This window comes from Helianthus annuus, chromosome 6, assembly GCF_002127325.2.
Source record: "Helianthus annuus cultivar XRQ/B chromosome 6, HanXRQr2.0-SUNRISE, whole genome shotgun sequence".
NCBI classification, from domain to species: Eukaryota; Viridiplantae; Streptophyta; class Magnoliopsida; order Asterales; family Asteraceae; genus Helianthus; species Helianthus annuus.
In genome coordinates, this window is record NC_035438.2 from 2,736,651 (window position 1) to 2,792,156 (window position 55,506).

Sequence of the window (55,506 nt, forward strand, 5' to 3'; positions counted from 1 at the left end):
TACGGTGGCCACCGTAGCTTACGGTGGCTTAAAATAGCTTACGGTGGATTTAAACTGTCTTACGGCATCAATTTTTGTCAAAGTCTGCCGTAAATTACGCTAGCTACCGTAATTTACGGTAGGCTTCAGCAATCAATTTTGTTTTCTTCATAACTTTCTCGTTTCAACTCCGTTTTCTTCACCGTTTTCGCCTACGTTCTCGTAATTTCATCCTCTATCATGTTATCTTCTTAATTCTTCAATTCCAAAATTTTATTTTTTTTCATTTATTCTCCGTCTTTCAATCTCCAATCCCGTCGTGTCTATTTGAAGCATTATTTCCATACTTTTAAGCTCCAAATGTACCTGAAACACAAGCAACCGTAGTTATCTAATTCAAGACAAATACATGATCAAATGAGGGATTAACTCGTCTTTTAACAAACTTAAGGGTTGTCCCATGGACCACCCGTCACATCCCCACACTTAACCGTTGCTTGCCCCAAGCAACCCGTTCAACAAAACACAATTTATTCAAGCGATCAAGCACAAACCAAGCAAACAAATGTCCTCATTTACTAACTCTTTCTTAAAAGTGCACATGACACACCCCTCACAAAACTCTCCTCTCAGTGACAAGCAATAACTAGCAAAGATAAGCTAGATCACACTTAAAGCAAACAGGTGGTTGTACGACAATAAGCTTGTAATTAAATCGGTCCTTCGCCTAAATGATTTGCTAAACATGCACGTGAATCAAAGGAACTTAGAGGTTGTAACGTGGCAAGGCAAATGGGTAGGAAATGGAAATACATATGCGAAGTAGCTAACGATTCAACCCGGTCTTTTATTTCTAACTAAAACAAAACATAAACAACTATATACAAACTATCTCATTCATTTTTTTTTTCATTTTTCATTGCTTTTTCTTTTCTTTTCTTTTCTTTTCTTTTCTTTTCTTTTCTTTTCATATCTCTTTTTTTCTTTTTTTTTTTCTTTCGATTTAACAAACATAACAAACAAGCATACTTGAACAAGATGATTATACTAATAGACCGGGTCAAATACGGGTTAATTTTTTAAGAGAAAGTAGGCACGGGTTAACAAAAGATCGGCTCAAAGCTCAAATGGGCTACTAAAGTCCAAACCCCCATCCCTCTCGCTACCATGCTCATATATATAATTTATGAGGTCCAACCCCCCAAATCCCACACTCGCACTCACCAAGACGAGGCTGCCTAATTGCCCTTATCCTTTTCACATGCATATCAAGCTAAGGCCTCAAATCGTATTCAAGCACAAGTTCTAATGCACCTCCCACCCATTGCCACTCTTATCAAGAAAAATGTATTCTAATAAATTCAAGTAGTGGCTCAACTCTCACCAAGAAAGAACAAGGGGATATGGGTTGCCGATGTGTCATGCGGTTTAATACTCAAATGTTCAATTTTGGACCATTTTTCGCTTGATTGTTAAAATTTTTACAATTTTTCAAAAATTTCCCCTCATCCTCACGCTTGGGATACATTGTCCCCAATGTATGGTTTTGAAAGGAAGATCACTTAAACCACTACAACATCAATTGTTGCTTCTCTACTCAAACCCCAATTTTTTTTTGTTTTTTATATATATATTCTAATTATTAAAAACACCACCAATTCTTCACAACCCATAAACTAAACAAATCAAAACACCACCCGTCCGCCCAACCATAAACTTAAACATGAATATAAACACACATGTACAAAATGAGATAGAACACGACCTGATTAGTAAATCAGCAGTGTTGGTAGTGATGCATCTAAGGTGATCGGATAGGTACGTAAGCTCCTCTTGGATTCGCTGGTATCTCAACGGGGATGTTGCCAAACATCCCCACACTTGTATCATTGCATCCACGAGGATTAACACGTAGTAACCTGCCAAAACAGAATACACACCAAAGCAAAGCAAAGCAAAGCAAAGCAAAACAAAACAAAACACAAATACAATACTCTACATCCTCGGGCTGCCTCCCGAGAGCGCTAAGTTTAAAGGTCTTCAGCCAGACCATACCTGATATGCATTACGGTGGTCTCAATGCACACTTACCCAATGTATTTCCAATAAATGCTCGGAAATTTACATGCCATCTCCATAGATTTGTAAGTATAATTGGCATGTTAAGACTGCACTTGCGGGCTTTGCTAATCCACTTCATGATATATACCTTAATGTCTTGTAGTTTCACCCTTCTCATCTTCTTCCTCGAACCCTCTTCCCCACACTTGTTATTTTGAATGCTTGATATGGGAAAAGGTTCGGTATACATATTCATCTCATCAGACTGTTCTGCCTCATCATCTGCACACACCATTTGATCCACCAGTGACTCTTCATCAGATAAAGGACTCATTGGTGTGGTATTATCCTGCACAACCTCCTCCTTCATGTGAGAATAATCTCTAATATCATCAGGTAATGGTGAAAGGCGTTGTTCTATTTCTATCTTCATTTTTAAATTCTGACATTTAGAAACTAAACAGCTGATTCGATCTTCATCGGAAAGGTTGGGTGTTGATAAATACTGCTCGAGTTTGGACAAAGTTACTTCCAATATAGCAAGCTCTTTCTCCTCCTCGGTCTGATAAGCATAAACACCCTCGGGCTCAGAATATTCTTCAGGATGATATTGTCGATATCCCTGATACGGTCTTAAGATGTGTGCATCCATCATTTTTTTATTCCAATAGGGTTTTTTGAATACACCGTGCACACATCATAATCATAAGTGTGATCGCGACCGCAACAAAAACATAGACCATCCGTCCTTGTCTCATAATAAACATCCTTTTCCCGATCATATCCATCCGAGTAATAATCATCCTCCATTTCTGATTCATAATCATCAATGTATGATAGAGGTGGAAGCTGTGAAACATAAGACACTGGTTTTCCATGTGCCCTCCTGTAGTGGGCCTCGTGGCAACCGATACACGGATGACGTGGAGCCCCCGCACAATATACACGTAGAGAAACTGAAATCTGTGTAATGCATTGTCATCCTACACAACACAACTCAACTACCAAGTGTAAATCACGAACATCAAAGAAAATCTTTTTGGGATTTTTATTTTTTTTTAATTTTTTTAACTAATACACAAGATAACACACGTTGTGCACTACTCCCCGGCAACGGCGCCAAAATTTGACGTGATGTCGTGGTCACAATCTAATTTAATCCAATTACTACTAAATAGTTAGTGGCAAGTGGGTATCAAACACAGGGAGTTTGTGGAATATGTGCTATCTCAATGTATGTCTAACTAACTAGATTAATCTAAATTGCAAGAAATGTAAATTTCAATGTTTGGGTTGAATGGTTTTAATTATCTAGAGTTACTAAATTAGAATACAAATCAAAGTTAAGTTTTGTAACAGGATAAGAGGGTAGTGATCATCCCGAGTTTCAGGTTTTAAGTGACAATCAAGGTTTATGTTCAACTGGAAAGAACTACATAGACATAGCTCATGCAAGATCATTTGTTTGTGATGAAAGGGAACCAAGTACTCGGATTCCTAGAACGCGAGGTTGTTACCCGATGACCAATCAACATATATCCAACCCTAATCCCTCCCATGATATCTCGATTGCCAATGGCACCTAGAACGTATGGTTTAGAACTATGATCAACATATATCATTTTAAGCATTTGATCATGGAACAAACAAAATAAAGAAACAATCATGATTCATATAATGAAATGAAATAAGAGACTGTATTTAATGATGGTTACCCGATCTGGAATAACTGAGCCGGATCATTCCTCCACAGTACGTAATTTCAATTATCCATTAAAGATGATGTTGTAACATCCGTCAAAAATAGGTTCCCGAAATCCGACCCGTTTTGAATTTTGGATCCTAACCCTTGAAACATGAGAGCTTCATAAAATAATTAATCGTTTAATTTATTCTTAAGTATGATTGTTTAATTATTTTATTAATTAATTTAATTAATTAATGCTACAAATAAAAAGGGTTAGTTTAGTTAAACTAAGTTAATTAGGTTAATGGAATCATAATAGAAACTTAACTAGGTTAAGTTATCTAACAAAGGGGACCACTAACTGAGTTAAGGAAACTCAGTTAGATCAGTTAGTCACTTTCTAAAGGAACCAGCTAACTGAGTTAAGGATCTCAGTTAGTCTGGTTAGTCAACTGGGGAAACTACAGGGACCATAAGTGAAAATTTACATTAAAACCGGGTAAAAAGAGGGGGTTTCTTGTTTAACCCGCCTCTTGCACGATTCGAACTCGGGACCATCGCATTGACAAGTGAACACTTAACCACTCGGCCGGGCATACCACATCCAAACATATATGGAAATGTCTAGTTCTTAAGCACAGTTTAGCATCATTCCTTTTTAAACAAGTGCCGCCTAAAACGATTGATAGTAAACTTACAGCAGTGTTTCCTTTTTTGTTTGATTGAGCCTGATTCACCGGGATTGATATCCCGCGTTTCCGTTGTAAATATCAATCACCATCAGGTTTCCATCGACCACACTCAATCACGAACCATTTCCAAAACAACCGACCTCATAGACGTCTTATAAATACCGGTCATTACATTCAAATCTCCTCACACCACTCGATCACCTTCACCTTTGTTTCGACACCACATCACCGTTCTAATACCGTCGCACATCGCCGGAGAAATACGGACTTGTCGAAAGCACTGCAAGTGGCCGGAGAACCGGAGAAGACAACCGGAGTTTGGTCGGAGACACGAAGACGCTGCCAACTGTCTACGTTCCAGTATACGTTTCATACTTTCCTTTTCTTCGTTTCTGTTCTGTAAACGTGCCTTGCAATATGTCCTCTTGCAAAACTTCATAACTTACGTTCCATTCGAGTCTGGTTTGCTGTTTCTTCGCGGTTTACGTGGGTTGTTGGGTTGGGCCGGCCGGTGGCCCAATTTATTTGTATTATTCTTATTTTGTTACTAACAGTAAAATTTGTTATTATTATTATTATTATATAATTAATAACAGAATTATTATTAATAGCAGAAATATAATTTATATCAGGGTTTTTATTATTATTGACATATATTAATTAATCAGAATTATTATTAATATATATTAATCAGATTTATTATTATTATTAATCTATAATAATCAGAATTTTTGTTTTTATTTTGTTATTATATATAATCAGAAATATTTCCAATAATAAAATCGGTAGATATTTAGAAATTATAATCCTCCAAGATTTAAACTCGGAAACTTTTTATATTTGTTATCATCACATTTAATATAAATTCTTTTATTATAAAATAAATTATTTTAGAAACTATTTATTAATAACAAGATAAATTCAAATATTATAATTCAGTTAGATTATTTTTATTACCATAACATATTTATTACTAAGATTATTATTTTATTTTAATATTAACCATCACATCTTATTGTTTAGATATTATCATTCAACGAATTAAGATTCCACACATTGATACTAATTTCCATTATCATGTAAATCATTTTACCAATCACCAATTAACGAATTCCCCAAACCTAATAGGGTAATTTCTTGCAATCTCTTGGATCCAATTCACTCTCGTAATTCCTTACCAAGAAACGCAACGCAAACTAAGGTGAGTATACATGACCCATTTTCTATTTTCCACTTTTGGGTGCAGTATGTATTCTATATCAAACATCACAATCACATCAAACATTTTATACACACTCTATCCTTACTCTATGTGATACATTTTAATCATGTTAGACATGTTATGCTAATGTAAACATTCATGACTATGTGTTCATTAACTTCGTACAAGCCTCCCCTAACAATGGTAGCGCTATAGATTGAGAAATGCCCCTCCCGTTATATTAACGGGTATTGTTAGGTTAATCTATGTTAAAACCACCCATACTCTTTTGGGTAGGTACTTTAATTGCGTTAAACTTTGGTTTGGACACATAGAGTAACATCGTTTCGAGTATATACTGTCAATACGATATTGTATTTCACATTTGGATATGAGCAACATTTTAAACACGTACTATGCTATGTATGAAAACTTGTATACTCGCCAACATGTTTTTTGTTGATTTTATTTTAATACATATTGCAGGTTGAATGTTCAAGAATCAAGAAACAAGCTAGGATGACATTAGAAACCCATTTTAGCAATTTATCATTTGTTTGAAATTATGTTTGAATTCTGAGACTATGTATTTCTTTCAAGTTTTAATGAAATAAATTTAATTCATATTGTCACAATAGTGTTATGTTGTTTTGAGCAATTTGTTCGTCTCATCCTGATGTTTTCGCCATCGGTTCGGGTGTGACAGATGTAAAGGCTAAAGGGTAATTAATTTGTTTCTTCATCATTACTATTTTTAATGGTTCTCATTTAGAAGTTCCAACTTTTTATTCTACGTAGTTATTAGATGCTTGATACGTACAAGTTCAAGTGTGTTTGTATTTTGCTTAAGATCTTAACACTTAAAAAGTTCATTAGATTATAGATATTCGTCAACTGACCCTTCCAAAATGTTCAATGAACTTGTGAAAAAAGCTAACAAGTTATGTAATTTTGTCGGAAAATTTTCTCCATTAAACGTTACATATACAAAGTTTTTGATATTTCCCTACTAGTATTTAGCAAAAATTTCTCCACTAAAATTTTTATTTTTAGTTTTGATTAGTACATATCAATATATTTCCCTACTAGTATTTAGCAAAAGTTTCTCCACTAAAATTTTATTTTTAGTTTTGATTACTACATGTCAATATCCTAGAAATGGTCCATGTATATTCCACTTGTACGAACAATAAAGCATAGCACACATTCATCTTAGTAACATTTACTTTTCTTTCTTCAAAAGTTTAATTTTGTTTACTTTTATTGCATTTAAATATTAGTAACTTTTACTTTTCTTCTCACATAGTATTAGTAAAAATATAATATAACCTTTATGGTTTAGTTTGAATTTTAATAAAAACCCTATACTAAGGGGCTGTTTGTTTACCTCTTAATGAGGCTCTTAATGGTTCAGAGCTCTTACTGGTTCAGCACTTAATGATTCAGACTGTTTGTTTCACGAGCAGATGTCTGAATGGTTAAGACATTTGCCTCTGAATGGTTAAGATTTATACAGAGTCTGAATGGTTAAGACCTCTAATCTGAATTGGTCAGACATTTGTCTCTGAACGGTTAAGCATTATACAGGCTCTTAATGGTTCAGACCTCTTACTGGTTCAGCACTTAATGGTTCAGACCTCTTACTGATTCAGCACTTAACCATTCAGATATTGTCAAACAGCCCCTAAGTATTATTATTATTACTCTTTAAAGTCATGCAATTATTAAACTTTTACGGACTCGTCACAACACAAAGGGTCCTTAATACTAGTTTTCTAAACTTATAAACTGACTTCCTTTTGTTATCATCTTCAACATAAAGTACGAGAACCCATAGAAAAACTAAATCGAGTTACAAATCTTGTCTGTTAGAGCCTTTTATATCATGAAAACTTAAAATGAAAGAATTTTGTCCAATATTCTTGTATTTTAACAATAACATAAAAAAAGAAGTCTATCTATAAGCTAAATAAAAGTAACTTCTACTAACTAATTTACTGAAAATTACAAGTGAAACAACTAATTCACTTGACTTAGAGTTGACTTCTTGACTATTAATTATCTTGGGTAACATTTTTTATTTATTTTTTTTCTAATAAGATTGAAAGTGAAATGACAGTTGACAAGAAGTTCTTATTTTTATCCTTTTCATTGGCGCCATTTCCGAATAAAAACCTTGTTCCCATGATAATTTCAAGAATAAATACTTCAAATTCGATCCAATTTCCCACACAAAATATTCCAATTCGTGTCACATTCATCTCAATTATCCCTTCTACATCGTAGATGGAATCAATTCTCCTTATTTTTTATTCTTTTTTGCCTCCAAAACATTCCGAATTTGATTGTTTTGTACCCAACATGCTTCAAAAACAACGTAATACAACTTTTTCTGATTACCCATTTGTTTTATTAACTCGTTTATACTATTTATACTATTTAATCACATTAATTTTACTACCCATTGTCTCAAGTTTGAATCTTTTTGCTGGAGTTGAAAGCACCCACCAACTGTTTGATAAATTGCCTGACTGAGTGCTTATAAAAATTTGATCTTGAAAACCGAAGTGATTGTGTTCCAAAGTTGAATATAGTTTGGGTTTAAGATGGCTGCTTCAGCTGATGAAGGATCAAGGCATCCACAAGGTGTACAGGTTGTTCCGTTTAGTACGTCTGGTGCACCGTTAAAAGCTGTGTTACTACACGGGAACTTGGATATATGCGTGAAAGAGGCGAATAAACTGCCTAACATGGATGCATTTAATAGAAAGTTCACCCCTCTATCGGGTATCAGTGATCCTTACGTGACGGTATCTGTAGCCAATGCGGTGATTGCTCGAACGTTTGTTATAAACAACAGTGAAAACCCTGTTTGGGAGCAGTGTTTTTACGTTCCCGTAGCACACTATACAACCGAAGTGTTATTCGTTGTTAAAGACAGCGATGTTGTGGGGTCTCAACTAATAGGCGCGGTTGGGATTCCAGCCGAAAAGTTAGTTAACGATTTAGCGATAAAGGGTACTTTCCCTATTTTGAATGCAAGTGGACAACCGTGTAAACTTGGTGCCGTATTAACTCTATCGATCAAGTACACACCAGTGGATCAAATGGTCATTTACCGCGATGGAGTGGGGTCCGACCCGGAGTTTAAAGGGGTCCCGAACACCTATTTTCCGCTTAGAAGAGGCGGGAAAGTTACGCTTTATCAAGATGCTCATGTTGACTGTAGTCTACCAAGTTTGAAACTTGATCGCGGGTTGAAATACGTACAAGGAGATTGCTGGCGGGATATTTGTGACGCTATTAGACAAGCGCGAAGATTGATTTATATCACGGGGTGGTCTATTTTCCACAAAGTTCAGCTCGTTCGGTATGGCGCGAAGGCTAGAGATAGCGTTTTGGGAGATCTTCTTAAAAGCAAGGCGGATGAAGGCGTGCGAGTGCTTCTTCTTGTATGGGATGATCCTACTTCAAAGAGCATTTTCGGGTATAAAACGGTGGGTGACATTGATTGATCTTGTTTTTAATCTTGATTTTGCTTGCTGATTATTGCTCGGAGTAGGCCTGTAAATGAACGGAACGAACACGAACAGAGCTAGAGGCATGTTTGTGCTCGTTCATTTAACTATAACCGAACACGAACAGGAATAGATAACTGAACACATTTTTTTGTTCATGTTCGTTTTTTAAGAAATGGGCATGTTTGTATTCGTTTATGTTCGTTCGTTTAAAACATAAACGAACAGTTAATGAACGTAAACGAACATAAACAAACAAACTTAAACGGACATAATTTAATAAACAATGCACAACACAAATAAACATAATTGAACAAACACAAATGAACATAACCAACTAAACATAAACGAACACGAAGTAATTTTTTATATAAATTTGTGATTAATTACGATATATTACATTGGGAAACCCATTTTTATTATTAGAAAGTTCCTTTTATATTTTATGTTTATATAAATATAAGAGTTAATTACTGTTTTGTCCCTGTGATTTGTCAAAAATCACTATTTCAGTCCATTAGTTTAAAATTTTCGATTTCAGTCCCTGTGGTTTCACTTTCGTAACCATTTTAGTCCACGTCGTAACCATTTCAGTCCCTGTACTAACAGAATAAACAGATTGAAATGGTTATGAAAGTGAAACCATAGGGACTGAAATGGTTACGAAAGTGAAACCACAAGGACTGGAATCGCAATTTTTAAACTAATGGACTGAAATAGTGATTTTTGACAAACCACAAGGACGAAAACAGTAATTAACTCTAAATATAACTACTTATGTATTTAAATTGAAACGAACATAAATAAACGAACATAAACGGACGTTCAGGAACAAGAATGAACGAACAAAACATTTGTTCATGTTCTGTTCGTTTAATTAAATGATCAAAAAATCGTGTTCATGTCCGTTCGTTTATTAAATAAACGAAATTCCCACCTAACAAGTTCATGAATGTTCGATTCGTTTACACTTTACAGGCTATATCATGTTAGTATTTGGAAATAACAGTTTCTTTCGGTAACATGTAGGAAGGGGTTATGCAAACTCATGACGAAGAAACTCGGGCCTTTTTCAAGAATTCGTCAGTGCAAGTATTACTTTGTCCTCGTTCTATACCGAAGAGCAGCTGGACCAAGAAGGTTGTGTTTCGTTACTCTCGTTGACGATCTTCAAACGTATTTCATCTTTATATAACGATATGTTTACTCTTGGTCTGCAGGATGCGGAAACCATCTATTCCCATCATCAGAAAACCGTTATAGTGGATGCCGATGCCGGTATCAAAAGAAGAATTATGGCGTTTGTAGGAGGTCTTGATCTGTGTGAGGGGCGTTACGATACTCCGGAACATTCTCTCTTTAGCACATTAAACACTTTGCACAAAGATGATTATCATAATCCTAACTATACTGTAAGCTTTCTATATAGTAATATTGGATTGAATAATCCCAACTTTGACATATTGGTCGGCAACTAGAGGTGGCAATCTTGACCCAAAGGATTTCAAGTGGGTTGGTTTGGGTTGCTTTTAAAATTATATGGGTTAGTTTGGGTAAGATATTTTAACTAAACGGGTCACAACGGGTCAATTGAAATTCTATCTTGTTATTTTCGGGTCAAAACGGGTCGGCAACTTTAAAGAAATGGGTCGATGTGGGTTAGCACCTTAAAGAAACGGGTCATGTTTTGGATCATAATGGGTTTCGGGCCGGCACAAGTATCCGCACAAGACGGGTTACGGCACGAAACAGGTTTTGCATCAGAACGGTTTCGGTGCGAATTGAGTTTCGGACCGAGACGGATTTTAGCACGGGACGCGTTTTGGATCGGAACGGGTCGGTTCGGATCGGGTTTGGGCTGACATGGCCACATGGGTTTCCGCACGGGACGAGCTTCGGATCGCAACGGGTTTTAGGCCGACACGAGTTTCCGCACGAGACGAGTTTCGGATCGCAACGGGTTTTAGGCCGACGGCAACAATCCCAACTAATGTTTTGTGACACTCCCAACTTTTAACTTATTTTCCTTCAACGATCCCATACTACTAAAAGTTAACCTAGTTAGTTTTTGCTTACGTGGACTGCCACATAAGCAGTTCACATCATCAAAACTTTGCCACATAAGCAGTCCCCATCATTAAAACTTTGACTTATTTGCAACATAAGCAATCCACGTCAGCAAAACTTTGACTTTTTGCCACATAAGCAGTCCACGTCTTTAAACTTACACTTATTTGCCACATTAAGCAGTCCACGTCAGCAAAACTTTGATTTTTTGCCATATAAGCAGTTCACATCATCAAAACTTTTGTCACATGAGCAGTCCCCGCCATCAAAACTTTGACTTTTTGCCACATAAGCAGTCCCCGTCGTCAAAACTTTGACTTATTTGCCACATAAGCAGTCCACATCATCAAAACTTTGCCACATAAGCAGGCCACATCATCAAAACTTTGCCACATAAGCAGTCCCCATCATTAAAAATTTGACTTATTTGCAACATAAGCAATCCACGTCAGCAAAACTTTGACTTTTTGCCACATAAGCAGTCCACGTCTTTAAACTTACACTTATTTGCCACATTAAGCCGTCCACGTCAGCAAAACTTTGACTTTTTGCTACATAAGCAGTCCACATCATCAAAACTTTTCCACATAAGCAGTCCCCGTCATCAAAACTTTACTTATTTGCAACATAAGTAGTCCACGTCAGCAAAACTTTGACCTATTTGCCACATAAGCAGTCCATGTCAGCAAAACTTTGACTTTTTTTGCCACATAAGCAATCCACATCACGGGTTAACTTTTCATTAGTATGGGTTCACCGATGGAAAATAGGTTAAAAGTTGGGACTGTTACCGGCTAATATGTCAAAGTTGGGATTATTAAAATCCAATTTTCCTTCTATATATCCTCTATTTCATAATAAATACTGATCGGTGTCTCCTTATTTTTTTTTTTTTCATTTTGTCATCAGGGGTCTACAGCTGGCTGTCCAAGAGAACCATGGCATGATTTGCATTGCCGAATCGAGGGTCCCGCAGCATACGACGTCCTCCAAAACTTCGAGGAGAGGTGGTCGAGGGCGTCAAAGCCGCGTGGCCTTTCGAAAATAACCAAACTTTCCGATGTTTTACTTAAACTAGATAGAATTCCAGAAATTTTAGGCATCACCGATGCTCATTACACAAGTGTAAAAGATCCAGAAGGTTGGCACGTCCAGGTGTTCCGTTCAATCGATTCGAACTCCGTTAAAGGTTTAGGCTTCCCTAAAGACCCAAAAGATGCTAAAAACAAGGTAAATATACTTTTGAGTTAATTGCTAAAATCGCCCCTGAGGTTTGAGCACATTTGCCATTTTCGTCCAAAATGACACTTTTGTACCATTTTGCCCCCCACGTTTGTAACTTTTTGCCATTTTCGTCCAAAATGACACTTTCGTCCCTGTGGTTTATATTTGCCATTTTCATCCAAATATCCTTTAACTTAACAGAAAAATAAACTAAGTTAGTGGTTTGGATGAAAATGACAAAAAGTTACAAACGTGGGGGGCAAAATGGTACAAAAGTGTCATTTTGGACGAAAATGACAAATGTGCCCAAACCTCAGGGGCGATTTTGGCAATTAACTCTATACTTTTATAAGTAATGGATGTATAAGAGGTTATAACTTGTTAGCATTCATTGTTACCTTGTACAGAACCTGATATGTGGAAAACACGTGCTGATAGACATGAGTATACATACGGCGTACGTGAAGGCGATCCGTACAGCTCAGCATTTCATTTATATTGAAAATCAGTACTTTCTTGGATCTTCGTATAACTGGTCTACCCACAAAAGCTTAGGTGAGGAAACCAAGCTTTTTTATAGTAAATCAAAGAGTAAAATGCCATTTTCGTCCCTGAGGTTTGGCCGGTTTTGCGACTTTCGTCCAAAGGTTTGTTTTTCCGCATCTGGCTCGTTAACTCCATCCATTTTTCTCCGTTAAGTCAGGGGTATTTTCGTCTTTTTTGTTAACTTAAAGGGCAATTCGGTCTTTTTCACTTTATGTACAAGCATTTAGCATAATGTACAAGTATTCAAAATACCCTTACTAAATTAAAAAGACGAAAATACCCCTGACTTAACGGAGAAAAATGGATGGAGATAACGAGCCAGATGAAAATGACAAGATTTCAAACCTTTTGGATCCAGATGCGGAAAAACAAACCTTTGGATGAAAGTCGCAAAACTGGCCAAACCTCAGGGACGAAAATGGCATTTTACTCTAAATCAATTTATATCATAAAGTTATTTTTGTAATTCAAACCAAATACATGATTCAAATGGACTTTTCTGTGTTTTGCAGGTGCAAACAATTTAATACCAATGGAAATCGCTCTTAAAATTGCTAATAAGATTCGAGCCAACGAGAGGTTTGCTGCATATATAGTGATTCCAATGTGGCCCGAGGGCGTTCCTACTAATTCGGCTACTCAACGGATTCTCGTATGGCAGGTTGGTTCATATTGTTACGTATCTTGAGACGTATATTAATCATTAGAATTACAAGTAATGTGTCGCTGAAACATCTTTTTTTCCTGCAGCATAACACGATGAAAATGATGTATGAAGTTATTTACAAGGCTTTACAAGAAACAGGGCTCGAAAATGATTACGAGCCACAAGATTACTTGAACTTTTTCTGTCTCGGCACTCGTGAGTCATCTCAAAGTGTACCGCCAAATTCAAATGGGAAAATCTCGTTCGCCCCGAATACGCCTCAAGTACTTCCTTTTTCCCTTGATTCTAGAAACACTAAATTACACGGATAGTCCCTGTGGTTTTCCAAAATTTTGGATTTGGTCCCTAGCTTTCCAAAAGTACACGGATGGTCCCTGTGGTTTGCTCTAGGGCGGTTCATGAGCGGAGCCAGGGCGAGCTCGGGCTCGGCTCGAATATAAACCGAGCTGGCTCGGAGTTGAAACCGAGCTGAAAATCTAAGCTCGGGCTCGGCTTGGTTTGGCACTTTGGCTCAATTTTAAAAAGAAAAATTAATACACAGCTCTCAAAATTCAGTAGTATAAAAAATTATTCAATAGTTCAGAAGAACATATCCAAAATAAGTTCAACCTAATACATTACAAGCCAAAATAAGTTCAACAACAGAAAATAAGTTTTAAATTTTAACGAAATACAATATTACATTAGCATGGTAATCAACCTTCAAATATGCCATAGATATCAGATTAGACTCATAAATACATGTAAATAATAATTCGTTTTTTGAAATATATTATAATGTATATATGAATAAAATATATTACAAGTAAAATAATCCGAGCTAAGCCGAGCCGAGCTACCAAGCGAGCCAAACCAAGCCAATTAGGCTCGTTACGAGCCGAGCTAGGCTCACTTTCTAGCCGAGCCGGTTTGGCTCAGTTTCAAACTGAGCTATATCGAGCGAGCTCCGAGCCGCGAGCTTTTTGGACAGCCCTAGTTTGCACTTTTTGACGCATTTAGTCCCCAACCAACAAATCTAAAGAATTCTGCAAGTCCAAGTTAGAGACTAAATGCATTACAAAGTACTGCAAACCACAGGGACCATCCATGTGACTTTTGGCAAAGTGCAAACCATCGGGGGGACCATTTGTGTACTTTTGGAAAGCTAGGAATCAAATCCAAAATTTTGGTAAACCACAGGGACCATCCGTGTACTTTACTCAAACAAGAATTTGGCCTCCTCTCTGCTAAATTGCGATTTTCTTGATTTTACTACACGTAACATCTTTTTATATTTATTATTTAGGCACTTGGTATAACAAGCCGGCGATTTATGATCCATGTAAATTCAAAAGGAATGATAGTTGATGACGAGTATGTGATGTTGGGTTCTGCGAACATCAACCAGCGTTCATTGGAAGGCACCCGAGACACTGAAATTGCAATGGGCGCGTATCAGCCTCATCATACGTGGGCCCACAAAGGTTCTAGTCCAGCTGGACAGGTAACTTGTACCTCTGCGCAAAAAGATTGGATTTCACTAGGCTTGTAAATGAACTGAACGTTCATGAACTTGTTTGGCGGGAAGTTCGTTTATTTAATAAACGAACGAACATGTTCATTTATGTTCATGAATGTCGTTCATTTATGTTCATTTAAGTTTTAATAAATACATAAGTAGTTATATTTATCTAGATATAAACATAAAAGGGGCCTTCTAACTACTTACATGAATATAACTAATTATTAATTGGATCTTTACTAATTAAAACATAGGTTTTCAAATGGAACTTATCGTAATTGATCACTAATTTATATACAATCTGTTAGTATGTTCATTTGTGTTCGTTTATGGTTTGTTCAGTTATGTTCATTTGTGTTTGTTTAAGTTTGTTTTTTAGGTTCATTTACGTTCGTGAACTGTTCGTTTAGATTTTAAACAAACGGACATGTCCATTTTCTTAATGAACGAACACGAACCAAAAAGTCCGTTCGATTATATGTCCGTGTGTTCAGTTAAAGTTAAATGAAGAAGCACAAACATGCCACCGTTCGTGTTCGTTTGGTTCGTTTACAGGCCTTAATACCATGTTAACTCCGTGGAAACAAGTATATTTTGATGTCAAAAAGTCTCTTGAAACCCGATGATTATTTTCTGTTGTAGGTATTTGGATATCGGATGTCACTTTGGTCAGAGCATATTGGAAAGCTCGAGAGCTGTTTCGAGCAACCACAGAGCCTCGAGTGTGTGAGAAGGGTTCGGTTTTTGGGTGGTCAGAACTGGGCACAGTATGCATCTGATAAAGTAACGGATATGACAGCTCATTTGCTCAAGTATCCGGTAGAGGTTGACCGGAAGGGGCAGGTCAAACCGCTGTCTGGGTGTCAAAATTTTCCGGATGTGGGTGGGAGTATCGTGGGTTCGTTTGTGTCTGTTCAAGAGAACCTCACCATATGAAGCTACATAGGGTGACTGAATGTGTGTTCTTTAGTTGAATGTTGGTTATATCAATTGCATTCTGTAACAATAAATGGAAGTTATGATGCTTATATGTTTAGTTTGATTCATCTTAAGTGCATTTTGTGTTCTCTTTTCAATGTAATTCGATCGAGAACCACCAACGAAAGTAGAATCTGAATCCAACGATTCCTTAAAGGGCCCGACCACCCGAACTTTTCGCTCAGTAGTGTCCGGTATGTAGTTTCATATAGAACTTTTTTTAGGTATATACGTTTTCGACCCCCCGGTCGGAAATCTCAAGCTTCGCTACTGGCTACCTGCACAAGTAAACACCAAGAGGATAAGCTTTACCAGTATAGAAGCTGAGTTGTATAAATGATGTTCCTTAGGCGAGAAGTCTCGCCTATATAAGAACACTTCACGCAAGCCAAGAAAGGTGCCCACTTTCTCACTAAAATACAATTCGTATAATGTTGGTGTGAAAACGTGGATTCTTATACGGATACATTCAAAACTATAAAACCCGAACATAGCCTCTTTAAGATATTTATCCAAACGTGTCAAGGTAATGTAATTAAGTTGTAAACGCATGGCCAGCACTTAGGGTGGGCAGTGAGGACCACCGGCCAGGGCCCGATACTTTGAACGACACGTTATTTAAAAAAAAAATATGATATGTAAATGTAAAATAAATAAATTAATAGGGTATACTCATACAAACACCAACATTAGCTCACTTACAAAACAATTTTTATGGTTTAGATTATTTATTAGCCCATTGCCATTAGGTTTAAACTTTTAACAAGCCCAATACCCAATTTCGTTAACGTCTAAGGGCAAGTTTTTTCAAGCTCGAACAGGGTACATGAATTCTCAGGGCCGACCCTGTGTAAACGTCTCGAAGACGACCTATTTATCTGATTGATATTATAGTACATCATGTATTTCTTTATATTCTTGATGTATACCTCATGAGTCATGTGCACTGTGGGTTTGAAATTTTAAGGTACAAACAAATAAGGTGGTTAGTAGTGATTAGGATTGATGACGCTGATGTCATGTTTTAATTAAATTTAAATAAGTTAAAAAAAATACAACAAAAATAGAGACATAAAAATGATAATTATGTACAAAACTGATGATTTCTGCATAGAAATTTTGATATATTAGACACATATGATATGATTACTTTCATAAAAATAGTAAAACTAATCTCATAAACTAAAATAAAATAAAAATAAAACTTGTGATTTATACATAAGAAATCTTGAAATATTATATACATATGATATGAGGGTAAGGATAGTGTAAAAAGGGCCTAAAGTGTGAGAAGTGTGAGAAGTGTATTATAAAACAATATATAACACTATATAACACCATATAAACACCATATAACAATACATAACACCATATAATACCATATAACACTATGTAACACTATATAACATTATATAACAAATATAACACTATACATCTATCATAGACATGCTATCAGACAACCTATAGTGTTATATTTGTTATATAGTGTTACATAGTGTTATATGGTATTATATGGTGTTACATATTGTTATACGGTGTTTATATGGTGTTATATATAGTGTTATAATACACTTCTCACATTTCTCACACTTTGAGCACTTTTTACAGAATCTTCTACCTTATGATATGATATGGTTACTTTCATAAAATAAAATAAATGTTTAATATAACAAAACAATAACATACTTTTTTTTTGCCTTGATTTAATCATTGTGTTTAGTTTTATCTTGTTTAGGTGATTATAAAAACATCATATTAACATTTAATCTTCACATCATTAGTTTTATCCGATCATTCATTGATCAAAGCATATATCTTTGAATAAGTCATGAAAACAAATCATAATAAATCATCTCATTGTAAAACAAAATCAAATTACCAAACTAACCTTTTTCATAAATATTAGTAGTACGTTGATTTAATCGTTCTTCTAGAAACTATAGGGTCAGATAGGTGGCCTCACATTAATTTGTTTATTATTTTTTCAACATGTCACAAACGAGAAATGTTTTTTTATTAATGAAGCAAATAAGCGAAATTAAAAAGTAAAATTAAGCAAAAACACCGATGCATTATAAAATGTATGCGGGGAGGACCTCCGTACAAGGCCCGTGATTTTGAGAGGCACGTAATTTTAAACAAAAATCCAATATAGACCCATTTACAAATATTTTTTATGGTTTAGAATTTAGCCCACTTGGCATTAGATTTATTGAGCCAATACTAATTTAATTTTTTTAAAATAAAATAATAAAACATTACGAAAAGGCATATTTTTTTAACTTAAACAGGGTACGTGAATTCTTAAAAACATCTCTATACAAAATACACGAGTATCATATCATTGTGGTTTTCTATGCAGGGGCGTACCCATATTATGGGGTGGGTGGGCGGCCACACCCCCTGAAAAAAAATGTTAGTGGTATTTTTCGCGAAAAATCCCGACCGCACCCCTTGGAAATTTTCGTCCGCACCCCTTGAAAAATTCCGACCGCACCCCTTGGAAAATTCTGACTGCACCATTTGTAATTTTTCGTTCGCACCCCTTAGAAAAAAATGTCAGGAATTTATATAAAAAACTTAAATTCAATCCATCAAGCCCAATAACTTAATACACATTCAAGCCTAACCCAACTATTAGTTTTGTTAAACACATCAGTCCACATGATAAAAAAAAAAAAACCCAAATCGCTGCCACTTGCCAGCGACTCCCGCCATCCCTCTGCCTCACTTTAGCGCCCAGCGACAGTATAATTCCGTTTGGCGACTGCAAAATTCCGGCTGCAAACTGGTTAATTCAGGCCGCCCCGGACAGGTACATGTTTTTTTTTTTTTGTGTTATTTTGATGTTTATACGATTTTGTTCAAGAGTCATGAGATAATAGGATTTTAGGATGGGTTAAAAAAGTTTAAACTTTTATGTGTTTTGAGGTAATTTAGGGTTGTTTTAGTCTTTATAGGATGGGTTTGTTGTTTCTTAATCTTTTATTGATTATATGATTCTAGATATATATATATATATATATATATATATATATATATATATATATATATATATAGGGGAAAGATAAATCGAAAACCCTATGTTGCGTTAATTAAAAAAGGTCTAAACAAATAAGGAAAATCTACATGCACAGTGAATCATTAATCAAATCAACTTTTTTAAATATTATCAAAAAACATATTAAACTTTATTATTTTTTTGTTTCATTTTTCAAATAAAAATAAATCTCAAATACTTCATGATTTATCATTTATATTTTTAGTTATTTCGGTTTCTTTTATTGTTGTTTTGTCTTTTGGTCACTAGTTAGTTCTTTTTTCATAATTTTTTAACAATCTTTTTCTAACTCCAGTTTTTTCATTTTTTAGAAATGATGTTTTAAATTTTCTTATTTTAAGTACTAGAACATGATTCGTGTTCCGTATCACGAGTTATGGATTAAGGCGAAATAAAATACCTATTTAAGGATGCATAAATACAAAAAGTAGATGATTCACATGATGTATGAATTTTAAGCTATAAGAAAATATATATTTTAACCAGTCTTAGGATCCTGTAAAAAGGACATCTTTCGTGAGAAGTGTGAGAAGGCATAAGAATTGACATGTAGGCATCATGGTTTGTACTTGGGTATAATGTTTTCGGTTGTTTTGGGAAGAAAAACACCAAACATAACAATTTAAGACACAATGCAATGAATTCTACGCTTAAAACATAAAACACTATGCCAAGAACGTTAAGTAGTGTGTTTTAAGTGTTAAGGAGTGTGTTTTGAATTTCACGCCCATAATATGTTGCATTGTGTTTGAAATTGTTATGTTTGGTATTTTTCTTGCCAAAATAACCCAAAACATCATTTCTAAGTCCAAAACATTATGCCTACATGTCAATTTCTATGCCTTCTCACACTTCTCACGAAAAAAGTCCTTTTTACAGTAACCTCACCCATTTTAACCATATATGATGTTAAAAATAAAAATATAAATATAAGATATACTTTAACCACAACTTTACATAGTATTTTAGTCAGTTTTGTTAAAATCGTGATTAATCGGCGAGCAGTCGCCAATTAATGGCTAGTCGGCCCTCTATTTTTTTTTTAACGGCCAACAGAATCAATCCCAAGCACTCTTGGGGCACCCACTGGACCAAACGGAGTACTCCGAGAGTAACCCGAGTCCACCACCAATTCCGCGGAAAACCCGGTAACCCACCCGCCCGTAGGCACGACAGTGAAATTACCGGTAAAACCCGTTTGGCTCGAGGATCGAACCCATGTTTCCCTGGGTCTCATATCATTGCCCACCAATGCCTCACTCTACACCAAGTCGGCCCTCTACTGATTAATTTTTCGTTAATCAGACCATTAATCGCTAGTCAGCCCAATCGACCCTAGTTGGCCAGCCAAAAATCGGAAAAAAAAAATCAAAAAAAAAAAAAACCAGAAAAAATTGAAAAAAAAAATCACAGATTTCGACCAAAACCTGCCAGATTCCAATCAAAACTTGTCTGTGTAAAAAAAAAATTACATATAAAAATATGTGTATATATGTATAAAACTTAAAATTATACATAACAAGTCCTATCTGATTTTAACATGCTCATCACAAGAAATATAATATATTCATCCGAGTTCTACAACCAATGATTTTAACATGGTCATCACAAGAACTTGTCTCCATCCCATCGATCAGCTATCGTCTAGCGAATTCTACAAATATGATTTTAACAGGGTCGTCACAAATCCAATCACAACTATTTTAATAACCATCATTCCTCGATTTTATTATAATAATAAAACCAAATCACACACATCATACATACATTATTTTATTATAATATTAATAATAATAATTAATAATATTAGAAGATTCTTTATGATGCTTCACACCAACGATTTGATCCATATTCATCGACGATGTTCTCGTAAACTTTTAAACTTTTTTTTTACGCCGGAATCTCGATTCTCAGACAAGAAGAAAGCTTACATTTTTATTAATTTGAACGACCAACAACCAAATAAACTTCCAAATACGCTGCCGTTACATCAACTTCGCCTGCATTATTACAACACCTTTTTTTATTAAATTTGGCAGACCTATTGGAATTCAAAGACTTTTCACAGGAATCAGTCTCCTCCTACTCCTATAAAGTAATAAATGGCACCCCAATCTTCTTTCTTCACCACCTTTTTTCTCCTACATTTCCCAAATTCAACTTTGGTCTACGCGCTTAAAGTTAAAATATCACCAGCAGACACGCAAAGACCCATTCTTTCAATTCATCTACCCATTATATCTCTATACAGATTGCTATTCTCATCTGGGTAGCCTTTGATTCACTCTTTAAATTTGACCCACCAGGTGTTTGATTAAATGCCTCTGTGAAGTAAAGGTTTTGAAAAACTTGTTTTTTAGCTATCTTGTGAAGTGGGTATTGGTTAAGGCGATTTGATCTTGTAATTCAGGTTCGATTGTGTTATAAAAACATCGAATTTATCGAATCTGAGTTATTTGATTATTTGATCTTATTGCTGTGACATGGCTGAAGTGGTGGGATATGATGGTGGATCACAGCATGGTCAAAGTGTGCAAGTTATTCCATTCAAGACCTCTAATGCTTCTCTCAAAGTTCTGTTGCTACATGGGAATTTGGATATATGGGTCAAAGAGGCTAAAAACCTGCCAAACATGGATCAGTTTCATAACAAATTAGGGCAGGTGTTTAGTAGATTGCCTACTTTTAGTGGTGGGAAGAACAAGACAGAGGATGGTAAGCCCGAAAAGGTTACAAGCGACCCGTATGTGACGGTTTCGATCGCTAACGCTGTGATCGCAAGAACCTTTGTTATAAGTAACAGTGAAAACCCTGTTTGGATGCAGCATTTTCATGTTCCTGTAGCACATTATTCTGCTGAGGTGCAGTTTGTTGTTAAAGACAGTGATGTTGTCGGTTCTCAAATCATGGGGGCGGTTGGTGTGCCGGTCGAGCAGTTGGTTTCCGGGTCGCTTATTGAAGGGACCTTCCCGGTTTTAAACGAAAGCGGCAAACCGTGTAAACGTGGTGCTGTGTTGACCCTATCGATTCAGTACATTCCCATGATGAAAGTGCCGCTTGATCTTAACTTTAACGGTGTTGGGGGTACCTATTTTCCGCTTAGGAGAGGTGGTAAGGTTACGCTTTATCAAGATGCTCATGTTGACGATGGGTACCTTCCGAATATGCATCTTGATGGTGGTTTGAAGTATCAGAATGGCGATTGTTGGCATGATATTTGTGAAGCGATAAAGCAGGCGAGACGTTTGATCTACATTACGGGTTGGTCTGTTTTTCATAGCGTTCAGCTTGTTCGGAATGGTGACGGTGCGAAAGATAGTTGTTTAGGGGATCTTTTGAAGGCTAAATCTTCTGAAGGTGTGAGAGTGCTTCTTCTTATATGGGATGATCCTACTTCGAGAAGCATTTTGGGAATAAAGACGGTAAGTGTCGTATAACTAAATGGCAATTTTGTATTTGTTCTGATAAATGTTCAACATTCCATATATATTTTTTCATAACACAAAGACATTAGATGCTTCTAACAGGGTAAAGATAGTGTAAAAAGTGCTCAAAGCGTGAGAAGTGTGAGAAGTGTATTATAACAGTATATATAATACTATATAACACCATATAAACACCGTATAACAATATGTAACACCATATAATACCATACAACACTATGTAACACTATATATCATTATATAACAAATATAACACTATACATCTATCATAGACATGCTATCAGACAACCTATAGTGTTATATTTGTTATATAATGATATATAGTGTTACATAGTGTTATATGGTATTATATGGTGTTACATATTGTTATACGGTGTTTATATGGTGTTATATAGTATTATATATACTGTTATAATACACTTCTCACACTTTGAGCACTTTTTACAGGATCCTCTACACTAACATTCTTTTTTACTGAACATATAAACAAAATATTATGCGTAGAGATGATTTGTAGTAATAACCATAGTTGTCAATAGCAAATAGCGTAGCGTATAGGTCAAAGGTCGCTACAGGGTATGTAGCGATAAATAGTGGAGTTAATTACTGTTTTCGTCTCTGTGATTTGTCAAAAATCACTATTTCAGTCCATTAGTTTAAAATTTGTGATTTCAGTCCCTGAGGTTTCACTTTCGTAACCATTTCAGTCCATGTGGTTTCACTTTTGTAACCATTTCAATCCATTATTATGTTAAGTACAGGGACTGAAATGGTTACGAGGTGGACTGAAATAGTTACGAAAGTGAAACTACAGGGACTGAAATCGCAATTTTTAAACTAATGGACTGAAATAGTGATTTTTGACAAACCACAGGGACAAAAACAGTAATTAACTCTAAATAGTGGGATTTCAGTTTTTTTTTTTAAATATAAATAGCGATTAAATATAGCTATAAAATAGCTGGATTGTAGGTTTTTGTTAAATATACATGTAAAATAACGTACATACCAGGATATTTTCATATAATATACATATAATTTTTTTTTCTAGTGTACCGCCCGCTAGTTATCGCTATTCGCTATGTAGCATATAGGCATTAACTGGCCATTAACAACTATGGTAATAACATTGTTTTCCTAATCGTTTATCCATGCCAGCAAAAGCTAACTGGGTTAACTTTCAATTAGTATGGGATCGGGGATCGATGAAGGAAAATATGTTCAAAGTTGGGGCTGCTGGTAAACATTTTCTAAGTTGGGATTAATCCCGGGCCCCGCCCAATATGTCAAAGTTGGGATTATTAAAATCCAATTTCCTACTTTTATGTAGAGTCAATTTCCCGGATGGTCCCTGTGGTTTCACGTTTTTTCACGTTTAGTCCCCACCTTTTGGAAATAGCAGGTATGTTCCCTATGGTTTGTCATTTTGTTACTCAGATAGTCCCCTGACATTTACTCAGGGGACTATCCGAGTAACAAAATGTCAAACCATAGGGAGCATACCTGCTATTTCCAAACTAACTGCGTCTACTCAGGGGACTATCCGAGTAACAAAATAACAAACCATAGGGAGCATACCTGCTATTTTCAAAAGGTGGGGACTAAACGTGAAAAAACGTGAAACCACAGGGACCATCCGGGCAATTAACTCTTTTATTTATTATAAAATGGATTTAGTGTTGTGAAAATGTACAAATGATTTCATGAAATTTAAAAGGATATATAGAAAATTTCATATTTGCTTATATGGTTATATTTGCATTCCATCTATTAAGTTGCATGATTTGTTGAACTAATGCAGCAAGGAGTCATGCAAACCAACGATGAAGAGACACGTCGGTTTTTCAAGCATTCGTCTGTGAAAGTACTACTTTGCCCTCGTTCCGCTGGAAAGGGGCATAGTTGGGCCAAGAAACAGGTTCAACGTCATTAATTCGTATAAGAATATCGAACATATACCCATTGTCATTAATTTTTGTATTTTAATCGATTTTTTGGGTTACAGGAGGTTGAAACAATATACACCCATCATCAGAAAACGGTTATAGTGGATGCCGATGCTGGTAATTACAGAAGACGGATAATGGCATTTGTCGGAGGTCTTGATTTATGTGTGGGCCGTTACGATACTCCGTCACATCCCATTTTCAGCACATTACAAACTTTGCATAAAGACGATTATCACCAACCTAATTACACAGTAAGCTCTTCACTCAGTTACCATATGTCGATAACTAGATGATGAAATTGAAACCCACGCGTTGCGGCGGGGATGTTAAAGTATGTAAGTGTAGGTTTCAGCGACTACAAAAAAATATTTACGGTTATGGTTTTCTCACTCAAAAGTCTTATTATGTAACTCAGAAAATAAAGTCTTGTTTTTTTTTTTTTACATCGGTCGGAAATCAGAAAAACGAATACTGGTTCCGGTAATACAGATGTTGTTCGGTCGGTACCAGCTCGGTTCGTCACTATAGCACTATCTCAAATACAACTCCTTTTTCAATAAAACTTTTATCCGAATGTCGAGAAAGAAAAATTAAAAGTTTTTATATATATATAAAAAGTTACAAACGAAAGTTATAAAAGAAAAAAATAAATCTATCAGTAAATCCCACCAATAGCAAAGCAAAGGTAGGGTCTGAGGAGGGTAAGATGTAGACAGCCTTACCTCTACCCCGTAGGAATAGAGAGGCTGCTTCCAGTGAGACCCCCGGCTCGATAGTAGTTTTGCATCAAGCCTTGGACATAAGGCACATAACACTCAGCAATCGGGACAAAGACCGATTAGTGCATGTACCCTTTTGTCTTTCAGCTATCAACGCCACCACATGATGCATGATTAACCGTCCTCAGCTTTTAGCGTTATTTTCACGAAATTAGTAAAATAACGTTATGATTAGTGCACTTTCACTTTTGCCCCCCGATGGCCCACACATATATACATTATATGCGCATACCGCAAGCGGGGTGTTGAAACTTAAAAAAAAAGTAAATAATAAAAAAATGTAAAGTGACTATTCATTAAAGTTGCAAATGCATGTTTATTATTTAATATTTAATATTTAATTAATATTTAATGTGTAATAAAATTGACTTCGAATGAATTACGTCTTGCTCGGTTATAGGGACCCACTACAGGTTGTCCTAGAGAACCGTGGCATGATTTGCATAGTCGAATCGAAGGTCCGGCTGCATACGACGTGCTTAAAAACTTTGAGGAAAGATGGTTGAGGGCTTCAAAGCCACAAGGGATTCGTAAAATGAAGAAATCTGAAGATGATTCATTGCTTAAATTAGAAAGGATTCCTGACATTTTGGGAATAGATGAGGCTCATTGTACCAATGAACAAGATCCTGAGGGTTGGCATGTTCAGGTATCTTTGTTTCTTTGTTTCTTAACAACTTTAAAAGTTATATCGTGTCGTTATTTTTCTGATCTTGTTTTTTGCTTCAAAATGTGCAGGTGTTCCGTTCGATTGACTCCAACTCTGTTAAAGGTTTTCCCAAAGACCCCAAGGAGGCAACAAGCAAGGTATGGCAATTAAACGACAAATTTACCCTTCAATTAACAGAGTTAGGACCAAAGGATGTAACGTGTAAGATTTTGAAACAATTAAGTAGAAAAGCTGTCGACTTTAAAAGCAAAGGACAACGCCTGAAATTCACTATAAAGATAAAGAACAAAACTTTTAATTTACTCACATTTTTATAAACATTTAGTATGCCAAATATGATTACACAGTATATTAACTGTTGGATCGGTGATCGTTTGACGTTTAAGATCATTGGATGAACAAATATATGATAGATAATAAGTATGAGTATGCACAAATATCGTACAGTATGAGGGTATTTATACCCTCGCAGTATGACGGTTAAATAACCGTTTTTTAACTAACTTATCAACCGACGCAACCTAATCTTAACCGCTAAATTTATCTGTTTGACTTTTTATTTGACTATTATGTTTGACTTTCTAAATTACACTTAGTTTCTTGATTATTAATATTCCAACATTAACTCAGTGATAAACTAGTTTTTTATATTAATAAAAATGATCTACGAAATTTTATGCATTAAAGTACACTTTGGCTGGCTTTTAACCCTTTTGGCCTTTTTCTTTTAAGAGTTAATTGCCCGGATGGACCTTGTGGTTTGCCATTTTTTCACCTATAGTCCTAGTAATTTACTCTTCTTTTAATCTATTATTTTTCTTTAACTCGTTTGACCCGTTAGAGATAAAACATAACCCGAATCAACCCATTTTTAAGTAAATAGGCAAACCACAGGGACCATCCAAACCAGGGGCGGTTCTTAGAAGGGTTGTGGCAGGGCCACGGCCCGGGCAAGTTTTTCGGCCCTAGTGCTAATTTTCCGCATTTCGATTGAATTTTTTAGAAAAGCTGTCAATTTTAAAAGCAAAGGACAACGCCTGAAATTCACTATAAAGATAAAGAACAAAACTTTTAATTTACTCACATTTTTATAAACATTTAGTATGCCAAATATGATTACACAGTATATTAACTGTTGGATCGATGATCGGTTGACGTTTAAGATCATTGGATGAACAATTATATGATTGATAATAAGTATGAGTATGAGTATGCACAATTGATGTGCAGGGACTCGGAATCGGAAACACAGGGACAACACACACAAAGCACACACTTATTATGTATCACAAACGTCGTACAGTATGAGGGTATTTATACCCTCGCAATATGACGGTGAAATAACCGTTTTTTCATAGTTATTAAAGGCGTGAGGCGCACTCAAGGCGCATAGGCCTCTCCTAGGGCCAAGGCGCAAAGCGCAAAAAAAGCGAGGGCCTGAGAAAATAAAGCGCATAATAAAACAAATTTTAAAATATATTATGTATTAGAAAAAGAATACTATTCTTCAAATAAAATAAACAATGTCTATTATGTAACACTTTATATCATCTAATTAGTAACAAAACATTAGTGTATTAGTGTAGGAAAAAATAGTTTTCCTTGAACAAAAGTAGAAATCTTGCTAGAATCTTGTCGGAATTTAGAGAATTTGACAGGAAACTCTCCGGAATCGAGGAATCTCGTCGTAATGTGCGCCTGAACCATCACCTGGAGAATTAAAGCGCAATTTCCTCGACTTAAAGCACAACTGCCTTGCCTCGCCTGAAAAATGGGCCTAGGCGCAAGAGGCGATGGCTTTTAACAACTATGCGTTTTTTTAACTAACTAATCAACCGATGCAACCTAATCTTAACCGCTAAATTTATCGGTTTTACTTTCTATTTGACTATTATGTTTGACTTTCTAAATTACACTTAGTTTCTTGATTATCAATATTCCAACATTAACTCGGTAATAAACTAGTTTTTTATATTAATAAAAATGATCTACGAAATTTTATGCATTAAAGTACACTTTGGCTGACTTTTAACCCTTTTGGCCTTTTTCTTTTAAGAGTAAATTGCCCGGATGGACCTTGTGGTTTGCCATTTTTTCACCTATAGTCCCAGTAATTTACTCTTCTTTTAATCTATTATTTTTCTTTAACTCCTTTGACCCGTTAGAGATAAAACATAACCCAAATCAACCCTTTTTTAAGTAAATAGGCAAACCACAGGGACCATCCAGACAATTTACTCTTCTTTTAATCTATTTTTTTTCTTTAACTCGTTTGACCCGTTCGAGATAAAACATAACCCAAATCAACCCATTTTTAAGTAAATAGGCAAACCACAGGGACCATCCAAACAATTTACACTTCTTTTAATCTATTTTTTTTTCTTTAACTCGTTTGACCCGTTAGAGATAAAACATAACCCAAATCAACCCATTTTTATGTAAATAGGTCAAATTTACCACCTTTAGTTTTTTTTTTCAGGAACCATACTCTTGGTTTTAAAAAGCGCGCCTTAGGCGCGCCTAGGCGCAACAAGGCGCAGGGTCTGGGGCTTTTTTGCTTCTTGCCTTGTGTTTTTACAGGAAGCGACCAAAAAGCGCAAATTTTGATGTTTTTTTGTGGGCTTTTTGACCTGAGGCGCGCGCCTCATGTACCTTAGGCATTTTACTGCATAAAAATGTTGTACCTTGGGTTTTTTGACTTGTACAAGTAATTAAAATGGTATAAAAGCCTTACTTATAGCTATATTTTGGTTAAAGGAAGCTAAAAACCTATGGGATATGTATGGGATATATAAAAAAAATTATATAAACATCTTGCGCCTCGGGTACGAAAAGCCCACCGCTTTTGCGCTTTGCGCTTCGCGCCTCAATTTTAGACCTCGTCGCTTTTGACGCCTCTCGCTTTTTAAAACCAAGACCATACTTAATATTTTTCTACACTGTGTAACAGAACTTGGTATGCGGGAAGAATGTGCTGATAGACATGAGTATACATACAGCATACGTGAAGGCGATTCGTGCGGCTCAGCATTTTATATATATCGAAAATCAATACTTTCTTGGTTCTTCGTTTAACTGGAGTAATTACAAAACTTTGGGTAAGAATTATTAACCTTGTAGGCTGATCTATAGACAGTAATATCATTATCAAACATACTTAAACTATACTTGTGTTTTCGCAGGTGCAAACAATTTAATACCAATGGAAATCGCTCTAAAGATTGCGAATAAAATCAGAGCCAAAGAGCGGTTTGCTGCGTATATTGTGATTCCTATGTGGCCAGAGGGTAGTCCTACAAGTACTGCAACTCAAAGGATTCTGTTTTGGCAGGTAAGTTATGTAACTGATTATAGGGCTGCAAATGAACTGAACGTTCAGCGAACAGTTCGTGAACCGTTCGGCGGGAAGTTCGTTCATTATATAAATGAACGGACATGAACAGAGGCCGCGTTCGTTCATTTATGTTTGTGAACGTTCGGTAAGATGTTTGCTTATGTTCGATAGCTCATTAGTGTTTTTTAATTTTTTATATTTTATTAAAATACTTCAAAATTCCGACAAATAAAGTATTTAATAAGTATCAGTGTATTATATATTCTGTTTATGAACACTTGTTTGTGTTGGTTTGTGTCCATGAACGTTTGTTTGCGTTCATTACCTAAAAATTAACAAACGAACACGAACACGTTCATTTCCTTAACGAACGAACACGAGCAGAATATCTAATTCGGTAAGTGTTCATGAACAGTTCGTGAACACATATATTTCTGAGTAAATTACAAAAACGTCCTTTATGTATGCCACTTATTGCAAACTGTGTCCTTTGTCTTCAATAATTACAGAAAATGTACTCGATGTTTGCAAACCCTTGCAGTTATGTCCTTTAACCCTAACTCAGTTAATTTTTTATGGTTAAATCTGACCAAATGGACCCCACATGAGGGTATTTTTGTGGTTAAATCTGACCAAATGGACCCCACATGAGAGTAAAATGACCAAAATACCCTCATGTGGGGTCCATTTGGTCCGATTTAACCACAAAAAATTAACTGAGTTAGGACGAAAGGACATAACTTGCAAGGGTTTGCAAACATCGAGTACGTTTTCTGTAATTATTGAAGACAAAGGACACAGTTTGCAATAAGTGACATACATAAAGGACGATTTTTGTAATTTACTCTATATTTTCCTTAACAAACGAACACGAACACGGTTCGTTAGCAGCCCTAACTGATTAACTGTCATTTTGAAACTCGTATGTAGCAAAATGTAACTTCAACAATAAAGAAAATGCTAATTACAACAACTTTTTACAGAACAAGACAATGCAAATGATGTATGAAGTGATTTATAAGGCATTACAAGAGGTCGGGCTTGAAAATGTTTACGAGCCGCAAGATTATTTAAATTTTTTCTGTCTTGGCACTCGAGAATCATCTCATGGTGCGGAACCGACTTCGGATCAAAAAGGGTCTAATGGCGCAAACGCGGCTCAGGTAACGTATCTTATCTTTCTCACCATATGTTCCATATATATCACTGTTTTCTTGATTTATTATAGAGTAAATTGTCATTTTAGTCCCTGAACCGTTTCGACCCGTACAGTTTCGAGCTGAACCGTTTCGACCCGTACCGTTTCGAGGCACGGTTCGCCTCGAAACGATTCAGCTCGAAACGGTTCGGGTCGAAACAGTACGGGTCGAAACGATTCGCGTCGAAACGGTTCAGCTAGAAACAGTTCGGTTCGAAACGGTTCAGCTCGAAACGGTTCGGCTCGAAACGGTTCAGTTCGAAACGGTTCAGCTCGAAACGGTACGGGTCGAAACGGTTCACGTCGAAACGGTTCAGCTCGAAACGGTTCGGGTTCGAAACGGTTCGCGCCGAAACGGAATTTTTGTATTTTTTTAGAATTCTTTAGAATTTTTATGATTTTTTAGAACTTTTTAGAATTTTTTGGATTTTTTTTTATTTTTTGGAATTTTTTTGATTTTTTGGAATTGGATCAAAATGGCAATTGAAAACATTTAAAATGAAAATCCCCAAAATACCCCTGGTTAAAGATGGAGTTTTTGGATGGAGTTAGTGTATGTGATCAAAATGGCAACAAAAGGGAAAAGTCAGGGACCCAGAGGCAAAAAAAAAAACTATTTGAACTAAAAATGGCAAATTTGGACAAAACTCAGGGACTAAAATAGCAATTTACTCTTTATTATAACTAACACATTCTTTTATTCTTTCAAAAAGTTGCTTAGCAAGAAGAATCGACGTTTTATGATATATGTACACTCGAAAGGAATGATAGTGGATGACGAGTTTGTGATAATGGGATCGGCAAACATCAACCAACGCTCATTAGAAGGCTCTAGAGACACTGAAATCGCAATGGGTGCGTATCAGCCGTATCATACATGGGCTCACAAATGTTATAGTCCACACGGGCAGGTAGTGTTTCTCTACTTTTCATGTAGGGGTGTTCAGAAATCGATTCGGATTCGAAAAAGTCGAAATTCGACTCAATTCGATTCGGTTATTAAGAATTCGATTTGATTATCAAGAATTCAAATTTGATTCGAGCCCAGTAAATCGAATACGAATTTATAAATTTAAATTCGATTCGATTCAAGATTTGAATTTATCTTATAATTTATACATATTTAGTTATTATATTTATATATGATACACACATATAACTTTAAGGAAAAATTACAAGTTTTGTCCTTTATCTTTATACCAGTTTTTAGTCGGTGTCCTTTTTAACGAATGTTGACAGGCGGTGTCCTTTACTAGGTATTTTGTTGCAAGTTTAGTCCTTTACACCCAACCCAGTTAAAAAACCCTGTTAATTGTTGGGTGTAAAGGACTAAACTTGCAACAAAATACCTAGGTAAAGGACTAAACTTGCCACAAAATACCTAGTAAAGGACACCGCCTGTCAACAATTAACAGGGTTTTTTAACTGGGTTGGGTGTAAAGGACTAAACTTGCAACAAAATACTTAGTAAAGGACACCGCCTGTCAACATTCGTTAAAAAGGACACCGCCTGAAAAGTGGGCTATAGTATAATTTGATCCAAGTCCTAAAATAGCCCATTACCAAGTCTAAATAACCCATAATGAATTTACACATGTTAAATGAATTTGAATAAAAAGTAAACAAAGTTATTCGAATTTATCCGAACTCGATTTGAACACAAATTTTAATCGGGTTGACTTGTTTTAGTCGAATTCGTATTCTAGCAAAAGTAAAAATTATTTTAAAAAATTCGATCCAAGTAATTCGAAAATTCGTTATTCGATTCGATGAACACCTCCGTTAGTTCATGCACATAAAAACATAGCTTAGGAAGGGTATAATTTGTGAAATGATTTTGTGCAGGTATTCGGGTACAGGATGTCCCTATGGGCTGAACATATTGGTGGACTTGAAAGCACTTTTGAGGTACCCGAGAGCCTCGAGTGTGTGAGACGGGTCAGGTCATTGAGTGAAGCAAACTGGAACCAGTATGCAGCTGTTGAAGTGACCGACATGAAGGCTCACCTTCTTAAGTATCCGGTTGAAGTTGATCGAACCGGTCAGGTGAAGCCTCTTCCTGGCTGTCCAAACTTTCCAGATTTGGGTGGCACCATTGTGGGCACTTTTAGTGCCATTCAAGAAAATCTTACCATTTGATTTTAAACTTGAAAAAAAAAACTTAAATTTTTATGTTTAGTTATATGTTTTATCCATGAGTACTCTATACAAAACAAAAGATCATGTTTGCTAAATTTGATGATTATGATTATCAGTTGTTGTTGTAGACAGTTGTTGGATTATGTTTCTTGATATGTTTACTGAATTGAAAGACTGTATTATGTGATGTGGGTTCCTTCTTTTTGATAAATCTTATATTTTATTAACAGTGGCGGAACCAGAACGATTTAGTTAGGGGGTCATCATAAGCTTATATTCTATACTGATTCAAATTAGGGGGTCCATCTCTAAATTTGTTCTTCAAAAACTCAAAATTTATAAATAAAAATTCAAAAAGTTCCGGTGACCGGAGGGTCAGCAGACCCTCTTGACCCCCCTCTGGTTCCGCCCCTAATTCTATATTTTATAAGGTCTATTTAAAGGCTATACACCATGTGATATGTGTTATTTATATAATTATAAATGTAACATTTATGTTTAATCTTTCTTTTCATCAGTTTTTGTTAAAAACGAAGTTGTTTTCAAAATAAAGTATTTTTTTGTGATTTTTGGCTTTTGGCCTTCGATATCAGCCGGTTTCAGTATTTTTGCACCACATGTTAGAGGTGTACAAAAAAACCGGTTTTAGAACTGAAACCGGGAAAAAACCGAAACCGGTTTTTTTATAACCGGTTTTAGAACCGAACCGAACCGCCGGTTGTAGACCGGTTAGGATTCTTGATATGAAAAACCGATTAATAACCGAAACCGGTTTTAAAAAAAACGGTTTTTTTTTGGCAAAAACCGGTTAAAAACCGATCCCAACCGGTTACACCGGTTATTGTTTTGGACTTAAAAAACCGGTTAGTAACCGAAGCCGGTTACAAAAAAAACCGGTTTTCATTTTGGATGAAAAAAACCGGTTCGGTTAATAACCGAAACCGGTTTTTGAAAAAAAACCGATTTGTACACCTCTACCACATATACTACTAGAGATGGGCATAATCGGTTCTTTTTACTACCCGGAACCGGTTCCTGGAAGAAGTGAATGGAACCGGGTTCTGTGAGGAACCGGTTCCAGTTCCTACCCGGGTTTAGACCAATAAAACTAGAACCGATAGTATCCGGTTCCGGGTCGGGTTGTAACCGGTTCCTCAGAAGAACCGGTTTCTCCAGATAACTCAATGAAAAAGCTGCAAAACTATTAGGAACTGGTTCCAGCAGGTTATTAAATGAAAAAGTCTGCAAATACTGTAAGGAATCGATTTCGGTCAAATCATTGAAAAAGATGCCAATACCCGCATGAATCGGTTCCTGCCGTTAGATTCAATGTATTAACCTGCAAGGCTGCAATTATTATTAGGAAACGGTTCCTAATGTTAGAAACCAATTATATATTCCTTGCCCCCATGCCTTTAAAAATACATAAGTTACACCTTCAAAGCTCCACAATTAACCGGTTCTTCGAAGGTTTAGTGTGTTTTATGTAACCGGTTCCGGGTAGGAACCAGGTTTCGGGTACGCACCGGGTCCGGGTAGGGTCCGGGTAGGAACCGATTTTATTTATAAAATGTGGAACCGGGTCGGAACCTACGGGTTTTTTAAACCCGGAACCGGTTCTACTATTAGCCGGGTAGGAACCGGAACCGGGTCCGGGTCGGGTCCACTGGAATCGGGTAGGAACCGGTTTTTATGCCCATCTCTATATACTACCTCCACAATAGAGGTTGCATGTTCGACCTGGTCCAAGGCTGTTAGGTTATTGCCAAAAATGATGATTAACCAAATCAAACATACCCAATATAATCCGACTTATAGCATAGCTATTAGTAGGGATTGGGAAGGGTGTTATGGGGACAAACCGTATCCTCTCGGCTCTATGAAAACAGTCCACATAGCAGTATAAAATAGCTTAAAAATCCAACCAAAATAAAATGATGATAATATATGTCCAAAATATAAGGATTGCAACCTCTCACAAGGTTAAAGAAAAAAAAAACAAGAATTCATGTTTTAAACATAATATGTATGTTTATACATCAAACCAAAAAGTCGTTTTAAGTATTAAAAGTGTTTCTCATAATTTAGTTGAAAAAAACGTTTGGTTTCTTTCTACAGAGCACATGGCACTATGGCAGATCCACGAAGTATGTTTCAGCTTTTATAGATCCAATCTTGGTTCGTATCTTCAAATTTAATACCTTCTTTAATTTAATTCTTATCCTTTTTTATAGTAACTTAAAAAGTGATCACTTTTGTTATCTAATTTTGTAACTTCATTAAAATTAATTGATCCCAACCATTTAAAATAACCAAACTCTTCAAATTAAACAGTTTAAGAATCAAACATATACAAGTAGAAAAAAGTTCAAATTAATAAAGTATCTTATCATACAAAATGTTCGAATGGAGTGGAAAAGTAAAAAAAACGCGATAACATTTTTGTAATTATTTTACTCATAGGGTAATTATCAAAATTACTCTACAAATGATCCTGTAGAGTATTTTGATCTTGTAGGGTAATAATTATTCTCAAAATTACCCTATAAGTAAAATAATTACAAAAATGTCACCGTGTTTTTCTTTTTTAACCTTTTCACCCGATTCATACGTTTTGTACAATAAACTTATTTGTACAGGATCGTTGGTTGGTTATAAACTACTCGACCTAATTTTCTTTTACATGATTTTGTTGTTTATATTTGTTTGATATATTAAATGGTTGATAATATCGCCATTACAACATAAATTACTTTTTTATTGAACATACATACTTGTCTCGACTCTTGAGACTAGTTTTTAGCCTTAGTAGCCGAGTGTAAGTGGTCTGCAGACTATAGACATTTTACCTTCGAAAAAACAAACAGCAACTACGTGTATAGATTTGTCTTGGCATATAATTCTTTTATACAAGAGTGTATAGTGCTACTTTTTACTGTTTTGTTTACTCTTTCGTCTGTTGTATTATAGCTTACTTACCATTCTATGCTAGCGGTAGATGACTACCATCGTTATTAGTAGTTTTTTTGTGTATTTGTGCTTTGATTCTCTTAGCCATACTTCATCTTGTCGGTATTAGTATATCGTATATCATACATGTTAAAAAAAACGGCACACTCTGATCCCACCCTCCCACGACCTTACTAATCGCACAGCGATAATTTACTATGTGTGTTTGCTTTTTCATAAGGTTAACTCGCAAACCCGTTTAGCTTACCTTCAATCAAACATGAATGAAGATGGATAACAAAAGTTTATTAATATAAATAGATAAAAAAAACACATTGACAGAAACATAAATAGAAACAAAATTACTATCCTCTCTTACAACAATCAATCACCTCTAACCAAAACCATACCATACTTGTAACTTGATAACACCGAGTTAACTCGCTAGCTTCAATGACCGTTAGCCACCGCAGCGTCCTTCTTGGCATAATATCTCCTATACTTTGAGTCAACATGAGTGAGATAGTATGTGCCCGGAGCAAGATGACTAGTATCCTTGCTCGTCTCGTAGTCTTTGCCACCGTATCGGTGCTCCATCACGTGCATCAGCTCCACAAATTTTTCCGGTTCAAACTGCAAAAATATAGTTATAATTAAGAGTGAATTTTAAGAATTGTCCTTTATCTTTAGACCCATTTTCAGGCGTTGTCCTTTATGTTCAAAATTAACGAATTTTGTCCTTTATGTTTTCATATCATACACGTTTTGTCCTTTAGGCCTAACCCAGTTAGTTTTCTCTGTTAAATTTGGTCATGTGCTTTGCACATGAGGGCATTTTTGTCAATTCAAAGGTTGAAGAAGCTTTGAGCTGTAAATCTACCGTTAAACTTACCTTTGAATAGACAAAAATGCTCTCATGTGCAAAGCACATGACCAAATTTAACTGAAAAAACTAACTGGGTTAGGCCTAATGGACAAAACGTGTATGATATGAAAACATAAAGGATAAAACTCGTCAATTTTGAACATAAAGGACAGCGCCTGAAAATGGGTCTAAAGATAAAGGACAATTCTTGAAATTCACTCTATAATTAATGTATCAAATACGACAACTATCAAACAACAAAGTGGCGTTTTCTTAATATACCTCGGTCCTTGACTTCAACTTATGTTCAATATTCATGACCTTTGCAATGTTCGACAAACTAAAAGGCGCTTTTCCCTCGGTAAGATGTAGTGAAAACATTGTGGCGGTTAATCCACTCCCGTATGAGAACATCATGACACGTTTCCCATCCTAAAAGAATGGAGACAATAACGCGAACAGGTTCAGAGTCCGTAGATAGATATGTTTAGTAAGGGCAAATGTGTCAAAAGACTCGAAGTGGAACATACCAGAGAGCTAGTCTTATTGTGAATGAGGGAAGCAAATGCGGCATATAAAGATGCAGTGTACATGTTTCCCAGTTGTTTCGGAACCAAAGTTCCCGGCTGAACCTTTTTATCGTAATCGGGTTTCGCCACTTGCTGGGATGCCTGTAAATTATTGATTCAGTAAATTTATCAATTTAGTTTTATTAAAGAGTAAATTGCCATTTTAGTCCATATGGTTTGGGCCATTTTGCCAGTTTAGTCCAAAGGTTTCATTTTTAACATCTGGATCCAAAAAGGTTTAATCGTTGCCATTTTGGTCCAACTGACTTAACTCCATCCATATCTGTTAAAGCTGCCAAGGGCATTTTTGTCAATTAAGAAAAAAGGGTTAATAAAAAGAAAAATGAGATGACAAAAATGCACTTGGCAGCTTTAACAGATATGGATGAAGTTAAGTCAGTTGGACCAAAATGGCAATGATGAAACCTTTTTGGATCCAGATGTTAAAAATGAAACCTTTGGACTAAACTGGCAAATTGACCCAAACCACAGGGACTAAAATGGCAATTAACTCTTTATTAAATGATATAAATAATAATAAAGGTACCTTTTCAAGATCACGGCTTTGGTAGCTTTCGTCACCTTTTAAAGACGTAAACGGTCCAAGCTTCTCTTTGGCAGATTCGTCAACGGAGCTGAAGACAACGAGAAACCGTTTGTTTGACAAATGAGTAACAATGTAAATGGAAATAATGAAGAAAAAAAATAATAAATCTCGCATACCTGGCATTTCTAGCAACGTCATCGAACACCAAGCGAGCAAAGCTCTTCTGTACAAGCTGCATAAATTCAAACAAAACTTTAAGTGCCACTATTTTTCTTTTCTTTTTTTTTTTTTTTTTGCAAATTCCAGAGTATCTAGAAGGCAAAGAATACAGTTGAATAGATTACCTTGTTATATGGACTATGGAATACAAAATAGTCAGCATCAGCCATTGAGAATTGCTTGCCTTGCAATTTCTCATACCTATAATCGGCAAAATTTCGGTCAGGCATCTTGTAATATACATTGTGTGTATCTATGTGCATATGTATATATTCTGTATATCAAGAGAAACCTTACTTTTGACAGTATCCTGTGTAGCAAGAGTCGAGTGCCATGAGATAACATGTTTGCGACAGTTTTCCATCAACAACCTAACAGAAGAAAAAACGTTCATTGGTTAGAGCTACAAGTTGCCATATCGAACCATATTTATAAGGGGCAATTTCATTTATACCCCTACAAACTTGGAAAATATCATATACGCCCATGCAAAATTATAAATATCATATATACCCTTGCAAAGTAGTTGAAATATCATATATACCCAATTCAGTAAAAACAAATTATTAAATGACAATTTTACCCTTATTTTACAAAAACTTTGAAATCTTATATATGACCTTTAACTTCAAATATTATATTTACTCATTTCTAGCTTAATTTATTTAGCTTAAATATTTTATATTGAGTACACAAAAATGTTTTATATAAAAATATGAAGTTAAAAGATGAGCATATATGAAAACTTGAAGGTAAAAAAATAAGGGTAAAATGATCATTTATTAGATTGTTTTTAAAAATTGGGTATATTTGATATTTTAACTACTTTGTAAGGGCATATATGATATTTTTAGTTTTGGTTGGTATATATGAAATTTTTTAAGTTTGTAAGGGTATATATGAAATTAATCCTATTTATAAACGGGTCAATTCGGTTTATACTTTATTTCTATCGGGAAGAGGAACAGAGGAATACCGGATATTCACTTGCAAGATCGGGTTTGTAGAAGTCATAAGCATGAGACATGTGGCTTGCCCTAAATTTGCTTTCAAATGCAATAGGAGCATCAGGGCCAATGAGCATAGCAACCGCACCTGCACCCCCCGTTGGTCGAGCGGGTCCCTCAGCGTAAACCTGATCAAAGTGATTTCCATTTAGCAGTTGACCATTTATCCAAGATGCATTTTACAAACATCAAACTACATACCGCACTGTCGGTGGAGACAACCAACCCGTATCGTCCATCCCATGAGCTACTTTCTACCCAATTCACACAGTTAAATAATGCTGCGGTTCCACCATAGCATGCGTTGGTTGAGTCAACACCTTCAATGTCGGTATTTCCACATTCCTCGAAGATTTTCATTAGGAAAGTCTTGATGGATTTGCTCTTGTCGATCACGGTTTCACTGCCGACTTCCATGCGTCCGATTTGTTTTGGATCAATCTTGTACTTCTCTAGTAGTGAAGTGACAGCTGTCAATCTGAAAATTAAAAAGATCATACGATGACGGTATGCATGGCATGCATAAGTAACTTATGTCTTATAGCACGCGCTTTTCTTAAAAAAAGCCCACACTTGTTTTGCGCCTTGCGCCTAGGCTCCAGGCGAGGCCGATGCGCCTCGCTTGCGCCTTGCGTCTTTGACAACATAGTATGTGCTTTGTTATTGTAATACGAAAATCACTTAGTCAAGACTCTATTCTCTCTCTTATATGCCGGATTACTACACAAGCATGTTAGAATCTGAGCGTGAATTTTATTTACTAAAAAATATATAATAAAGGGATTGCATACGTTTCTTCTAAGTATGTGTGGAACAATAATTAAAAGCAAACAGATTTCCTGCAAGTAAAATCGAAGGACGATCTGTATGATAAGGTCATTTATTATATTGAGCTACCAATCGAGCAAGAAGATGATACTTTTTGTTGATAATATTACAAAATGGTGTTCCAAGCTATGCAGTTAATATCGGTGATATATCGGTTATATCGGTCCCTTGGTAAAATATCGGTGTCAAATATCGGTCAAAATATCGGTACCGATATTTTCGGCGATATTGACCGATATTTGACTGATATAACCGATACATCACCGATATTTGACCGATATTTGACCGATATAACCGATATATCACTGATATATCACTGAATTATTGGTGTTAAATTGCTATATATATAAATTCTGCATTATATTAAAATTACCGATATCCCACCGATATCTCACCGAGATAACCTATATTTCAAATATCGGTCGTTGACCGATATCCGATATTTTACCGCATTAACTGCATAGTGATAGGAATCAAAGTATCAAACGGCTAGTAATCGTAGAATTCAAACGAAACGAACAAGCAACGGTCGAATGGGATACAGAAACACCACCCGATTCAAACCGAAGAGCTTCCTAAACTGAGTAGAAGGATACAGAATTCACCACCTAAAACTCGAGTATAGGTTCCAAAGAACACCACCCAAGATGCTACCTTGGATTAGCAATGGAAGATAATCAAACTGGTTTGCTCAAAGAAGAGAAACACAGAGAATTTTCAAACATAAAAACACCACCTCTATTCGTACTGGAGTAAATTACATAAAGGTGTTTCCAAAAACTACCCACGTCCTAAACATTAGAAAACTAAAATTAAATTACTACCTAAGAAGCTTAAAGTACAAGTAGGAAAAGCACTGCAAAGTAAACTGCATTAAAAATGCAGTGAACATGAAAAAGAAAAAATGGAAATAACTATAGGTGGTGGGGAACGTGGGTTGTTTCATTCTGCATGGAATTAACCTCCATCCAATTGACCAGCTTTGACCCATGTGTGTGTTGACGTATCATTTGTTATTGATCCAAATTCCGCTACCGAACCGGGTTCATGAAGTGAAGCGTCAACGGCTAGTTTAAATAATTTGTTGAGTTTTGTTCCGGGGTCGCTACCGCTATCATCCTCTCCGTCTTCAAGAAAGTTTGCCCTCAAACTTAAATAACCAATCTCATATGCAGGTTTACGGGTACTTGTTATGTCTATCTGTAGGGTTGCAATGGAGATACCACCGTCAACCTCACCTGGAATGGTCTTAGCCGATCCATAAGTGTTCCAAAACAGCTCACTATTGGTTCTCGTACCTGGTATTTTCTGTTCTTTGAATCCAACCTGGAAAAGCTTGTTATCTTTCTGTACATCTTGGAATGAGGACTTGAAAAACATGTTAGCAGTTAGGGTTCGACGTTCAAGTGTATTCTTGGACATCAACGGGAGTAAAGTTATCTTTCTACCATCCTTGACAAAAGAGTAAGTATTTTTATACCCATCATGAACAACCTTCCGATCAAATAACCAAGGTCTTCCTAACAACACATGGCACGCATCCATCGGTATAACGTCGCACCAGATTTCGTCTTTGTATTCCTGGCCAATGGAGAATGTGATTAAAACACGGGTGGAAACACGGATACCTCGTCCATGATTTAGCCAGTGGATGTCATAAGGAGAAGGATGCGGTTCGGTTGACAAACCCAGTTTGGAGAGCAACGTTTGGGATGCGACGTTGGTGCAGCTCCCACCATCGATAAGTAATGAACAAACCTTGTCCCGAATGGTGCAGCGGGTACGAAATAGAGCTTCACGTTGCAGCTTGTCGGAGTGAACAGCAGCCCCGTTTAGAGCTCGATGTATCACCAAACAATCTCCCTCATCCGGACCTAATACCACCTCATTTGCATCATGCTGCTGGTGTGGTTCTTCATCAAACTTGGGTCCGGTCAAGGATTCAAATTCTGCCAGAGTGATGACTCGTTTATTGGCGCATTCAGATGCAATATGGCCCAACCCTTGACAGCGAAAACAACGTCGTGAGTGCTTTGATGTAGTAGTGGAGCTCTCTGGTAAGTCTATCGTCTTCGAAGGGGTTGGTACAGTAGGTGTAAGGGAAGATGGAGTCGGTGCAGGTGCGATAGTTTTGATCACTGGCTTGGACACTTCCAACTTACCATGAGTCCTTTGTTGAGCCTCTACTTTGTGTGACATAAGGGTGAGTTCGGCCAATGTCGAGTACGGATGCAACTCGACCACATTTGCAATTCTTGGTTCCAATCCTCCTAAATATCTCACGAGGGTTTGCGGGTCATCCGGGTTCAAACCACACTTCATAAGAAGGTGTTCAAACTCCTGGGAAAACTCTTCAATGGTTCTTGTCCCTTGCTTGATGAAATGCAGTTTAGAAAAGCTCTCTTGAAGATAGTACGGAGGCATAAATTTTGACTTCAGGAGTTTCTTCATCTTGCTCCAAGATCGGACCTTTTCCTTACCCAGTTTCTCTCGTTGTGAACATACATTTGCCCACCAAGTTGATGCATACTTCCTTAGCTTCAAAGCAACAAGTTTCACCTTCTTTTCCTCCACTGTGTGCTTGTAATCAAATACCCTCTCCACGGTTCGAAGCCATTCTACAAACTCGTCCGGGTCAAGCTTTCCATCGTACTCTGGAATGTCAACTTTGATGTCGGTGTGGTTTCGGTTGTTAGGAGATCGACGACCATAAGGGTTATAGTCACCGGCTTGGGAGAACTCGTCAGAATCATATTCATCATCAGGTCTGTATCGAGGAGGGGTTCGGTCATTGTCTCTTCGTCTCTGTACGGCTAAAGTTAACTCCCGCACTTGATCTTGTAGGTCTTTTATCTGTTGTTCCATGGCTGTAAATGAATACTGAGATAAATGTTGACAAATGGTTTGTTACGGAATGGATTGGAGTCGAAACGGAACGTGTTTCGGCTCTGATACCAAATGATAGGAATCAAAGTATCAAACGGCTAGTAATCGTAGAATTCAAACGAAACGAACAAGCAACGGTCGAATGGGATACAGAAACACCACCCGATTCAAACCGAAGAGCTTCCTAAACTGAGTAGAAGGATACAGAATTCACCACCTAAAACTCGAGTATAGGTTCCAAAGAACACCACCCAAGATGCTACCTTGGATTAGCAATGGAAGATAATCAAACTGGTTTGCTCAAAGAAGAGAAACACAGAGAATTTTCAAACATAAAAACACCACCTCTATTCGTACTGGAGTAAATTACATAAAGGTGTTTCCAAAAACTACCCACGTCCTAAACATTAGAAAACTAAAATTAAATTACTACCTAAGAAGCTTAAAGTACAAGTAGGAAAAGCACTGCAAAGTAAACTGCATTAAAAATGCAGTGAACATGAAAAAGAAAAAATGGAAATAACTATAGGTGGTGGGGAACGTGGGTTGTTTCATTCTGCATGGAATTAACCTCCATCCAATTGACCAGCTTTGACCCATGTGTGTGTTGACGTATCATTTGTTATTGATCCAAATTCCGCTACCGAACCGGGTTCATGAAGTGAAGCGTCAACGGCTAGTTTAAATAATTTGTTGAGTTTTGTTCCGGGGTCGCTACCGCTATCACATAGGTTCCAAGATATCAAACAAGGGGAGTAACACATAAATATTATCATAAATGGTTGCAACCATATAACAAAAGAACCCTCAGTGCATGAGTAGTTGTGACATTAAAGCACTTCAATGTACTTAGTAAAACTCATTCATACAAACATTTTATGATATATACTGTCATGTTAGTTGTTACTAGCATTAATTAATAAAACCGTTGCCAATAATCATGATAAAACCATATACGTATGCAAAAAACACAAGTCCTTAAGAGAAGAAGAGTACGAACCCCATAGAGATGACATCTTCAACCTCTGAACAAAACGCCATGCAATCCTGTCCGAGACCAATGGTGTACTTTCCTTTACTTGCCCCGTCAAAGTTCTCTAGGATATCCTGAAAATTTATCACCATATAACGATTAAGAACACATTTCCAGTAACAGAGCGTAGCACGTGGATCAGTAGATTTACATTTACTAACAACCAAATCCCATATAAGAGGCAAACACACAAACACGATGCGTGACAAAAGTCGTGAACTTTAACTGCACAACGAGAGAATAAAACAACCAACTCTGTCCCAAATTAGTTAACAATATAAGATAAGCTTATTAACACGCACTACTTCATCCGCTTAGCAATTTAAGTACGTTTGTCCTTGAAAAATACTCAAGTCACAAAAAAAGACTTCTTTATAACAAAGTTCATGAAGCAAAAACGAGCACAGGTTACATTATCGAGCCCTCCTATATCAGAATAACGCATCACTTCATTAATGTAAACAAGACGCTAGAGTCATGTATCATGCTCTTTGACTCCAAATATGTGTCATAGGCACGAAAACATTCTCTAAGGAATGACCACAAACATTCTAGTAGACACGACAGTGCTCTCGTTTAGTGTTCTTTTCTAGAACATTATTGCAGTGGTCTTGCACATAATGTTTATAGCTAAGACGCTAAGTAGTATTTTCCTTAAACTCACTCAACTCAACAAACCTTATTTGTGATACTCAAAGTATGGATTTATATTCTTGTATACAAACATCAAACTTACTAGAGGTCAAATATAATAAAGTCAAACTTCGATAGCGCTCTAGGCTCTACGATAGTTAAGTATTCTTTTCCGGATTGAACATAATGTTTATAGCTAACTAGTATTTCCTGACACTCACTCAACTCAACAAATCTAACCTGTGATGCTCAATCAATGTTTTAAAAACCGGTTTTTATACCGTACCAGGTTGGGCTCAGAAACGGTTCAACCAGGTGTATCGGGCGGTTCAACAAGGTGTACCGGACGATTTAACCGGTTGAACTGAACCAGTACTACCGGTCGGTTTAAACCGGTTTTTAAAACATTGTGCTCAATAACTCTTAATGCATAGATTTATATTCTAGGATCATCATCATCATCATCATCATCATCATCATCATCATCATCATACTCAGTAAATCCCACCAATAGCAAAGCAAAGGTATGGTTTGAGGAGGGTAAGATGTAGGCAGCCTTACCTCTACCCCGTAGGAATAGAGAGGCTGCTTCCAGTGAGACCCCCGGCTCGATAGTAGTTTTGCATCAAGCCTTGGACATAAGGCACATAACACTCAGCAATCGGGACAAAGAACGATTAGTGCATGTACCCTCTTGTCTTTCAGCTACCAACGCCACCACATGATGCATGATTAACCGTCCTCAGCTTTTAACGTTATTTTCACGAAATTAGTAAAATAACGTTAAAATAAGTGCACTTTCATTTTTGCCCCCCTGATTGCCCACACATATATACATTATAATAGGGGTGTGCAATAACCGAACCGTTAACCGAAACCGAACCGAAAACCGACAAAACCGAACCGAAAACCGACAAAACCGAACCGAAATTAACCGAAACCGAATTAACCGAAAGTCGGTTAACGGATATTTTTTTTTACCATCGGTTAACCGAAATTAACCGAACTGAACCGAATCATTTATTTCTTTATATATTTCTAGCTTTTATACCTTTATTTCATGTATTTCATGTTTTATACTTTCATTTCATGTAATAATACCTCTATTTCATTTATTTATGCCTTCATTTCATTTATTTATACCTTCATTTCATTTATTTATACCTCCATTTTATGTATTTAAACATCTATTCATGCATTTATACCTCCATTTCATTTATTTATACATCTATTTCATGTATTTATACATCGATTACATGTATTTCTAAGCAAAAAAATTAGCCCTTGTTTGAATTGGTTATTAACCAAAAATTAACCGAACCGTACCGAAAACCGACAAATTAACCGAATTAACCAAACCGATTAACCGATGACTTCGGTTACGGTTACGGATAATGCTAATAACCGAACCGAACCGTGCACACCCCTATATTATATGCGCATACCGCAAGCGGGGCGCTATTTCTATTCTAGGATCCAAACATCAAACTTATTAGAGTCAAAGATACTAAAAGTCAAACTTGGCTAGTGTAACAACCATTTATCTCACACAATGGTGTGTGTATAGGTAGGATCCGGTACAAATCGAATTAACCTACTAAACATACAATTAACTAAACTAATTATTACTAATTCATTATTACTCTAACAGTCTAAACAGTACCCTAATAATAATCACTCTAATTCAAAATGCTACAGCCATATTAGTAAAATTACTCTAGTAACCTATGTTGAATCTATTATGCATGTTCAATTAACCATAAAACTTCACTCATTTCATCATCTTTTTTTTTTTTTTTTTTTTTTTTTTTGCTAACTAGAAATTCTACCCCAAACTGTACCAATTTCACTGTTTTAACCTAAATCCAAACACAAACAATAAATTCTCCAACAACAAAGCAAATTTCATCATCATTCCGTTCTCCGTACCAACGATTTAAACCTAAAAACCGAAACAAATCCAATCCGTACGAGATAACAACCAAACAAATGCTCAGATCATCAAAACACAAAATCAATACCTGCTGAATACAAGTAGGAGGAAAGTAAATCTCCATAGCGAGAATTCCAACGTTCTGAGGAGCCATAACTGAAGAAATTAGCCACAGAGTTAACAGATCGAACGAACGCTGGATCTCTGTCAACGATTACAAGTAACCGATCGATGAATTTGATTTTGGGAGAATCTTTTGTTGGAAAGTTGTGAGGGGGTGAGGAGGCGTTACATGCTAATGATGCATATATATAGCAATCACGAGAACTTGCTGACAATGGATCTGTTTGAGGCTTTGCCCTTGGTGTTGAGGTTATTTACGGTGTTTGCCATTTTCCTTGTACTGTTTTTACTATTATTGTGTGGGGGGCCCGTTTATCGGTATTATACAACTAATTAAAGATTCCGGTTTTAGTTGGATGTGAATTTGTCATTAAGTTCTAATTTGTGATGTTCGATATTTTATTTTTATTTGAAGTTTTGTGAGTTTATCAACTTTGGAGGGTGGTGATGTGAAGGGAGTTTGAGGAGGACAAAAAGGGTATTTTGAGAATTGTGAATAACCCTAATGTAGGGGGGGGGGGGGGGGGTTGGGGTTTGGGCGTTTTCTTTCATTCTTATTTCATTGTCTTAGAAAGAGTGAGAGAGACCGGTTTTAGAGGATTTTGAAGAAAGGCGTATGGTTTTGTTGGGATTATCATTGAGGGGTTGGAGGTATATGTTGGTTCCCTGTTTCTCGATGGAAAAAGGGAAGGTTTTTAAAGGTTGCTAAGATCGGTTGCCGTTCAACAAGGAAAAGTTGGGAACTTTACATTGAATCTTGCATGATAATGATGGATTGTGTTTGGAATGCAATTATATGAAGGTTTTAATGTGTTTCAACCCATGAATTTAAGATATTGATGTAAATCGAACATGTGAAGAAGGAGTCGCCATGGAAATGCTAGGGGTTCTTTAAACAAGGTATGTTGCACAAAACTCTTGCAAGAAAGTTCTAGGCGAAAGTTTTGTTATGTGAACGTTGCCCTAGGGGTGCTAAACGGGTCTAACCCGTCTCGACCCCTCCAACTTCCTTAGAGCCTCCGGTAGCACAACCGAGACAGCGACGAGTTCTCTGCCTCCGCGGGAAATTCTTAGATGAAGCCGAACATGACCGGAACCCGATAATCATGTCATACATATGAATCCGAACACGACCCGAATATTCGCAGGTAGATCGAACACGATCCGTTCAACCTGATTTTTTTTTAACCACATCAATATATTAAATTTCAAAATTTATTACAAAAAAACACAAATGCATATAATACAACTATATTTAATTTATAAAATCTTATGTGAATTTCTCTTTTTAAGTTACAATATGGCATAAAATACCAACCTAATTTAATTTATAGCATAAAACATATTGTAAAAAAATAAAATATAATTAAAACAGGTCAAACGGGTTAACCCGCTAACGTGCCTTGGTTGACACGAACCCACCCATGTTTGTTTAGCTAAATAGGTTTGTAGGTTTAACCTGAAACTAACCCGAATATGTTCAGACTAAATCCAAACCCGCAAATTTCGTGTTAAATTCGTGTTGTGTTTTCGGGCCGTGTCAGAGATTCACACATCTAGTTGCCCTAGGCGAATGTCCCATAAAAAAGTTCTAACTCTTGCTTGTATGGTTTATGCGAAAGACCCCTAACTCTTGTTGGAAATTTTAGTAAAAATAAGGTGTCGTTTGTTTTTTCTGAAAAGCTCTGCGCAGACTCTTCTGTCTGCGTCACGCAGACCACGCGCATACATTGCCACGCACAGACTGTTTGTTTTTCTGAAGAAGTTTCATTAAAAAAACGTCTGCGCGAGCTCTTCTTGGTGCAGACTTGGTTCAACCACTTCTAAGATCTTCTATGGTCTGCAGAGGGTTAAACACCACCACTCACCAACACCCATCACCACCACCACCATAGTTCACTACCACCGTCCACCACCCACTTCTGTCCATCATCACCACCACCACCACCACCACCACCGTCCACCACCGTCCATCACCACCACCACCATCCACCATCCACTACCGTTCATCACCACCACCACCGTCTACCACCATCACCGTCCAGCACCATCCACCACCATCGTCTGTACACCACCACTAATTTATTTTAGAAGTCTGCGTACGTTAAAAAACAAACAACCTTCTTCCTGCAGACTGCAGAGGTTTGGTCCACCTTTTCTTCTACAGATGTCTATAGATGTGGTACGTAGACTGCAAATATTTTACCTCTTAAAAAACAAACACCTAAGTTTCTCATTAAAGATTTTGGACACGAGTGACTATATTTGTATAATTATATATGTATCGTATGTGTGTGTATATATTATATTATATTTATGGTTACAAATTATTCTATAAAATGCTTATCTCATGAAAGTTAGGGTAGAAAAAATGTTTAATTGGTAAAAAACGTGAAACCATAGTTCTAATCACCCCGTGATTCACACCAACTTCCTTTATCACACCCTTTCACCTGAGTTTTAGACTGATGATCAGTGAACACCCCTGAGCCTACACACCTCATCATGTGGCCACATCAATCCACTCTGTCTGCTCTTTGCAATATCTGATTACACACAATATGCGATTTATAAATCTATTAGATTATGCAACAAGTGGATACATGTACATCCACGTTGTTATATATGGTTTTATTCGATTATAACATAAAGTATATACTTTTCAAAATTAAAAACTAGACGTCCTAGATTAATCAAAACCCGAATTAACCAAACTGGTTATCGACTTTTTGTACCGTTAACCAAAATTAACCGAATCAAGTCATTTATATTTTCATATATTTCTAACTTTTATGCCTCCTCTTCATGTATTTCATATTTATATCTCTATTTTATGTATTTATACTATAATTTATGTATCTATACCTACATTTCATGTATTTTTACCTTAATTTATGCATTTCTAAGCAAAAGTTTTAGCCCAAGTTTGGTTTTGGCTATTAACCGAAATTAAACGAATCCAACAAAAAATCGTGAATCTAACCGAATAAATCAAACCGATTAACCGAAAATTGATTGGCCAATAAAATAAACTAATCGATAACTTCGGTTCCGGTTGAGGATAATAACCGAATCAACCGAACAATGCACATCTTTCCCGTCGCATTACACGGATACCCTTCTAGTATATATATAATAGAAAATCCTAAAACTCCAAGTCGAGGCATAAATATATTTTATACATTAAAATCGTATACGCAATCACAAAAATAACCAATTTAAATTACTAAAGACGGTTACAAGGTTAAGTTTATTATTATAAAATGTTACAGGATGCTTATTCTATATCATATGATTTTGATAATAATAACAAAATAGTTATAGTTTGCTATAAAATATTGTCTGTTTCAAGATTTCAATTTTAAGCAGCTAATGTTTGTTTTTTTTTATTTTAGTTGAAGTGCCCGTAATTGACTCATAAAGTATTAAAGTAGTAACAGCCTTCCCTTCGTATTCTATTGATTTTTCTTTATACCTTAATTAATAGAAAAAATAAGTAATTATTTATTTATTCACATGTATTTCTGTTGTGGATATTGGTAAGAAGTGTTGGGCTTATACCGCCAACTGCCCCACATGCTTCAAAGGAGTATTACAAGATTAAATTTATAGTATTAATCGAACATATTATATTACAAGATTTGTTATGCGAATATTTAACCAAGAAAAAATGAGTGGCATTGGGGTGTGTACAGTTCGGTTTGGTTTGGTTTTTAGGTAAAATCGAAACCGAATTTTTTGGTTACTAAAAATCCAAAAATCAAATCGTTGGTTTTTGTTTCGGTTCGATTATTTCGTTTACGATTCGGTTATATCGGTTTTCAGCTCACCCCTAGGCATTATGAATAGGTTTAAATATTTGCTGATGGAAGATGATTTAGAGGGTGTTTAGGATTACGTTTTGAAGTGATTATTTGATTATTGCGTTTGTAAAACAAAAATAATCTAAAAAAGTGTTTGGATGAAAAAATGATTATTTGCCTCTAAAACGCAGTTTTGGAGAAGCATGTACCTACATGCTTTTTCAAATACAGTTTTGAAAACATAAAATTTATTTTGAAAACGTAACACCGAACACCCCCTTAGTTTTCTTAACTGAATTGTATTCATTGTCCATTATTGGAATTGACTTGAAGATTCAATCACAGTTAAACTTCTGAAAGATATCTTGATGGTTTAAGTGGTATTTGTTCTAAAAAAGTATAAAAATTGTTAAAAACTAAAAATAATTCAAAGTTAAACTCTATGAAATTGGTGGTTCTAGCACGAAAGTCCACAAGGATTAAATGAAAGATGAAAATCTTGCCATCTAATTATGGGAATGAAAGGCATATTTGAGTTGATATATTATAACTAACATTAGTTTATAGGAATCTCATTTCTAACACAAGACTTCTTTGGTGCGTCAAAGTGATCAATTTCACTATAAGTATAAAATTTAAATATGGTTTAGAAAATGAAAAAAAATGAAGCGTATGTTATTTAGAGGTTAAACAAACATTACATTGACGGGAATGAAGTGATCCGTCTTTAAGTTAGAATGATAGAGAATTAAATTTCAAACATTCTCTTCATAACCAATATATATGGTATTGTCTTAATATATCGTGTCTTCGCGTATTAGTTACATGGCCATTCGCCAACACTATCTATGTCTCGGACCACTTCTCACCTAGTTTTTTTACAACACTATATAGTCGAAATTTCATTTATTTTATCTTTATTTAGAGTTAATAATAATAATAATAATAATAATAATAATAATAATAATAATAATAATAATAATAATAATAATAATAATAATAGTAATAGTAATAATAGTAATTTGTATTTGCTCTGCCCAATCTTTTATTTACTCGTAAAATTTAGAACGAGATAAATAATGCCAAAGTGGTAGTTTGTTAGTCGGGATATTTTTTTCAATTCTCCTGATCACTTTTAGTTATGTATTATTTCCTTTTATTATACTTCTATGGATTCATAGTATCGACAAATATACTCCACGTGCTACACGTGCCAAGCAATATTTTTTCTTTTACTTTTATAAAATAAAATAGGCTACTAGAAATTTTACTTTTATAAAATAAAACAGGCTACTAGAAATTTAGTTATTTAATAAAATAAAATAGGCTACTAGAAATCAGTTATTTAACAAAATAAAACAGGCTACTAGAAATTGAGTAAATTGGCAAAACCGTCCCTGAGGTCTGGGTATGTTTGTCAGTTTCATCCAAAACAACTTTTTTATACCATATTATCCTTTACATTTGAGATTTTTTAACATTTTCATCCAAATGTCTAATTTGGGTTATTTTTTTGACAGATTTATGGATGAAAATGGCAAGAAATCCCATACCTCAGGGACAAGTCTGACAAAAAAATTAGACGTTCGGATGAAAATAGCAAATTAGCCTAAAAGTTAAGGGTAATATGGTACAAAAAAGTTGTTTTGGATGAAACTGGCAAACGTGTCTAAACCTCAGGGACGATTTTGGCAATTTACTCCTAGAAATTTTACTTTTATAAAATAAAACATGCTACTAGAAATTCAGTTATTTAATAAAATAATATAGGCTACTAGAAATTTTACTTTTATAAAATAAAACAGGTACTAGAAATTCAGTTATTTAAAGGCTACTAGAAATCCAGTTATTTAGTTTAAATACATTATAAAATAAAACAGAGTACTAGAAATTCAGTTATTTTAAGGCTACTAGAAATCCAGTTATTTAAAATAAATACATATATATATAATGACGAATCCAACAAGTTTATCGTATGACTTAAGATAATGAGACAAATGTAGATTTACTCAATAAGCCTGTTTGGTATGGGGATCGTCCCCGGTTTGTTCTGGTCTGGCGCCGGGCCAAACACCGCGCCGCCCCCCTCCGGCTTCGTCCTGGACGTCCTCTATTGGGCGTTGGAGACGCTCCAAATGAAGACAAAAACCTTGCATCCCCCTCTCTCACACACCTATAGTTACAATATATACATATACATTTTAGGTCCATCCTTCAATTTCCATACCCCTATCCTCTTTGCTTCATCTTCACACCCATCCTATGTGACACTTACGTGGCGGATCATCCTCCAAAGGAGGACCATCACCATGCCGCATAGCCTAATAGAACGTAGAAACTTAAAAAATGTGTCGGATAAATCGATTCTTCCTCTTATATCCTATACTTTGTCTTTAATTTCCTTGAAAGTTATTTTGTTTTTTGGCGCCTTCAAATGTTGACAAAAATGGTATCCGAAAAAAGAATACTTAAAGTGAGTGGTATGCTATCCAGAATTTTTTTCCTTATAGTGTTTTTTCATGGATACCTTGATTTATAGTAATTTGGAATCGAACTTTTGGATCGGTTTGGATCTAGTCGGGTCAAATCACATAATAAAAGCAAATATCATAGTAAAAGTACAATGTCATTAAATAAAAACATATAATAAAATTACAAAGTCATTTGAAATATGTAAAAAAATGCATTTAATAGTTGTTTTGTACGCGTTTTCATGTTTTGAAAACGATTCATTATGTTTTCAATGGCAACTTGCAAAAAAAACCTCTTTTTCATTATAACAAGTGCACGCATCATTCAAATGATCATCAAACATCCTGTTAGGTTAAATAATTGAAACAAAACCAACTAGACATGGGGCTATAATGCTTACTGGATTAGAAAAAAAAAATAAAGCATGGACCTTTATTGATTTAAAGTATATTAATTAAATTCAAGTAACTGGGCTTAATTTTTGAAATATAAATTTGTTTATTATGTAATTCTTTTAGAAGAAAACAAAACAATGGTGTCGTTTGTAAAAAGACAATGGTGTGGCTCGTAAAAAAACAATGGTGTCGCTCGAATTTATCCTATTATACGTTGTATTTGCTATACAAAATTCAATGGTGTCGAACGACACCGTTGTTCAAAGGTGACTCCGCCACTGGCTGCATCTTGTTTGAAATTTCTCAAGTTGTACAGAAATAATAAATGCATTCTTATTACATATATACACTCACTCATATTTACATAGAAATAGTTATATTTAAATAAAAAATACATAAATAAATAATAAATGAGACAATCTATTTCAAATTCGTATTTATGGGACCATTCAAGACTAGGGACGACTGGCACGGTTCGAAAACAAGACATAAAAATAATTAGTTTTGTGCTGATTAGACTTTTTCTCTGAGAAATACCAATCGTCGCCGGATCCCTAATAGCCGCCGGTTGGCTCGACGATGATGAACGACGTGGAATAGAGTGCGAGGTAGCTCGGTTCTCCTTGTGGGTGTCATCCTTGAGTTTACCTTTCTCACTATTCTGGGTGGTTTCTGAATCCATTCGCCGCACGGGTCTGTTGGGTTCCCGCCGGTACTTCTCATGGAGGTTGTTGATGAAGGTGAGCCTTGGAGGGGGTATAAGGATAAAGGGTCTGGAAAAGGGAAAGGTTTCAATCACAGGATCGTCAAGTTCTTTGTCTCTAACATTCCTAAGGGCTGTAGGCCTTGGGATCTTGCCAACGCATTCAGAGCCTTTGGTGATATATCGGGAGCGTTCATTGCTAAGAAGAAGGACAAAATGGGAAGGACGTTCGGTTTCGTCAGTTTCAAGGGGGTTCTGGATGCGGTCGAGTTGGAAGGAAGGATGAATAATATGAAGTTGGGAGGGAACAAGCTTGTTGTTAACGTCGCCAAATTTGCTAAGGAGAATGTCGGTTCATTCAATGACGGGGTCTGCTTTGGCAAAGAGAGTTCGTTTCATCTTAATGGTTGGAAGACAGACGGCCCAGCTCGGAAGCCGGAAGGCCCTGCCCGGAAGCAGGCTTCGGTGTTTAATGCCTCGTCTAGTGGTAAGTCGTTCGTTGATATCCTTCTTAACAAGTCCAGCCCATGTCAGGAAGATGATGTAGTGGAGGTTGATTCATCGGTTTTCACCCTCTCGGAGAAGTTTGGGAGATCGTTAGTGGGTCGAACGGTGGATTTCTCTATTCTAAGGTCTATCAACGTGTTACTTCAGGAAGCAGGTTTTAAGGACATTGTGATTCAGTACTTCGGCGGTCTAACGGTTCTTCTTTCGTTTTCTGAGGATATGGCTGCCAAGTGTTTTGCAGAGGACAGTGGTACCTGGGCTCGTTGGTTCTCGTCTATCGATCCTTGGGTGGGTCAGTCCATGCCGTTTGAGCGCTTAGCTTGGATTAATATTTTTGGTGTCCCCCCACACCTTTTATCACCGGGCGTTTTTGATCTGATAGGGGGTAGGTATGGGAGAGTTGTGCATGGGTCTAAGTTTCACGAGGATGATGGGGACCTAACCTTCGACTGTCTTGGTGTGTTGACGGACAATGGGAACCTGATCTCGGGGGCGTTGAAACTGAGATGGCAGGACAAATTGTTCAGGGTCTGGGTTACTGAGGAACCTAGTGCGTGGGTTCCGGATTGCTTGGGCAACATCGATGATGTGGACGACATGTCGTCGGAATTTGAAGTTGGTAGCCGGGAGGATGTTCTGTCGCCGTTTGAAAAATCCTCGTGTAAGGAAGACGAAGAGGTGGAGGAGAATAACGTTACGCCAGATGCTTCTCATGCGGACCAAGGATTGACGGCGCAAGGGTCGGTGGGGGTAGTTCCAATGCATGGGGAAAATTGCAACATTAAAGATACTCCTGTTGGTATGGCTTTTGAAGTCCAAGGGAATATTCCACCTCTTTCTACTCCTTCCAGGCCTTCTTTTAACGATCATTGGGCTAATATTGTGGGCCATCCATCTTCTAGGCCCAGAAAAAGAATGAGGAGTGGGGCTTCTGTCTATTTTGAGGATATTGTGGACAGTTCGGTTGGGCCCAATGGGGTTGCTAGTAGCCCATCTAAAGATAAAGGGGATTTTAACTTAAATGTCCAACCCGAGGCTTCGTTTGATAATCAGCCTGTTTGGAGAAGGAACTTAGTGGGATGCGATGCCAATCCTGTGGATTCTTCAGTCGGTGTTGATTCGCAAAATATTGATGATATGGAAATTAATAACACAGTGGAATTCGGGCGTTTGGTGGGTGTAGAGCTGGAAGGTCACGAGGGTAGGGTGGAGCAAGCTATTAGGGAAGAGAAAGGTATTAATGGGGTTCGCCGATGAATTTCCTATCGATTAACATCAGGGGTTTTGGTGTGGATAGAAAAGCTAGTTGGATCAAGGATATTCGAGTCAAAGAAAGGGTT

The 55,506-nt window shown here is 36.2% G+C and overlaps 3 protein-coding genes across 4 annotated transcripts; 2 read left to right on the plus strand and 1 right to left on the minus strand.

Annotated features, from left to right (window-relative positions):
• The first annotated feature begins 7,787 nt into the window (after window positions 1-7,787).
• LOC110864358 (phospholipase D beta 1) lies at window positions 7,788-16,213 on the plus strand. Its single transcript, XM_022113407.2, has 9 exons — window positions 7,788-9,117; window positions 10,168-10,278; window positions 10,359-10,550; window positions 12,115-12,435; window positions 12,837-12,984; window positions 13,488-13,636; window positions 13,726-13,905; window positions 14,928-15,125; window positions 15,786-16,213. Exons 1-9 carry the CDS (start codon window positions 8,227-8,229, stop codon window positions 16,077-16,079), a joined length of 2,484 nt encoding a protein of 827 aa, XP_021969099.1. The 5' UTR covers window positions 7,788-8,226; the 3' UTR covers window positions 16,080-16,213.
• Window positions 16,214-21,130: 4,917 nt separating this feature from the next.
• On the plus strand, window positions 21,131-32,881 carry LOC110864357 (phospholipase D gamma 1). The gene is made up of 10 exons (XM_022113406.2): window positions 21,131-22,604; window positions 24,427-24,543; window positions 24,631-24,825; window positions 25,754-26,002; window positions 26,092-26,160; window positions 28,974-29,121; window positions 29,206-29,354; window positions 30,341-30,520; window positions 31,269-31,466; window positions 32,401-32,881. The coding sequence occupies exons 1-10, from the start codon at window positions 21,666-21,668 to the stop codon at window positions 32,692-32,694; spliced, it is 2,538 nt and encodes an 845-aa protein (XP_021969098.1). The 5' UTR covers window positions 21,131-21,665; the 3' UTR covers window positions 32,695-32,881.
• A 3,043-nt stretch (window positions 32,882-35,924) lies between these two features.
• Window positions 35,925-46,460, minus strand: LOC110864356 (hydroxymethylglutaryl-CoA synthase). 2 transcript variants are annotated; one of them, XM_022113405.2, is made up of 11 exons: window positions 46,252-46,460; window positions 43,565-43,671; window positions 39,052-39,328; window positions 38,820-38,978; window positions 38,141-38,214; window positions 37,969-38,044; window positions 37,801-37,856; window positions 37,625-37,712; window positions 37,039-37,179; window positions 36,791-36,940; window positions 35,925-36,276 (listed from the first exon to the last, which is right to left on the minus strand). In XM_022113405.2, the coding sequence occupies exons 1-11, from the start codon at window positions 46,315-46,317 to the stop codon at window positions 36,094-36,096; spliced, it is 1,377 nt and encodes a 458-aa protein (XP_021969097.1). In that variant the 5' UTR covers window positions 46,318-46,460; the 3' UTR covers window positions 35,925-36,093. The 2 variants fall into 2 exon arrangements, with proteins under 2 accessions (XP_021969097.1, XP_021969096.1); XM_022113404.2 differs by lacking the exons at window positions 35,925-36,276; window positions 36,791-36,940; window positions 37,039-37,179; ... (4 more) ...; window positions 38,820-38,978; window positions 39,052-39,328 and adding an exon at window positions 40,393-43,284 and having other exon boundaries at window positions 46,252-46,286.
• Between the last annotated feature and the right edge of the window lie 9,046 nt (window positions 46,461-55,506).

Bases quoted from the DNA above. Each gene is read 5' to 3' on its own strand.
- LOC110864358 (XM_022113407.2), top strand. From the start codon at position 8,227: ATGGCTGCTTCAGCTGATGAAGGATCAAGGCATCCACAAGGTGTACAG. The intron at 10,551-12,114 runs GTAAGCTTTCTA...TTTTGTCATCAG, and splicing joins ATCATAATCCTAACTATACT to GGGTCTACAGCTGGCTGTCC. The intron at 12,436-12,836 runs GTAAATATACTT...TACCTTGTACAG, and splicing joins CAAAAGATGCTAAAAACAAG to AACCTGATATGTGGAAAACA.
- LOC110864357 (XM_022113406.2), top strand. From the start codon at position 21,666: ATGGCTGAAGTGGTGGGATATGATGGTGGATCACAGCATGGTCAAAGT. The intron at 24,544-24,630 runs GTTCAACGTCAT...TTTGGGTTACAG, and splicing joins ATAGTTGGGCCAAGAAACAG to GAGGTTGAAACAATATACAC. The intron at 26,003-26,091 runs GTATCTTTGTTT...CAAAATGTGCAG, and splicing joins CTGAGGGTTGGCATGTTCAG to GTGTTCCGTTCGATTGACTC.
- LOC110864356 (XM_022113404.2), bottom strand. From the start codon at position 42,543: ATGGAACAACAGATAAAAGACCTACAAGATCAAGTGCGGGAGTTAACT.